Source organism: Megascapheus bottae, chromosome X (assembly GCF_031878675.1).
Source record: "Megascapheus bottae isolate mThoBot1 chromosome X, mThoBot2.hap1, whole genome shotgun sequence".
NCBI classification, from domain to species: domain Eukaryota; kingdom Metazoa; phylum Chordata; class Mammalia; order Rodentia; family Geomyidae; genus Megascapheus; species Megascapheus bottae.
Window position 1 is genome coordinate 93875256 of NC_143547.1, and position 72089 is coordinate 93947344.

The window sequence follows — 72089 nt, forward strand, 5'->3', positions numbered from 1 at the left end:
AGAATTGTGGGAAGATAACTGTAGCTGCAATCATAATGGCTTCTTTTTGTAGGGTACATGGCTCCCATACATGGGGGCATGACTAAATCACTCAATGGAAATGTTAAGTTACATTCCTTCCCACTTAGCAAGTCCATAATAAGTCAATGGAGAAAAGATATGGTTTTGTTCTGGACTTCCTGCCTGTGTGAGTCTTAAAAAATTTTCAGTGTTATGAATTACTCTAGTAGTAGTCACTTTAGAGCAACCTCTAGGATGTGTATTAAAACTCAACAAAATTAGCTATTGTCTGGTGGTAAGCTGACATTGCCCATTCTGTAGGCTTGGGTGGCACACAAAGTTCAGTTGTTAAAACTATGTCTATCAAAATACATTGACTTAACAAAGAAAAGGGGTAGAAAATAATTATATGAATTAAAATAAGCTGAAACCTTGATTTTTATCTTAATTCTATGGCCCAGTCTCTGTGTGACTTTGGGATCATCCCCATTTCTGATCTCTATTTTGTAGTCCACCAAGTGAACTTGAGGGGAGAAAAGTAGGAATGAACATCCTAGGTAATCTCTAAGGAATCTGAGAAGCAGTGACCTTGAATTCTTTCTTGTATCTGGTAGTGTTAAAAATCCAAAAATCAATCCGAGAGAGATAGACTGTTTCTGGTCATGAAAAAGTGACAGAAAGTCGATTTCTCTTCTACCTCAAACTGCTTAAAAACTGGATGAAATAAGTGCAATGCTAATTTTCAGACATTTAGAGAGCATTCAGTACAGGATAATGATATTTAAGAAAAAGGAACTACATGAGATTGTCCCAGTTTACCACCTAGTGAGTTTCTCTGACTTTGTGTGGAGGAGAAAACCAGGAAGAACTGGAAGTGTTCCTAAATTGAAGTCACAAACTTCAGAATTTAAGGAAAAGCTACTGCAGGGGAGCTTTCACATAAAGGAAGCACTGGAAATCTGTATAATATTCCCCTCAAATCTTTGGATGAATACTGATCAGAACACGCATGTGAGAAAGCCATGCAATGCTGGGGAAAGAACCAGTCTAAGTAGGTAGAGGGATATTTAGAGCTCCTTCAGGGCTGGGAATAGCTCAGTTTTCTGAAGGTCAGAGAGAAAAATATCCTTATAATATCCAGGACATCAGACTGAATACTCAGTGGTAGAGACATTATTAGCCTTAGTGTAAAATTGGCTCTTGTCCAGCTAGCAAAGCTTAAGTCAAACTTTGAAAGGGTCAATCTGTTTCCTATTTAGAACAAGACTCAGCAATACTGAAAATACTATCTAACTCTCAACAAGATAAAACTCACAAGGTCCAAAATGCCTTATAGCATACAAAATAGAAAGCTGAGACCTACTATGAAAAGAAACATCCTTAAGTACAAAGAAACATAGCTACTAAAATTGGTTGACAAAGATATTAAAGTATCATTAAAGTACAAATAATGTATGGACATATTTAGGGGACACATGTACCAAAATATTACTTTCATAAATAAAAAATGATATAAAATATACCAGATGACATTATTAATTTGCTAGATAGTATAGAAGAAAAGAGTAGTGAACTTGGAGGATAGCAGTAGAAACTGTCCAAAGCAAAACAGAAAAAAGAAATACATGAGATGTGAGGATAACTTCAAGTGGCCTGAGATATGTAAAATTGGAGGTCCTAAAAGGAGAAATGGATACTAAAATATTATTGGAAATAAAGAATGGCTGAAGTTTTTCCAAGTATAAAAATTATAAACTGCTAGATCCAGAAATCGAAACAAAATTCAAATACAAAGCTATGGATGAGATAAGGGAGGGCACTAGAAAGGGTAACATAGATCAAGATGCCTTAGATAAACTGATTTGTTGAAACCCCCCCCCCTTTTTTTTTACAACTAAGGATAATACAAATAAAGTAAAAGGAACCATGGAGGAAACCACAAGGCATTTCATGTTTTTATAGTTTCTCCTTAAGTCCTTGCCATAGCTTTGCTGAGTATTTGTACAAACGAGAACTTTCAGGTACCACTTTTGAAGTAGAAAACTGCATAATCATATTGAAAACTGTTTGATTAAACAATGGTAAATATTTGCCAATCACATGGCCCAGCCTTTCCACTTCTAAGAGAAACAAATCATTGCATTTCTCCAAGCAGAAGAAGATGAACATTTATAAGATCTTTTTTTTTTTAACAGTTTGAAAATCAGAAGCCAGGCACAGTGATGCATGCTTGTAATCCCAGCACTCATGAAACAGAGGCAGGTCAGTGTGAGCTGCATAGCAGAATCGTGTCTTAACACAACATCACAGCCAAACACTGAAAACAATGCCAGTCTACAGCCACAAGTGAATAATATAACTACATATTTCAATATTATTCAGCCAAAAATGACAACACAATTTTAACATAGACAACAGTGTTTTAATGTCAAAATAATGTGTCTGGTGAAAGAAACTAAGCCAACCAACAGAAGTAAAGCATGGGTATGCTAAGGGGATACAGAGAAAGACTGAAATCTTCAAGGTGATTCCACGTATAAAAAATTCTGGAAATGGAAGCTAATGGAAAGTGACATGAAGCACGTTTGTGATTGCATTGGGCTAACTCATAAGAGAGGGAAGAAGGATAATTATAAAAGCTCCTAAAGAATCATTTGGCAGGCAGGGAGTTTGGCCTAGTGGTAGAGTGCTTGCCTAGCACCACGAAGAACAGGGTTCGATTCCTGGGTACCACATGCATAGAAAAAAGCTGGAATTGGTGCTGAGGCTCAAGTGATAGAGTGCTAGTTTTGAGAAAACCCAAGGACAGTCAGTGCTCAGCCCTGAGCTTAAGCCCAGGACTAGCAAAAGAAAAAGGAAAAAAGAAAAAAAAAGGATCATTTGGCGATAATGCAAGTATTTGTTACCTTGGTTATTAAGATAGGGATGCACCATGTTTAAAACTCATCATGCTATCTCTTTAGATACTACAGTTTAATCTACATATCTTATGCTGAAATAAAGTTGTTATAAAACAAAGTACTTGGGGAGAAATCTCGAATCTAATGTTTTTCATGTCCAGGGTATTGTATCCAATATTAGAACTGGATGACTTTTTTTTTTATCTCATGAGGCCGAGTGGTACTCATAACACACTATCTTGACTTTCATCATTACACTGATAAAGTAGTTTACTATCTCCCAGTGACGGGAGAATTATACCTGACCTAATACTGGATCCTGAATATTATGCCCATTTCTTTCTTTCTTTTTTTTTTCTTTTTTTCAGCTATGGAGTTGAACTCTGGCCCTGAGCCCTGTCCCTAGGCTTTTTAGCTCAAGAATACTGCCTTACCCCTTGAACCAAGTGCCACTTCCAGTTTCTAGTGGTTGATTGGAGATAAGCCTCTCAAGGACGTTAGTGCCTAGGCTGGTTTTGAACTGCCATCCTCATATCTCAGCCTCCTGAGTAGGTAGGATTACAGGCATGAGCCACCGTGCCCGGCTTATGCCATTTTGGTTCAATGGATTTTTTTTTTCCAGTCCTGGGAATTGAAGTCAGGGCCTGGGCATTGTCCTTGGACAATTTTTGTTCAAGGCTAGCACTTTATTACTTGAGCCATGGTGCCACTTCAGGCCTTTTCTGTGTGTGTGGTTCTGAGGAATTGAACCCAGGGCTTCATGTATGCTAGATGAGCACTTTACCATTAGGCTATGTTCCTGGCCTCTCTTAAGGATTTTTATTAAAAAAATTATGTATCACCAAGGTGCAAGGGATTATATATACTTTGTTTCATCTAATTGTCAACATTTTGTGTGGTGGGTATTATTAATATTTCTTATTGAATAGATGAGAAAAGGCATAAAGAATGGGCACAATTTTTTCTCTGTAACTATGCTCTGTAGCTACTTGGCTCATTGTCACCTCTTCGGTGCCAGGAGAGCCTGAAACATCTTCATCCCAGGACCATGGTTAATTTTTTGGGTCTATGTCTCCAGAGACTGAAGTGTCTGCCCTGACCTAGATTCAGTATTGGGTATCAGGAGCATTAAAATGCCCTTTTTTCTTTGCCAGTCTTAGGGCTTGAACTCAGGGCCTGAGCACTGTCCTTGAGCTTTCTCAAGTCTAGAGCTCTGCCACTTGAGCCACAGCACCATTTCTGCCCTTCTCTGTGTATATGGTACGAAGGATTTGAACCCAGGTCTTTGTGCATGCTAGGCAAGCACTCTCACCACTAGGCCACACTGCAGGCCTTAGCACAGCTTGTTCTACATAGAAGCAGCCTATTCTTTGGTCTTTCTTGAGTGTAAGATCTGGGTGGGCAGAACTGCCATAGCATTAATTAATAATGAATATCTAAGGTATCAAACTCTTCAAACCTCTCATATTTCTGTGTAAAAATATAAGTTTTCACACAAACATTTTATTTTGTTTGTCACTTCATTAAAACATTTTGAAATTGGACTTCATGCAACAGTACAAACTCTGAGATTGATGATGGTTCAGAAGTAGAAGAGAAGCTTTGGAGCCTGTGGCTTTACCAGACAAAGGCCATTCCTCAAATGTACCCAGGTGTATTGTTTGAGCTTGTAGTGTTGTTTGTTGGCTGGAGAGATGGTACTCAAATGCCTCCAAAGGGAACCTACAGGAAATAAAATTTTGTTTCTACAGTTAGGAAAATATTTCTACCAGGCTCAGATATCAGCACTTGAGGGTGAAGTATCCTGTTTATGCTGAACTGTAATAGCCATATAAGATTTTGATTTTCTGCTCAGAGGAAATGTAAATGGTGGTACATTTGCAGAAGACATGTGTGCAAATTTCTTCAGGATTATTCGGTGACCATAGTATTGTGCCTGGAAAACAGTCTGTACTGATTTATGAGAGTTGATTGTTAAATTTTCAATTTTTTTTTACAATGATTAAAGATGAAATGGTATCAAACTATAATTACATGAAGTCTATTAAAAACAAAGGCACAAATAATCAAAACACATCATATCCTCATTTGTTTTGGTCTTTGGTACTATCTGTTATTTAGACTCCTTGCATTTGGGCACTGATAATACTCTATAGTAGTGAGCTCTTGTACATCTCTTCCAAATTTTGCTTTCACTGATAACACACTGCTTTCTTGAAAACAACTGTCAGAATATTTTCACCATGGAAATCAGCAAAAGCACTATGAATCAGGACTTTTTTTTTCTATAAGAACCAGATACGAAGCATTTAACTGCACCATTTTCTGCACACTATAATTTTTAAAAATCAATTTTATATAACCCTATAACTCATGTATCATACTTCATTCATTTAAAATACATAACTCAATTGATACCTGCATTATAACAAACATATGCAACCATCACCAACAGTCAACTTTATAATATTTCTATTGCTTAAAAAGAAATCCTATATCATTTTTTGCCAGTCCTGGGCTTAAGCTCAGGGCCTGAGCACTATCCTTGGACTTTCTCAAGGCTAGAACTCTACCACTTGAGTCTCAGCACCACTTCTGGCCTTTTCTAAGTATATGGTACCAAAGAATAGAACCCGGGTCTTTGTGCATGCTAGGCAAGCACTCTACTACTAGGCCAAACTCCCAGCCCGAAATCCTATATCTTTTACCTGGTAGTTTTTTATCTGCTCATACCTCCCAGCTCCTGGAAACTAATCATTTACATTCTCTATGAAATGGCTCGTTTTGAAGATTTCACATTAATGAACTCACTCCAACATCTGGCCTTTTGTGACTGACTAATTTTGTTAAGTGTAATGTTTTCAACACTCACCCATGTTGTCACATCTATCAGTCCTTCATCTGCTTATGACACTAAATAATGTTTCATTGCATAGATATATCTCCTTTGGCTGATCTGTTCATCAGCTGATGGACATATGGGATGTTTCTAACTTTTGACTGCTCTCAATAGTACTTTTTAGAACATGCCTAGAGAAGCTTTTGTTTTACTATCTCCAATTCTTTTGAGCATATGTCTAAGAGTGGAAGTATAGGTCATATAATTATTTTGTGAAACTTACTGAGGATATGTCAAATTGTTTTCCATTAATAGCTGAACCATTTTACATATCTACCTACAATACACAAGAGTGTTGCTCCTCTCTGGGGCAGCAACACGGGAACGGGGAGGGACACACAGGGCCAGCCTGTAGTCACCAGGGAGCCGAACGAGATGGTAAGTGTCGAAGACCCAGCCCTCCCCCAATCACCGAGGAAGAAAAAACCACGCTGAGTTAGAAGCAGTGTTAACCATGAAAGCGCATCAGATCTCTCTGCTGATCTCTCCTGATCTCTGATGCTCTCTGATGCTCTCATCCCTTTATTGCGTCAGACAATTAGTTATATACTGTTAGGGTAGGAGAAGGTGGGCACTGGGAAGCTAGCCAATAGGAAGAGGGTCTCTGTGCTACCACTAAGGGTCTGGGTGGGGCTTTCAGGTACTGGGCAGGACACGTGCAGGAAAGCGGGCGAGAATTGAGCTGCTGCGAGACCCGCGAAACTGCGGGGGGTTCAATCGAGTCACGTACACAGAGATGCCTTAAGAGAGGTATGCAAAAGACCGAATGCCTGGACAAAGCCCTTTAATTGCAGCTGAGCCAGAATCAGACCTCAGAGGTGGAGGTTAGGCCCCAACACAAGAGGTCTTTTATGTCCACATTCTCACCATCACTTGTCAGTTTCCTTTTGGATTATAACCATCTCAGAGATGTGAAGGGATATTTCATTGTGGTTTTGAATTGCATTTACACCTAAGATGTCAAACATGTGCCTGTTACCAGTGATATACCTTCCTTGTAGAAATGTCTATTAGGATCCTTTAGTTGAATATTTAAAAAAGATTCCTGTTCTCAAAACAGCCTTGCATAGTGAGCCATGATTCCCATCTTACAGTTGAGATAACTAATATCCTCCAAATTTAAGATACTTGTTCAACTTGTGCCTAGCTAGAAATGGAGCTGATTTTTGGATCTATATCCCATGCTTCTTCTACGACACTCCACGGTTTCCAAGGCCCTTGATCTCTCAACTGGTGCTGAAATGTTAACATTTGACACATGGCTATTGTCTTGGACAAAAAATCGAGTCTGGGTTCTAGTACTGGCTCTGTCCCTGTGCCTCCATATCCTCACCTCTCAAAGGGGACTTCTGTGTTATAGTCAGTTGATCTAATAGCAGAGGTGACCCTTTCATATAGGGTGCAAGAGTCTCAATGATTTGTACAGAAGAGGCTTGATTGCTCAGTGTGTTATTTTGGGTGGTTAATGGGCTTCTTTTTCTTAGAGCATTATGTTACACTTGCCTACACTGATGCTCACCTGCTACTTTTCAGCCCACTCACACAGCCTCTTAGCATCTTCCTGCAGTTTAAGCTAAAGAGCTTAACATGTTACTACCAAGAAGGGTTGGGTGTTGCTTGGAAACCTGAAGGTTTTACTAGGCTGATTCTCTTTCTCCATCAATTCTGAGTAAGTAAAAATGACAGGTCCCTCTACTATTTTTTTAAGGAGGAACCCATAGTGTCTAAATTGCTTTCCCTAAAGAAGGTCAGATTTATCCTTCTTTTTCCTGTCCCTATGCTTAGTATTTCTTCTATGTATATGAAATATTCAGAATAAGCAAATTCATAGAGATAGAAAGTAGATGAGTAGCTACCAGGGGAGAGAAGGTATAGATAGAGAACTTTCAACTACAGTTAAATAGTTTCTTTTGAAAGTCATGAAAATTTTCTAAAATTGATTGTGAAGATGGTTTCACATATCTGAGAATACAATCAGGGACACCTACTTCCATATTGACTTGGAACTATTTCAAAAATGCCTCTTCTCATATTCCTTTTTGTGTGATTTTTACTGATTTTTGTGTAAAGTGCTTACTGAAGTAATCTTTTTGTTGTTGTTGTTAGTTGTGGGACTTGAACTCTGGGCCTGGGTGATGTCCCAGAGCTCTTCAATGCTATTGTTCTACCACTTTGAGCCACAATGCCACTTCTGGTTTTCTGGTGGTTATTTGGAGATAAGGGTCTCACAGACTTTCATGCCAGGGCTGGTTTTGAACTATGATCCTCAGATCTCAGCCTAGTGAGTAGCTAGGATTACAGGCCTGAACTACCAAATCCTGGCTCTGAATTAAATATTAAATTCTCTTCTCTCTTTTTTTCCAGTCCTGGGGCTTGAAGTCGGGACTTTGGGCACTGTCCTTGGACACTTTTTGCTTAAGGTTAGAGCTTTGCCACTTGAGCCACAGCACCACTTCCTGCTTTTTCTGTGTATATGCTAGTGAGGAATCGAACCCAGGGCTTTGTGCACGCTAGGCAAGCACTCTACCACTAGGCTATGCTCCTGGGCCAAGATTCTCTTCACTTTAGCTTTGGATGCATTGCCTGGATCTTCTCCAGTTTCCTTGGTCTCCACTGAGTTTTCATTTCATTTTCCTTTCCACTTTGGGGGAATGTCTATTCTTTTTGCTTGGGTCATTGTTTCATTTGAAGTAAAAATATTTCCTACTGTACATGCCTTTCATTCAGCTATTTAGTTGATCAAATAATTTTTTTTGTCTCTGGTACTCTTAGAATATCATGGATTTTTCTTTTTTATTGCACTTTATTGTCAAGATAACGTATAGAGGGGTTACAGTTACATTTTTCAGATAGTGGGTTAGTACTTCTTGAGCCTTGATACTCCTTCTCATGTTTTTGCCCCCTTTTCCCTCCTCCCTCGCAGTCATCTTGTTTTCCCCCTTCTCTTTACTATTTCAAATAAACAAATAAGTGTATATATAAGTATACAAATTCAGAAACAGTAACCTCATGAGATTAACCATAAATGGAGAAAAAAGAGAAAAGCAATAACTTTACATAGTATATTAAGAACAGCAATCACAAAGATAAACCTCTTGTTTCAATAACCTAGAGTTCATTTTGTTTTGTCTCATTTTGTATGACCTTATGTACACAGCTTTTTTTTTGCCAGTCCTGGGTTTGAGCTCAGGGCCTGAGTGCTGTCCTTGGGTTTTCTCAAGGTGAGACCCCTACTACTTTTCCTATGTTTGTGGTACTGAGGACTTGAACTTGGGTCTTTGTGCATGCTAGGCAAGCACTCTACCACTGGGCCAAACTCCCGACCTTGTACACAGTTTTGAGCTATTGTGATCCTCTGTTAGGAGAATTCTAGATGTGTACTAATTATTACAAATGAGGAAACCATGGAGACTGTGTTCCTTTGGGTCTGGCTTACTTCACTTAATATGATTTTTCCAAGTCTTTCCATTTCCTTATGAATGGGGCAATGTCATTCTTTCTGCTGGCAGCATAGAATTCCATTGTGCCATGGATTTTTCAGTAAGATTTAAAAGACTGTCTAGAGGATTCTGTGATTATTGAGTTCCTCTCATGCTCTTTCCAAGTTAATGCTCTTATTTTTTAGAGGTCCATTTGCTAGAATGAATTGCACAGTGATTTCCTTTGGCTTTACTTCTCCCACTGGTTGGAAGGGAATATCACTTTTGAGGGATTCACTCATAACTGCCTTGTGAATATGTGTTACTGATGATAGCTCTCCATCTTCCATAAGCTTCCAGGATTGAGGAAGAGGATGGAATAGGTCAGGGGGTCATCTGTCATATTAAGAAATCCCACTTCTAGATTGTTACTGTTTTAATTACTTTGGCTGCAATAACGAAGTACTATAGACTTATAAACAACAGGCTTATAAACTATAGGCTTATAAACAACAAATATTTATTTGTTATGGTGTGCAAACTGAAATTCTGAAATCTAAGGGCCAGTGTGTTTGAATTCTGGTGAAGACTCCTCTGGATTACAACATGGACTACACAGTGTTCTCTGACCTGTCCTCATATAATGGAATGAGAGCTAAAGAGCTCTCCGAAGTCCATTTTTAAGGTCACTGATCGGTTTATGTGACCTGATTAGCAGCCCCTCCCCCCAAAAACTCTTACTTTCTAAGATGATCACACCGATGATTAGAATGTCTCTATATTAATTTTAAGGGCCCACAAATGCATTCAGTCCATCTGATGGTAAACAGATCATTTCTCTTCTCTGCAAAGAGTTTTTCCCTTGTTAGTAAAAGGGAGCAAACTTTGTACCAGTGATTCCACTTTCATCACTACCTTTTCAACATGGGTTTTTATCTATAGGTAAGGTGTTCACCAACTGACATAGCATGATGCAAGATTTTTGAACTCTTTTTGTTTTTGTTGTTGTTTGTGGGACTTGAACTCTGGGCCTGGGCATTGTCCCTAAGCTCTTCAGCTCAAGGTTATCACTCTACCCCTTGAGCCACAGCTCCATTTCTGGTTTTTTGATGCTTAATTGGAGATAAGAGTCACATTCTTTAGTGCCCAGGCTGGCTTTGAACCACGATCCTCAGATCTCAGCCTCATGAGTATCTAGGATTATAGCTGTGAGCCACTGTGTCCAGCGATTTTTGAACTCCTTAGTATGTGAATCCTGAGTCCTGTCTTCAGATTTGGAGTGACCCAGCACTGTGGATTTGTAACCTTTTCCACAAGGACTGTGGAACATTTCTAATCAAGGTTAGCTTCTTGAAAACAGTAGTTCTCCTTTTGAGGGAGCTGAGAAAAGCTAACTACCCTGTGTGTGGAAAATTGTGTATATGGTTGTCTGTGTACACACAAATACACACCATGAATCAAAACCCATTTTCACGCAATGGCTTCATAGATTCTTTTTTTTTGCCAGTCCTGAACTTGAGCTCAGGGCCTGAGCACTGTCCTTGGACTTTCTCAAGGCTAGATCTCTACAACTTTAGCCTCAGCACCACTTCCGGTGTTTTTCTATATATGTGGTACTGAGGAATCGAATCCAGTTCTTTGTGCATGCTAGGCAAGAACTCTACCACTAGGCCAAACTCTCAGCCCATGGCTTCATAGATTCTTAAAGGTAATCCACTGAGTCTGGAGTCTAGGAACCGTAGTTACCAACTCTGCTTAGGAAGATGGTTTCTAGTCTGTACTGAGTTCCCTCTCTTCCTTTATAGCTTGGTTATGCTCTGAGTTTATGAAGAAGTATGGGTACTGTGGGTAAGCAATAAATCACCAGAATTGATATAGAGTCTTACTTGTTTCTGGACAGTAATTCTATAGCTGAGAAGCTGTAGTAAGCCTTATCATCACAAACGAGAGGGAATGAGGGTTGAGTGGGCAGGTGCTCACACTACTTCATGTCAAAGTATTTTACTCAGGGGAAGGGTTGCTGGTGGGTATGGCTTGACTATGGTTGGCCAGTGGGAAAGGAACTCAATAACTTTCTATTATACCAGCCAGAATCTATGAAAAGCTCCTAAGTCAAGAATAAGACAAGTATTCAGTCTTGGGGGGGGGAGTATGTTCAGAGATAAAGTAGCTATTTTAAAAGAGAGAAAGGTTTGTGAATAAATCAGACTTAGAAAGTTAATGAGCTAAAACCAGAATGTAGTTAACAAAAGGGGAACAAAATGGTACAGGGAATTTTTTTTTGTGGGTCATGGGTTTGAACTTTGATCCTGGATGCTGTCCCTGAGCTCTTCAGCTCAAGGATACTGCCCTACCCCTTGAGCCACAGCTCCATTTTCCCTTTTCTAGTGATTAATTGCTGATAAGTGTTTCTCCTTCTTTAGTGCCTGGCTGGCTTTGAACTGCAAGCCTCAGATTTCAGCCTCCTGAGTAGCTAGGATTACAGGTGTGAGACACTGCACCTGCGTAGATGGAATGTTTTTAGGACTGTCTCAACTACTATTTAATTTCTAAATGAAGATGTTATGCCTTCCTGTAGAAGAACTTGTTTGCTCATCTGAACCACATGGGAATGTAAGAAAATTTTGAATTTCAGCTTATATTTCAAGTGGTGAACCAGTGTCACAGCGATGTTCACAGAACAAGAGATTAGAAATGAACTTTTTTTAAGCAACACAATTTGTTTGTTTTTTATTTTTTTATTATCTGTGTAATGTATAGAGGGGTTACAGTTACATTTGCCAGATAGTATGTGCATTACTTCTCATACAATGATACCCCTTCCATGTTTTTGTCCCCATTTCCCTTTCCCCACCCCCTCCCAATCATCTTGTTTTTTCCCCCTTCCTTTTCCTATTTCAAATAATCAAATGTATATACAATAACGAAGTCAAATACACTAACAATATGAGATTAACCTCAGGGCAAAAAAAGAGGAAGAGAAATAACATAGAACATTAAGAACAACAAGATAAAGCTCTTGTTTCCATATCCTAGAGATGCTTTCATGTAGTCTCATCCTATATGACCATATGTATCTAGGTTTTGCACTATGGTAATCTTCTGCTAGAAGAGTCCTACATGTGTACTAATTATTACAAATGAGGGAAACCATTGAGCCTATGTTCCTTTGGGTCTGGCTTACTTAATATGATTTTTGGTTGGAAATGAACCTTACAATTTGGGAGAGGTGGAAGGAAATTATGGAAAGGGGTAACTGTTCAAGAAATGTATTCACTACCTTATGAATGGAACTGGAACCCCACTTAAAAGAATAATTAAAAATTCACACACACACACACACACACACACACACACACACACACACGCACACACGGAAAGAGGTGGGCAATGGTTCCGAAGATACTCTGTGGGGAAGTCAGATCCATCCTTAACTGTGACTGGATTTGAAGCAGAAACTGTGGCAGTTTTCTTTTTTCTTTTGCCAGTCCTGGGCTTGAGGTCAGATCCTGAGCACTGCCTTTGGACTAAAGCTCTCCCACTTGAGCCTCAGCATCACTTCTGGCTTTTTTCTATATCTGTGGTACTGAGGAATTGAACCTGGGTCTTCGTGCATGCTAGACAAGCACTCTACCATTAGGACAAACTCCTGGCCCCAGAAACTGTGACAGTTTTGAAGCAGAAATTTCTTTGTAAATGCTGGATAGACTATTGGTCACACTATGATGAATAATCATGGAACTTTAGAACAACTTTGGCTTGTGTGATAGTAGCAGAAAAAATATCTTTGAACTCAATAGATAGGAGAAAATTTGATCAATTAATTAAAGATAGATATGTCAACTTTGAGCCAGGCATGGTAGCTCACGCCTGTAATCCTAGCTACTCTGGAGTCTGAGGATCATGGTTCAAAGCCAGCCTGGGCACTAATTACCTTGAAACTCTTATGTCCAATTAATTATTAGAAAACAGGAAGTGGAGTTGTGATTCAAGAGATTGGGCAGTACTTGAGTTGTAAAGCTCTGAAACTGTAACCCTCTATACATTACCCTGACAAGTAAAAAAAAAAAAAAAAAAAAAAAAGCTCAGGGACGACACCCAGGCCTAGAATTCAAGTCCGACGACTGACAAAAAAAAATGTCAACTTTGTGCATCTGCATGGAATCATGGACTCACCTTTGGTTTTGACCCCTTAGTGTTGACCCTGCCAAAGGGCCAGAGCGGCAGCTGCAGTGTGACTATTACAGGGGGAGACTCCCACTTCCCCAGGGTGCATTCAAGTGGAACAAGCCAATGGAGCTTGGAGATCAAATAGCTTTCTTTGGAAAGACAGCATGTCATTTCTATGGGTGGTGGTGGATGTGCTCATGGCATGACCTGGGAAGTGATTATATTCAAGCACTCTAGAAGCAGCAGAGTCATTTGCTGCTGGTGAGCCATTCACCAGTATTCACTTGCCCCTTTCCAAGTACCCTCATCCCTCCCTATTTATCTGCATGTCCTTCCTTCTTTGTCACTTACCCCCTTCCCTATCCTCTTTTTTTGAGTATCTTTATGAGCAAGAATCCTAAGGAGACATGTTGCGCTCAGATCATTAGAATGAAAGAGGGTTGACAGGCCTGGTGAAACTACGTTGGTGGTAACTCCTTGAGGTCCTTTAGTTCACAGGTACATTAGACTGGCTTTTCAGCACTTGAACCTTTGCTATTCAATGCTACATTAGGTCACTTCCCTGCACTCAACTTCAGTGAATCCAGCCTCATCTGCTGGAGCTTTGTTCAGGAAGAGGCAAGTCTAAAAATGAAATAGTGCAGTTTATTTTCTTTCTTTCCTTTTTTTTGTGGGTCATGGGGCTTGAACTCTGGGCCTGGGCATTGTCCCTGAGCTTTTCAGCTCAAGGCTATGACCCTACCCTTACAGCCACAGCCCCATTTCTGGTTTTCTAGTGGTTAACTGGAGATAAGAGTCTCATGTTCTTTAGGGCCCAGGCTGGGTCTGAATTGCAACCCTCAGATCTCAGCCTCCTGAGTGGCTAGGATGACAGGTGTGAGCCACCGTGCCCAGCTTGCACTTTCTTTTCTACAGATGATAAAATGCGGGCTATATGGCACATGTGCTTGTCTGCTGGGATTGACTTTCATTTGTGGCTCAAATGGCTTATTCCATGCTCCTCTAACCAGGCACTAAGAATCTTATCACTGTGTACTTGTAATACTTCTTTTTTTCATTAAAAATGCTATTATAAAGGTGATGTGCAGAGAGATTACTGGGTCATATATCAGGTCATGAGTACATTTCTTTTTGGACTGAGTCATCTCTTCCTTAGCTCTCTCCTAGTTTTCTTCTCCCTTCTCCACATTGTCTTTGACGTGGGCCATTTTGATAAGAAATGGACACCTAGCCCAAGATTGGTCCCTACCTAAGCTGGTACTAATGATTTTGTCTAAGAGTAGCCTAGGTCATACTATGTACACTTTGCTTACCAGCATTTGGAGTGCAGATTTTCAAAAGGCTTGGTCAGTTAGTAGTGAAAGAAGAATGGACAAGAGATGGAAGCCACCATCGGGCACCAGTGGCTCATGTTTGTATTCCTAGCTACTGAGGACGCGGAGACATTAGGACTGGGCTGCAAAGTCTGCTTGAGGAGACAAATATGAGAGCCTCTTGCTCCAATTAATCACCAAATAGCCAAGGATGGATGTGTGTCTGAAGTGCTAGTGTGCCAGACTTCACTGTAAAAGCCTAGCAAACATGTGAGAGCCTGAGTTCAAGCCCCAGTACTGGCAATCCTCCCATAGCACCAAAAGAGATGTGAGACAATGGGATACACGAGAGAGAGAAATTATGATAGGAGCAAGTTCCCAGGTATACAATGCCTTCTCTTCACCTTTTCATTTGTATTTTTATTGTGGCAAATTTCAAACATATGCCAAATAAAAGGCAACAGCTGAGGCTGGGAGTGTGGTCTAGTGGTAGCATACTTACCTAGCATGCATGAAGCTAGGTACCACATACACAGAAAATCCTGGAAGTGGTGCTATGGCTCAAAGGTAGAGTGCTGGCCTTGAGAAAGCTCAAGAACATTGACCAGGCCTTGAGTTCTAGCTCCCGGACTGGCAAAAAAGACAATGTCTGAATAAACCCTGTGTACCCATCACTCAGATGAAGCTATCATGGCAGCCTCTAAGTCTATTCCCTGTCTATGGCTTTACCTTTCCTGGACATTTTATACATAGTAAAATAATTCAATATTCAGTCTTTTATATCTATCTTGTTATCCATAGTATGATGTTTCAAAGTTTATGCATAGATAACTGTACTATGGATCAATAGTTCATCTATTTTTGGAGAGAATAATATTGTGTTGGATACATATACAGCATCCTTTTGCACCAATAGATATGCATCATGGTTGAGGCCACTTTTTTGGCTTGTGTGAAGAATATTGACGCATTTATTCCTACAGAATTTTTGCAGCACACTCTTGGTGTATAATATCCTCTGGAAGTATTTCAGTTTGTATATATAAATTAAACACAGGAGTGTTTTTTTTGTGTGTGCTAGTACCGAGGCTTGAATTGAAGACCTCATGCTCTTAATTAGCTTTTTGACTCAAGGCTAGCTTTCTACTGCCTGGAGATAAGAGCCTCATGAACTTTTCAGCGTGGACTGGCATCAAAGTATGATCTTTGGATCTTAGACTCTTGAGTCCCTAGGATTACAGGCGTATAATTAAAACCTACATCATCTGGCTAGATCACTTTTTCCCCTGATAGTACCTCTCCTCTGATCTTTCCTGATGTCGTTTAACATGTTACTCTTTTCTGTGTATGTCTTATAATTTGTGGCTTGATGACATTCACATTTGCTTTCTAGCAAGACTATCTCATAGATGGCACTATATTTCTTTTTATTCCATTTTATTTACTTTTTATATTTTTTATTGTATTTTATTATCTGGGTAATGTATAGAGGAGTTTCAGTTACATTTGTCACGTAGTGAGCACATTACTTCTAGAAACTTGATACCCTGTCTCATTTTTTTGTGGGTTATGGGGCTTGATCTTGGCCTAGGCGCTGTCTGTGAACTCTTCAGCTCAAGGCTACAGCCCTACCCTTGAGCCAAGTCCCACTTCTCGTTTTCTAGAAGTTAATTGGAGATAAGAGCCTTAGGTTCTTTTGTGACTAGGCTGGCTTTGAACCTTGATCCTCAGATGTCAGCCTCCTGAGTAGCTAGGATTACAGACATGAGACCCTACTTCAACTGTTTTTGTCTCCTGCTTCCTCCCCTCTCCCCCTCTCAGTCATCTTGTTTCCCCCTTTCCTTCCCTATTTCAAATACACAAATAAGTGTATAGACAGTATACTAGGTAACAAAATCAGATACAATAAACACATGAAATTAATCATAAGTGGAAAAAAGAGAAAAGAAATAACTTCACATAGTACATTAAGAACATCAATCACAAAGATAAACCTTTTGTTTCCATAACCTAGAGTTCCTTTTGTTAATCTTATTCTGTATGACCATATGTACATAGCTTTTGAGCTATTGTGATTCTGTGCTAGGAGATTCCTAGATGTGTAATAATTATTACAAATGAGGGAAACCATGGAACCTATGTTCCTTTGGGTCTGGCTTACTTCACTTAATATGATTTTTTCCAAGTGTTTCCATTTCCTTATGAATGGGGTGATGTCATTCTTTCTGATGGCTAAATACCATATCTTCTTGATCCAATCATCAAGTGAGGGGCATTTGGGTTGGTTCCATGTCTTAGCTATGGTAAATAGTGCTGCAGTAAACATCGTTGTGCTAGTAAGTTGAGTATGTCCTTGTTTTTGGACATTTGGGTAAATGCAAAGGAGTGGGATTGCTGGGTCATAGGGGAGCTCCATGTTTAGTCTTTTTAGGAATCATCATATTGCTTTCCAGAGTTGTTGAACAAGTTTACATAGCCATCAATAGTGCAGTAGAGATCTTCTTGGGTATATACCGACAGTATCTGTTGTTATTTGATTTCTTTCTTTTTTTTTTTTGCCAGTCCTGGGCTTGGGCTCAGGGCATGAACACTGTCCTTGGACTTTCTCAAGGCTAGCACTCTACCACTTGAGCCTCAGCATCACTTCCACCTTTTTGCTATGTATGTGGGGTACCGAGGAATCGAACCCGGGTCTTCGTGCATGCTAGGCAAGCACTCTATCACTAGGCCAAACTCCCGGCCCTGTTATTTGATTTCTTGATCATGGCTATTCTAACTGGAGTGAGGTGGAATCTCAAAGTAGTTTTTATTTGCATTTCTTTTATGGCCAGAAATGTTGGCCATTTATATTTCCTCTTCAGAGAAGTCTCTAAGTCTTTAGTTCATCTTTTAATGGGATGGTTGTTTCTTTGAGAATTTGTTTTTGAGAGATTCAATTTTTGGAGCTGTAGGTATATTTTAGATATGAATCCTGGCATTATGATATTTCTATCTGGAAGCTGGTGATATCTAATTTTCTCTCTTCTTGTGATGTTAGCATCCACTGTGGATCAGTGAGCACATTTAGTCATTTGTGAGGTACATATTTTTCTGAATAAAGCTGGAATGAGATTCTTTGAACTCTTTCAACCCAAAGTAGTTAACTAGCTAAGAATGACATGATTAAACTTTCACAATAGTTCAACAATGGCTAAAAGACTTAGAAACTGGAGCCTCTGCAAATATGTGTACTTCAGATGAAGGCATTTGGTTGGTACACATTGCCTAAAGCCCCATCCATCCAGATCTTCTGAAGGTCCAGCTATTGGATAATTGTCATGTACTGTCTTGTTGCTTTTCCACCTACCTCCCCCGCCATCCCATTTTCTCTACACCAGTTCTTACTCCTTCTGACTACCCACATTCTCATTTCTTCTCAGGAGTAGCCACATGGGTAATGCATGATAGGAAAGTGGTACCCAACCCACTGAATCTTTTTTTTTTGTTGGCCATGGGGCTTGAACTCTGGGTCTGGTCTGTGTCATTGAGCTTTTCAGCTCAAGGGTACCACCCTACCCCTGGAGCCACAGGGCCATTTCTGTTTTTCTAGTGGCTAACTGGAGATAAGAGTCTCATAGACTTTAATGCCCGGACTGGGTTTGAACGAAGAAGCTCATATCTCAGACTCCTAGGTAACTAGGATTTTAGATGTGCGCTACGATGCGTGGCTCCAACCCACTGAATGTTATTGCTATATAATATTCTAAGTACATTCTTGTAACTGATGGAGAAGACAGAAACTTGCTGAATATGTTTTCTGTGTTTTTTTTTGTTTCTTTGTTTTTGTTGTCGGTGGTTTATTTATTTATTTTTTGTCCTTCCGGTATGAATGCTATTCTTGAACTTTTGTGTTCAAGGATAGTGCTTTGCCACTTGAGCTTCAGCTCTACTTCTGGCTTTTTCTTAATTAATTAGAGATAAGAGTATCAAAGATTTTCCTTCCTAGACTGCCTCAAAACTCTGATCCCTGTGATCTGAGCCTCCTGAAAAGCTAGATTATAGGCAAGCAACATTGTCACCTGGCTGGAAAGTGTTTCCTTTTACTATTACTTTTTATTAAACTTCCAATAACATAGATGAGTATGTACTCATTATCAAAAGAACAGCTACGCAGAAGAGATGAAAGAGGATCTACATGAGTGAACTATAGGAGGAACGCAATTCACATTGTTACAATTGTGTAATATTTTTAACCATACATGGTAGTTTGATATAAACCTGTAAACCAGAAGAAACCAAATAAGATCATCATGGTAGGTGTTGTAAGAAGGGCTTCAGCCATAGTTCAATTTCACAACTTGGAATGCATGGTCTCTGCTCTCCCATGATTCTCATCAGACCGTGACAGGAGAGAGTAAGAATATGGGAAATTGAAACAAGCAAGTTGTTATATCAGGACTCATATATTAAGTGCTGGCCCAGGGCAGAGGCTTTAGAAGCCAGTTGCAGCTGGAGGCTCTGAGAGGAGATGAGATCCTTGCATTCTCAGCTCTCACCAGTGTGCTTGGTGATACCTCTGGGATCACTGGACCTTCTCCCATTCTACTGCTCTCAGAAAGCACATCTTGAAAAGTCTGGCAAAGATCTACTGTCTAAGAGTCTGAAAGGAAAGTTTAGATCTCTGAGGGCACTGCTGACCTGGGTAAGTGGCACCACTTCCAAACTCCCTCAGGTTTGCTCCAAGCAGCCTGAGATACAGTGCTGACAGGGAAGAAGAGAATGGCTTTGGGGATGTTTCCAAAATGGAAAAAGACTAGAGCCACAGGTATTTTAATGAACTCATATGCATACTTTTAACTGCAATATTTCCTGCTGGCTTGAAGAAGTGTGTAAGGAGCCATTTGACAGCTGCCTTCCCCATCAGGGTCCAGATGTAAAAAGTACATGGTTGTCTGTGAGCCTGGGCAGATTCCATAACCTTTCCTAGCTTCAGTTTCCCTGCCTGTGAAGTGGAACTAAGAAGGTCTCCTGAGGTTGTTTTGAGCATTAAATAAGGCATTTTGTGTGAACATGCTCAAAGCAGTGGATGGTAGACTCTAGGTGCTGTCTTGATGGATATGTTTCTGTCACTCCAAAGAGAAAAAGCCTTGGGATAGGTGATCTCTGTGTTGGAGATGAGGCATTTTTCAGTGCAGAGCCAACTCTGTGAGACTTCCATGTGCCTCAGGATAGGGTCTGATAGCAATTGCTCATACCTAGCAGTTTAAAAATGGCATTTGGTTGAGCTTCTGTAGGTGTGTATGGATGCTTCGCCCTCTTTCATTTGCGTTTTGCTGGGATGGCATTAGATGTGATCTGTTCAGATGTTCCTGAGACGTGCACACCCCTCCCTGTGAGCCGCGGGGGGCAATCTGGGTGGAGTGTGGGCAGTGATCTGTGGTTCCGGCGGACTAGTCCCTCCTTTTTCCCAGCCCCTATGAGGACCCTTGCCAGGATTGGGATGATAGCAAACTGTGCGCATGGCGCCCTCTGGTGTTTAGGAACTGTCAGTGTGCGGGTGGCAGAGGCCTCAGCGGATCGTGACCCACCAATAGCGTTTTTACCTAAGATCCTTAGTACCGAACTTCACTTCATTATGGAGGTGTCCTAGCTCCTACCTCTCCATCTTAGATCCACAGAACGTAGAACCAGGGCAGTTATGAGGTATTTATTTACCAAGCTGCGCCTAAATCCCAGTACTGTGTCGGTGCTGCATATTGTTGGACAAGTGCCCCAGGGCGCCGTCTCCCCCATAGCAGCACAAGCAGTGAAGTTCAGCCGAGGTTACAGCCACTTCCGGGCGGATCTTAAGCCGGTGCGGGGAGGGGGAGGGCGGACCGGTTATCACACCGTGCCACTGCCAGCCCTTCAATTCACAGAGCCCTCACGCCTTTGCCACCATTTTTGCTTGGGGGAAACAGACTAAGGGACAAAGAGGCAAGGCTAGTTATAACTAAAGAACCCTGCAGCTCCTGGCACAGTCTGATCTTTCCGGAAGCCAGGAAGATGCACTCCTGTGGCTTCTGCTTCAGAGGTGCAGATTTAGCAAACCCCGTATTTGATCAGACGTGGAAAAATCGATTTCCACCCTTGCACAGCTTCTGTCTATTGCTTGGCAAACCATAAAGTAAACTGAATTTAACAAAGCAAAAATAAGTGCTGCAAGAGCCTGCTGTGCTGAAATGTGGGATGTTATCAGCACGGACGCTTAATGAGGACTGAATTATCATTAATACGTGGATGAAATTTATAGTGCATCATTAATACTTCGGAAACACATCATTCCAGGCGTTGTCTACCTCTTCTTCATGCGAATATGCATGGGATTCAAAACGAGTGTCTGGTTTGTCTGTGTGTTTTGAATGGCAATCTAATTATCATTCTTTTCTGAATTTGGCCACGGGCCTTGTAACACCCGCCCTCATTTTCCCCTTGCTCTGTGTTTTTAATGACTCCCAGATATCTCTCGGCTCCCTCCTAATGAATTGAATTCTTGCATAGCAGACACTGTGACGATGCATATTCTTCCCTTCAAATATTAAAATGTTTTCAACTGCAAAAGGTGACAAGAATTATTATGGCCTCAATTATGGAATGATCTTCTCTTAGTTGAGTTTTTTTTCTCCCTTTCATTTCTCTGTTTCTGTACTGAACAGGACAATTTATCCCAAGTAGAACATTTCCAATTCAATACTCATCACCAAATATGTTTTGCTTTGAGACGCAAATTTGCTAGAGGTGGGAGAAAGAGAAGAGAAACAATGACAACACATTTGAATCTCACCTTAAAAAAAATTCAAACCTAGCTGTACGCTGGTGGCTCCTGTGTGTAACCCTAGCCACTCAGGAGTCTGAGCTCTGAAAGTCACAGTTCAAAGTTAGCCCAGACAGGAAAGGCCAAGAGATTCTTTGTTTTTTAAATTTTTTATTTTATTTTATTTTAGATTTTTTCAAATATTTGGTATTGTAATTAATACAAGGGTTACATTATATTCACCAGATAGAAGGTGCATTACTTCACATACATTGATACCCTTTCACATGTCTTGGTCCCCATTTCCCTCCCCCCACCCCCACCCCTCATCTTGTTTTGCTCCCTTCCCTATCCATCTTCAAATAACCAAATATGCATATATACAATATATCAGATAACCAGGTGAAATATTGTAACAATATGAGATAACCAAGCACAGCAAGAGAGATGAAAGATAACATAGTACATTAAGGACAACAATCACTCATATGGCTTTTGTTTCTATATCCTGGAGGTCCTTTCATTTAGCATCATTCTATATGACCTCAATGGTTTCCCTCATTTGTCATAATCAGTAGAAACCTTGGGATCTCCTAGCAGAGATTTAAAATAGGCCAAGTGATTCCTATCTCCAAGTACCCATCAGAAAACCAGAAGTGGCCCTGTGGATCAAAGAGGTAGAGCACTGACCATGAGCTGAAGACCTCTGGAACATTGCCTAGTCCCTGAGTTCGAACCCCATGACTGACAAAAAAAAAATTCCTAACCTTATAAAACCACTCATATTATTTATGAGGGGATGCCTTAGGTGTGTTTTTCTTGTCTTTCTGTTTTTCACTTATATATCTTCGATATTGTTTGCATTTATTGTTGCATGTGCACAATTCATGTCTCTCTTAGAGTACAAATAGTTGTTTCCCTGTGCCACTATCCAACTGCCTTGGAAAAAGAAAAACTGAGAAGGAATTCCAGATCGAATTGCAAATAAGATGCCCTACTCCAAAATTTGGTGTAGACCAATTCCTTTGACCTAGACAGAAATCTTGGCTTAGAGGAACGTAGACAGGACACTGAGAAAAGAAGCACAGGCCCCACTTCTTTATTTTGTGTACTAGGCTTTCTTAAAGACCAGGCTGATTTGTGGACTTCAAGCTGGCCTCCCAGTGGGGATGACAGCAGTGCGTGCTACCATCATGTTTTAGGTGAAAGGCCTCCCTTACATGAAGATCTTTGAACTCCAGGAGCAATATTGAAGAGGTGGACAATGCAAGCCTGAGGTTTCTGGGTGCAATGGATTCAATTTAACTCCCCTCTGACTCAAAGTTTCATTTTCTTCATATGGACAAAGACAGCAGAAACCTGTAAGGCTGACAAATGATTGGACAGTTTTACATGTGGGAAGCTCATAAGAGGAGTTGGTGCTACTTTTCTTTGGCTTTGTTGACACTGAACATCCTGAGAATACCTGAGGTATTCCTTGCACATAAGAATAGTGATGTACAGAGACTTCTGGGAATGAGAAAGGAACATTCATATTCAAATGGACTAATCTTAGGGGGAGCATTGTGATTGAATAGAAATCTTTTTGAAGTTTGTAAACCATATGGGCAAGGCTGCATTAAAGAAGAGAAGATTTCTCCCAAAGCTAATGAGATGTTGAAGCCTCATCAAATCTACCAATAATACTGTGTAAGGAAAATAATCTCCAAAAGGATAAGAAGCATTGAAACGAGACACAAGAAGAGTGTAAGTTGCACTCAGAAAGAAGTCGATGAGTGATGGCTTTGGTCCATGATTGTCAAGGGAGAAAATGAAATCTCATTCTGCAGAAATATAGTAGCTCTGACAAACTCAGCCTGAGCACAGTGCAATTCTGTTGATGGGAAGGCAGTGGACGGTGGATGCTTCTGGAAGCACCTTTCTGCTTCATGTTTTCTGATTATTGCATATTGCTCCTTTCTGTTCATAGGGGAAACTGCTGTAGATAGTTTCTGTGCAAAATTATACTGAGAAGAGATTTCTAGAATCCATGTTTCTCTTACCCGATATCCAGTATTAGCAACCCTGAAACGTATTTTTCTTGGGAGAGAAGGTTCATAGTCACATACTCATTTACAGAGACCTACTCAGGCCTGACCATCAAGCAGATTTTGATTTTCAAACGCTGACAAACCATTTGAGTTGCTCTGGTATTTGTCAATACTGTTCTCACTATGCAACGTTTTATAGAGCCGTCTTTTCTATGAATGTATTGTAGATTTCAGTCCACTACTGCTACTTTTTCTTGGTTAGATATGTGATGGTTACAGAGTTAATAAAGCTTTATTGGGCTATGCAAACTCCTGTTTTCAAAGCTTAACAGTACCAAGGGAGCTGTGACACTATATTTCTTTAGCATTTTTCATTAGGATTTTGGTACCGATGATAACTTTGTGAATGTTGCATCTTTTTTTCCTGCCTGGCTGAAAAAGTCAGCTTTTGCAAATACATCTGAAGGGAAATTAATCTGTAGCTAAGTGGGAGTGAGAGAGACATGTGATGGGTTATATAAGCTTCTAAAATGTCTTCCTCTTTTACAGATACAATTGAGAAAATCCTCTTTGTGACTACATGTCAACTTCTTTTGAAGGTGTGGTTAGCCTGTACTACAGATAGGATGATAGATTTTTAAAATATTCGTTATTAATTGATGAACTATCTGTCTTGTAGTTTGTCTGGAGGAGAATAGGATTAACCCTTGGTGCAAAATGGTTTGTGATCTGAGACTGGTGATTTCATATGGGCTCAAAGGCAAAATGAAAAGGCACACTTGCATCATGATACTTTCTGGAAGAGAGAAGTGGGGACACATAAGCAAGATCCATGTAGCTGGAACTAAGGAAGGTCAAATGGCTTGTGTATGTGCAAATATATATGTATATATATACATACATATATATGCATACAAGTATATATGCATATACATGTGTGTGTGCTCCAGTACTGGAGCTTGAACTCAGGCCCTCATGTTCTCACTTAGTATGTTTTGTTAAAGACTGGCACTACCACTTAAGCCACACTTCTACTTCTGGCTTTTGGCTAGTTGATTAGGGCCATGAGTCACATTGACATTTCTACCTGGGCTGCCTTCCAACTCTGATATTCAGATCTCAGCCTCCGGAGTAGCTAGGATTATAGAGGTGAGATATTGGTGCCTATCTGGCTTTGGTTTATTGTGGTTAGGATATGAAATTGGGATGGGGTTTGCATGGTTCCAACTTCCCTGCTATCTCCAAAGGAGGTAGCTTAGCACCTTGCTTAAATGTGGGGCATAATGGAAAAGAGAAATGAGGATTGAAAGCTGTCATTGGGGAAACATTAAAAATGGAGTCAGCTCTGTAGATTCACCTCTATTGTTTCAGCAATGACTGCATTGTGCTGTGTGTTTTTTTTTTTGTTTTTTTCTGGTCGGTTGTGGGACTAGAACTCTGGGCCTGGGTGTTGTCTCAGCTCAAGGCTACCGCCCTACCCTTTGAGCCACAGTGCCACTTTCAGTTTTCTGGTGGTTAACTGGAGATAAGAGTCTCACAGATTTTGTGCCTGGGCTGGCTTTGAACCGCATTCCTCAGATCTCAGCCTCCTGAGTAGTTAGGATTACAGGTGTGCGCCACCACGCCAGGCTCTGTGCTATATTAAAAAATAAATTGAAATTGAGATAGTTTAAAAAAGCCTTTAAGGTGTTGTGCAAAATCTGGAGCTTAAGACCAATGGGAGTGGTGAATCTCATTGAATCCCATCTTCAAGAGTCCAGGATTGTGGATTCTGAGAAGTGAACATATACCAGGGTCACTAAGGATGATGTCAGGTATTCCCAAGAGGAAAAGGTGAACTTCTATGAGATGGTAGGTATAACATGTCATTAAATGTGTGCAGAGACATGTGTGGCTTTGATTTGGACTTGGGGTATTTGTGAGGAAATAACTCCTCAGGGCTGTATACTTCAAAAAGGAATTGTGATTCTGATGGCTAAGGGAAGGACCACCAATTTGTTCTCTAGTTCATACTTGTGAAACACAGAGAGGACAGTCCCTAAATTTAGTGAGACCTCCAGGTATAATTTGAACCCTAGTACCAATTCAAGCTTTGTAAGCTTGCCAATTGGTGCATTTCAGCAGATGTTAAAGTTCATCTAGAATATCTATTTTAGATATGCAAGTGCAAACCAGCATCTTTGTCTTTTTGTTACACAAACTCCTTTTGTGAAATTTGGATATATAATTAGGTCAAACTGTAGAGCTCTGTTTCAAGTTGCTTCACCTTTTCTTTCCTCTGCATTACCTAATTATTTCTTTGTTTCGGTGGTTACTGGATATGTTCATGGTGAACAAAGAATCATTTCTGGTAATTTATAAGTTTCTTTCTATTGAGAGTCCCAAATGAAGCATTTTATAATGTTAACTATTGTTTATTGTGTATATAGGCCTCAATTAATCTGGAATTACCACTCTGACATACTGGTAAGCTGTGGCACTTAATAGAACAGTGTAGAGGGCAAGTAGTTTCCTAAGGACCTATGCCACGGAGTGATGCAGATCTTTCCTCTGTGATCCTGTGAATCTGGATCTCTATGACATGAGAGGTGTTTAGGACCCTAGTGAGCCACCTGCTTTCAGGAATGTAACCTTAGCATTCCATGTAGTGGCTCTTTCTCCTCACTTTAACAATCTCTTGAGCGGATCCAATGGAGTTCTATATTTTACCTGGTATAAGTCTTGTACCTGAATACACTGCAGAATGGAACTAATGCCACGTTGAAACATGCAACCAATAGTCATAGGGTAACAGTCTCGTAGTTTTTATTAGAATTGAGACATGTGATTCAAGCCAATTCATTAAAGTGACTCAAAGCTCAGATAGATACTCAACCCAAGGCTACTTTAAGGAGGGCTGTGACCCCATATTTTTCTGTGTAGATACAAAACTTCCAATTTAGGTCAGTTTAATTTGTAATTAACTCTTGCTAGGACTCTTAAAGAAACTCAATAGTAGACACAGCAAAACTCCATGAGCACATAGCACAGCAGGTAGAAACCCCAAGTTCATTCTTGTCAGCAGGCCACAAAAATAGTTAAGAAGCTGAAAGCAAGGGCTACCTAGATGTGGTGGTGCAGATCTGTATCCCCAGCTGCTCAGGAGACAGTGGTAGGAGGATCTCCTTCTAAGTTTATTCTGGATAGAAGTAGTGAGAGAGCCTATCTGAGATTTGAATGAAAATCAGAAGGGCTGAGGATATAGCTCAAATGATAAAGTGCTTTCTTAAGACAAATGTGAGGCTCTGAGTCAATCCCTTGTGCCATCAAAAAGGGGGAGGGCTGGAATTTGGCCTAGTGGTAGAGTGCTTGCCTAGCATGCACAAAGACCCGGGTTTGATTCCTCAGTACCACATACATAGAAAAACCTGGAAGTAGTGCTATGGCTCAAGTGGAAGAGCTCTAGCCTTGAGAAACCCAAGAACAGTGCTCAAGGCCCTGAGTTCAAGCCCTGGGACTGGCAAAAAAAAGTGTGTGTGTGGGAGGGAGAAAAACAGAAGAAAAATAATAGCTGAAAGCAAGAGAAAGAAGATGTCTAGGAGATGGTGGTCATCTTAGTATTTGCCCAGGTCCCAGCATTGGTTATCACAAAGTTTCTTCACAAGGGGAAGGCTCCTGGCCTGTAATGAGTGTGTTTGATGCCAGATGAGAGAGAGCTTTGGTTTACCATTTGTATCATGAAGCTTTCATTCAAATCACTTTCATTAGGCTCAAGTGAAAGGGGATAGGATTGGAGATAATGTTCTTAAAACATGAATCAGAATTTTTGTTGGTTTAAAACTCCTCATTCATGCTGCGAGAGGGAGTGCCTGTGTTTCTTGTTGACTTGTATCCATAAGGTGTCAGGCAAAATGGGAGAAGGGGATGATGGGGCTAGAAAGTTGTCAGCAATCAAATGTCAAAAATGGAGGTTGACTGTTAATGACAATCAGCGTGGAACTTTGGATGATATATTGCAAGTACTAATACACTTGATGGATAATACATGACCAGTAAAATGATGAAACTATCAAATTACTTCAAGGACAAAATATCATGTATTGGGATCATAAGAAATCAATTGGGAGACAAAAATTATCACATAGCCCAGAAGTGAAAACCAAATTCTGACATGACATGACTTTGTATCTTGGTCAGTTCCTAAAGTTTATAAAGAGCAGAAAGAATGTGACCTCCAAGCACCTACCTATCTGATACATTTTCAAGGAAGGTGAGACCTTACATCCCATGCTCATGGGTAGGGAGAACCAATATAGTGAAAATGGCCACAGTGCCAAAATTGATATACAAATTCAATGCAATCCCCATAAAAATCCCGGAGACATTCTTTACGGAAACAGAAGATATAATCCAAAGGTTCATATGGAACAAGAAAAGACCTAGAATAGCCAAAACAATTCTAGGCAAAAAGAGCAGTGCAGGTGGTTTTACAATACCAGACTTTCAAACTCTACTATACAGCCATAATAACAAAAACAGCATGGTATTGGCACAAAATAGACCAGAAGATCAATGAAAAAGAATAGAATATCCAAAAATAAAAACACATACCTATAGTCAACTTGTATTTGACAAAGGAGCCAAAGATACAAAGTGGAACAAACATAGCCTATTCAGTTACTGGTGCTGGCAAAACTGGGCAGCCACATGCAGAAAACTAAAAATTGACCCTAGCCTTTCGCCATGCACAAGCATTAACTCAAAATGGATCAAAGACCTCAATCAGACCAGAAACCTTGAAACTGCTACATGATAGATTTGGAGAGACACTGGAACTCATAGGCACAGGCAAAAGATTCCTGAACAGAATCCCAGGGTCACAACAGATTGGAGAAAGACTCCAATGGAGTCTACTTAAATGGGACTGCTTAAAAATAAAAAGTTTCTGCACAGATAAAAGCATATCTACTAAAGAAGAGACAGCCAACCAACTGGGAAAAGATATTCACCAATATAATACATCTGACAAATGCTTAATATCCAGTATCTACAGGGAACTAATTCCCCCAAACCCAACAAACCAATCACTAAATGGGCAAGGGAACTAAAGAGATACTTATCAAAAGAAGAGGTTAAAATGGCAGAGAAGAATATGAGAAAATGCTCATGACCCATGGTCATAAAGGAAATATAATTAAAAACAACCCTAAGATACCACCTTACCCCAACTCTGTTGGAATAAACCAGTTGCCCTCTCTCAAGATGCATTGTTCAGTATGGTAACCATTAGTCATGGGTGACATTACAGCACTGGGAATGTGCCAAGTATGATTTAGTTTTAAGCATTGAACACAAACATACAGGCTTCTAGTAGTTTGATAGTATTGCCATAACAAAGTACTGAAAACTTTGGGACAAAAGAAGAAATGTCTTGGGTTACAATTATGGAAGACACGGGTTCAAGGTAGATTAGTTGGTAGTGCTGGTCTTGTTGAGGATTGTGAGGGAGAAATTTCTTCCAATGCTTTCTTTTAGTTTCTTGTGGTTACTGGTGACTTTTGGTGCTCCTTGATTTGTACAATAACCAGCTCAATGTCTTCATTGATATTTATATGTGTGTATGTCTGCCTCTATATCCAAATTCACTTTCTGGTAAGAATACCAGTTATAATGGATTCAGGCCCACCATAATATGATTTTAAGTTGCCCACTTGCAAAGGTCCTCTTTCCAAACAGGTCACATTCATAGACTGTAATACTTTTGGGAGGGGCACATATCAATGCATAATATATTTTAAAGACCTAGTATGTTAAAAGAATACAAAATATGTCATTAAAATTTTAATTTCACATTGTAATCAGAACACTTCAAAGACAATAGATTATACAAACTATATAAAACATATTTACAATTGGTAAATTACAGTTTTTCTTTTGATTTATTTTGCATATCCTGGGGCTTGAACTAAGTGCTTGGCACTGTCCCTGAGCTTCTTTTGCTCAAGGCGAGGACTCTACCACTTGAACCACAGCCCCACTTCCGTCTTTCTCTGTTCATGTGGTACTGAGGAATCAAACCCAGGCCTCCTTACATTCTAATCAAGCATTCTACCACTAATCCCCATTCCAAGGTCCTTTTGGACTTTTTATAATTTGGCTATTAGAAATCCTTAAAACCCATATGGGTTGCATTTGTAGTACACATTTTATCTTCATTTGATAGGACATCTCTAAAACAAATGCTGAAAAATCCTGCCTACTGGTTCTGTTGTTAATAAAGTTTTATTAGAACACAGCCATGTTCATATAGTGCATATAATAGTGTATATATTGCCTAGGGCTGCTTCTGGGCTATAGTGGAACACTGCTTAAACCCTGAACATTTGCTTTCTGGCAAAAAAGTTAGCTGATAACTGTTTTGGAGCATGACCCCGATCCTGTCATTGCTCTCCTGTGCAGTCCATAGTGTGTCTCTGTTACTTGTTGGAGACTTTGCAGCTAGCTTAATCTAACCGTACTATAGAGGTATGGCCTTCTTAGTGACCAGTAGGCTCTCTCAGGGAGGGTTTCTTGATTCTTCGTGTAAAGTGTGCATGCCCAAGGCACTGCCCATCATTTGGAGACTGTATGATACGGAATGAATTACAAGTGTCACGGGCACTTTATTAGGAAAAAAGGTAGGGTGCAGGGAAATGGGACAGTGTAGCACAGTTGAGCGTGATTGGGCTTCTTCCACTGCCTCACTCTCAATGTGTGAAGGGAAACTCTCATCCAGATTGTTCTAGGTTCCACCTTCAGTCTCTGTAGGGTTACAGAGGTTTGCACTATTGCTGTTGCTTTCGATAAGTGCAGATATCATTTGTTGAAAGCTTACAACGTGCCAGGCCTTTTACTAAAGGCATTATCCAAGGCACTATTTCATGTCATCTTCCCAAGCTGGGAAGGTTAGTACAGTCAGTTCCGTCATAACTCTTGTTTTGAAAAATGTGAATTTGCTCTAATGTGATTGATGTATTAGGGAACAATTTGAGCATAACATGAACTTCATGTTTACTTATGCATTAGTTTTTTTTCTACCAGAGTGTTAGATTAATAGAAGCGAACTTAGATGAACCAAACCACATAAGAATACACAAAGCAGACACTATGCTTCCAGAACCAGCAGCCATGTCCCTTCACCTTCACCACGTACAGGCAATGTGTCCACATGGTACTACTCTCATTTTAGTTCTTCCTCCTTCACCACATCACACAAAAACTCACACACTGACACTCTTCCAGGAGGCATTTCCACAACCAAACTTCAGATCTTATTAAAGGAGCGTATTTTATGTACAATTTATGTGTAAAATGGCTCAACTGATTTTTTTCTTTCTTTTTTAAATAACTTTTAAACTGTTTTTATTAAAGAATTTATTAACGTTGATTTTTACATCATATTTAAATGACAAGTTTAACAAACAAGTGTTCAAGGAGGGAATCTCTATTTACAATCACTGGGACTTAGTTTTTAGAACTTAATCCAAATTAGGCTAAGAGTTTATATGTCATAGAAATGTATTAATTTATGAAATAAAGCATTATGTCTATAGAGTCATAGGTTTTTATGTCTATATAGTTACGTTTATATTTCCAATAACATGTCCATAGCATTGGGTATACAAATATTGAGTCCTCGCTCTTGTACTGTTTGGATTTAATAGCCACATATTAAGGATACCATGCACCTTTTGTTTCTTAGGTCTTGACTTGTCTCACTCAACATGATTTGCTCTAGATTCATCCATTGACCATACTGATTTTTGAAAGTTTTATGTGTATCTGTTCTTCTCTTATATTAGTTGTATGAAGGGGTTTCCAATCAACACTTCAGTGCATGTGTATAATGCATCTTGCTCAGTGTGACCATTTTTGCTTTCCCCCTTGTCATATTGTTCTTTATTAAGTCCCTGCCTTTTAAGATAACATTTTTGAGTTTGTTGTTTCTCTTTTTTTGCAAGTCCTGGGCCTTGAGTACTCTTCTTGGGCTTTTTCAAGGCTAGAGCTCTACCACTTGAGCCATGCACCATTTCCGACTTTTTTTCTATGTATGAGGTACTGAGGAATCGAACTGGGTCTTTCTGCATGTTAGGCAAGGACTCTACCACTAGGCCAAACTCCTGGCTCAAGTAAGTGTGTTGTATCTCTAAAGTCATAAACCCATGGCTTTTAATGCATACTTTCCTTAGTATGGTGATGTTTTACAAACATGCATGTCATATCATACAAAAACTTGACTGTACTGTAATTGTTTCCATTTTGTAGGAAGTAAGACTGAGGACTTGAGAGACAAAATGCTGGAGGGGATGTGACCAGGAAGGATCACTACTACACTGTTGGTGGGAGGAAAGCAGAATGGCAGGTCCTCAAAAGACTAAACGTAGAGTTCCCCCATGACCCAGAAATTCCTCTACTTGGCATTTACCCAACCATCCAGAAACAAGGACATAATAAAGGCACTAGTACAACGATGTTTATTGCAGCACTATTTATCACAGCAAAGATATGGAACCAACCCAGATGTCCCTCAGTTGATAAATGGATCAACAAGATGTGGTATTTATACAGAATGGAATTCTATCCTGCTGTCAGAAAGAATGACATCACTTCATTTGTTAGGAAATGGAAAGACTCAGAAAAAATCATATTAAGTGAAGTAAACCAGACTCAAAGAAACATAGGCTCAATGGTTTCCCTCATTTGTCATAATCAGTAGAAACCTTGGGCTCTCCTAGCAGAGATTTACAATAGAACAAAACCTAGATACCTAAGGCCATACAGTAGGATGCTAAATGAAAGGATCTCTAGGATATAGAAACAAAAGCCATATAATGAGTGATTGTTGTCCTTAATGTACTATGTTATCTCTCATCTCTTTTACTGTCCCTTGGTTATCTCATATTGTTACAGTATTTCACCTTGTTATCTGATATATTGTATACATGCTTATTTGGTTAGTTGAAATAGGATAGGGAAGGGAGAAAACAAGATGAGGGGTGGGAGTGGAGGGAGGGAAATGGGGACCAAGACATGAGAAAGGGTATCCATGTTTGTGAAGGAATGCACCTTCCATCTGGTGAATATAATGTAACCCTTCTATTAATTACAATAAAAATATATGGAAAAATAACACAGCTAATAAGATTTTGAAGCTGGAATTTGTATTCATATTGCTGTATCTGTCTAGCTTAAGATTCTAACTATCTTACTCTGTTTACTTAACAGCTTGTAAAATGAATGATGATTTTGGTAACCTGTTCTTTTAAAAGACGCATTCAGAAATTTAGTGGAAAGTAGCCAAAAGCCTTTGCTTTACTTGAATGCTTTTGTTCTGATTTCTTATTGTTCAGGGGTTTAAGAACAAGAGCTCAGAGTTTTGCTGCTCTCTTCACTTCTCTTCACAATACAGAAGGTGAGGGAAGGTTTGGGAACCACAAGTGAGCAGAAACCTCTTATGGAGGGCTGGAGAGGAAATCCATTCTTTTCTTGCCTGGAGTTGCAAACCTAATGGAAGGCTCTGGGCATCATAGGAGACCATAGAGTGAGTCAGCAAATCAAAGCTGTTTTGCTTTTTGAAAGCTAATGTGATACTGTGATGTGTAATAATAATAAGAATACAACCTGCAGGAATCATAAAATAAGTCCTTGGCATTGATCAGAGCCTTATTAGAGTGGTGTGAGGAGCTTGGAGTCTGTAATTGAAAAGGGAAATGAAGAAGTCACAAAGGAAAAGGAGAGCTGTAGTGGCTTGTCCCTGAATCCTGTGTGCTGCAAGGACTCTTCAGACTTCCCCCACCAACTGTCGCATTGCATGTTGCAATGACATCATCTTGAGCCTATAGGCTTTGAGAGAGTCAAAGAGGGGGACCGGAAAGGGCACGAAGGAGAGGGGTTATCTGGAGGCAGACAGCCCAGGTGACAAAAGCAGACCAGACGTGAGAACAGGGCTTAAATCAAACTACACCAGAGAGTCAGAGACTAGTCCGGAAGCTGCAGAGTTAAACTAAGTTCAGCCAGGAGGAGTTCTTTCTACTGCAGCGTGGAGTCCATTGGGGTTGCTAAGAGAGAATCAAAGCATATTGTTAGGGAAGGGCTGAATCATCCCCAAGGTACAAGGGTGACATCACAGCTAAGAATTCTATAGTGCTTGCTTAAAAATAAAATTATTCATTAAAATATCAGAATATGAAAGCAATATGCAGTTAATGAAAGGGATTGGGAACATGAAGAAAAGCAAAAGAAGGTTTCAATTTCCTCTTGTCTTGCCATGATTTTCTTTCTCCAAACTGGCTGCAAACAGCAGTGATCTGATCTTAACCTCCTGAGGAGCATGAGCATTGAGGGCCCTGGCCCCTGTTTAAGAACATTTTTGGAAATGACGCTGTGGCTCAAGTGGTAGAGCACTAGTCTTGAGCTGAAATGCTTAGGGACAGCGTCCAGGCCCAGAGTTACAGTCCCACAACCCCCCCCAAAGAAACAAACAAAAAGACCATTTTTGTATATGCTAAAATGAAATTACTTGAAGATCTTAAAGGACTCAGAAGAAAACGTCCATGAATAGAATATAAGGGGGGAGAAGGGAAGGGGCAGTGTGACTACTTGATACTTGAAGGATGAAATATTTTCTAATATAACCAGTCAAGGCCTGTTCTTCTAGATTGGGATCAGCCAAAGTCAAAATGAAATAATATCATGAACCTTTCCTGCCATCATCCTTTTCTTTCAGGGTTGATTTTGTTCCATGTGCGCCTAACACATTCACAGGAAGGAATGAGATTTGTGATGCCACTAACACATTCGTCTGAATGAATTGAATGGGTGAGAACGTCTAACCTTTAAGATAGGCTCAGGAACTCAGAGAAAGGACTGTCTAGAGTTGATATTGGGATACCATGATGAGAAAGAGTCACTCTTTGCTGAATCACATTACAATATATAAGTGATTGGTGCATCTTTGCATAGAAGTGAATGACATACAATCTCTGTAAGAGACTAGTCTACCAAGGGAAACTATAAAAGGCTCTTAACTATCCCAAACCCACAGCTACATGTATAAAGAGAAAGCTGAACCAATGTTTTGGCCTGAACAACCAAGTTGCTATTTCCTGACATGTGGAGATTCTTTGATAAGGTACTAAGTAATATTTTCAGTCAAACCTGGAAAGAGTTATTTTACCAGTGGCACAAGATATAGCTGGGCAGATTTTTATTATCCTCAAAGGTACCTGGCTCAAAGAACATTGTCATTCACTCTTTTCAGTGATGTTAACTATGCATCTCGGAACAGGCATGTGCATATACAGGTGAGGTGACCCATATATTTTAAATAGGCCCAAAAAAGCATATGAACTGCTAGGGGTCCTGTGTGAGATTGGTGGGATAAGCTCATGACTTCTGGAGGGCTTCTCAGCAGACCCTGAGAAGGTAGAATGGCCCCATTGGAGAGCCACTGTTAAGGCAACTGAAATTCTTTGTCAGCGAATGCCACAATATTCTTAGTAGTTCAGAATCAACACTTTGCTGCTTTCAAACTGTGCTTACAAATTCTCTGACTTGCTTCCTCGTCCTGCTATGTCTGGATGTAATGACTTCTTTGATCACTAAATTATAAGATTTTCCAAGGGCAGGCAGAAAAGAGTATTTGAGGTTCAATATGTTCATTTAAATATTCTTTGCTGGAAACAGAATCATTATCTCAGCTATCAGATCACTTTGAGGCCAGTAAGCCATCAGGAAACCCATATTAAATGAAGGGGCGGTATATAAGCTGTCAGCTAGCCAATCCCAATGGAACCTAATTTTTACATTATTCTAGGCCAGGCATTAGACAGAAGTGAATGGGTCTTCAGGTGACTCCATTCCTTAGCTACTCAAGTCTTTTCTCGGTGTTCTAGATATTAAGGGATAGAGAAAATCCATGTCCCCGCCCTTCTAATCTAGGAACACAGCATAATGATAGTTGTTTCCATTGTTTTCTGTTAAATATTCTGGGGCATTTTGTTTGCAGCAGTGATCGGAAAAGTCTGTCTGCTTTCTTCATGGAGAGTGGATTGGAGGTAACAAGAGTGGGACTGAAGAGCTGCTGTTGTATTCAGGGTGAAAGTCATGTCAGGTTGTGAAGTCAGGCTGTGGAAGTTATGTCAAAGGATTTAGTAATGAGTAAAAGCTAAGAAAAGAGAGGAGAGAGTGAGAGCAAGAGCCAGAGGCAGAGAGAGAGAGAGAGAGAGAGAGAGAGAGAGAGAGAGAGAGAGAGAGAGAGAGAGAGAGAGAGAGAGAGAGAGAGAGAGACAGAGAGAGAGAGAGACAGAGAGAGAGAGAGAGACAGAGAGAGAGACAGAGAGAGAGACACAGAGACAGAGACAGAGACAGAGACAGAGAGAGACAGAGACAGAGAGAGAGACAGAGAGAGAGACAGAGAGAGAGAGAGAGACAGAGAGAGGGAGAGTGTGTCCTGGTGATTTCTAGGTTTTAGCTTGAGTAGTGTCTTTAAAGAAATAGTAAAATATAGGAAGGCACAAGTTGGGGCAAGGGTGGAGGTTTGGTAATTGGGATCGATTTCTACTTGAACTTCTTATGTGTTCCTGCAGTGGTCTTGACAAAAGATGAATGCTACCTTGGAGTTGGTCACTAACAAAATGGGACGAGTGGAAAACAGGGGTCAGATTCAAAAACAAGTATGTTATACGAGGCAACAGGACTTTAAAACTTGCATTTTTAGGATCTAGAAAAACATCATGAAATAATAAGTATGATAAAATAGACATGCTGATTAATCCTGTCAAATTGATTAAGTTCAGAAGTATCTACATACTTTTGGGTATATTTGTGAGGGAGTTTTGCAAGAGGCTTAATTAAGGATGGAGGAAGACCTGCCATGAATGATGCAGGCATTCTTTCTCTGTCTCTCTTTCTCTTTCCTTATCTGCTTCTTGACTGCCATGATGTGAGTTTCTCTGCTCTACCACACCCTACTTACTATAATTCATCAAACCCTCTGAGACAAAAAGTATCTAGATTATATAAAGAACAGCTTAATCTCAATAATGATAATATGTGACAAATAATTTTATTCAGGCAGTACTTCCCAAAGGAGATTGGAAAAATGGACAATAAACATGAAAAAATTGTTTAACATCATTAGTCATTAAGTAAATGCAAATAAAAATTTCATGATACTATTGTGTACCAACTAAAATAGCTAAGAAGAAACATACAAATACCATATATTGGCAAATCTGTACAGCAATTGGGAGAGCCATACATTGTTGTTGATATAAAATGGTACAACCACTTTGGAGAAATGAAGTTCTGACAGTTTCACTATTTGAGTAAGTAAGTATACACTTACCCTATGACCCAGAAATATCACTTCTAGGCATTTGCCCAACAGGAATGAAATTGAAGGACACATCCACAAAATGTTCATAAAGATTATAAAATGCTCAGAAAATCTTTTTCCCAGTAGCCTCCAAATGGGAACATCCCACTTATACATCAGCTGGTGAAGGGACAAATTGTGTTCTAGTCTAATAGAGAAGTTCTGCTCTTTGATGAGAAAGAAGAAGAAATTGTATCGCGGAATCTCTATGGTAGCGCAGAAATATTTAGCCAAAAGAGTGCATTGTTGTCTGGCACTGGTGGCTCTCGCCTGTCATCCTAGCTACTCAAAAGACTGAGTTCTGAGGGTTGTGGTTCAAAGCCAGCCCAGGCACAAAAGTCCATGAGAACTCATCTCCAATTAACCACCAGAAAATGGAAAGTTGGCACTGTGGCTCAAAGTGGTAGAGAGCTAGCCTTGAGCTTAACAGGTCAGGGACAGCTCTAAGGGCCAGAGTTCAAGCCCCACGACTGACCAAAAAAATCAAGAGTGTCTTGTTCTATATCTGAGCTATGGTAAACAATGCTGAAATGAACTTGATTGTGCTGGTAGCTTGATTGTGTGGCCTTGTTTGTGACTATTTGGGTAAATGCCCAGGAGTGGTATTGCTGGATCATAAGGCATCTTTGGTGTTTACCATAGCTAAGATATGGAACCAACCCAGATGTCCCTCAGTAGATGAACGGATCAAGAAAATGTGGTATTTATACACAATGGAATTCTATGCTGCCATCAGAAAGAATGACTTCACTGCATTCGTAAGGAAACGGAATGACTTGGGGGAAAAAGAAAAAAACCTATTAAGTGAAGTAATCCAGGCACAAAGAAACAGAGATTCCCTGGTTTTCCTCATTTGTAATAATTAGTATATGGCTAGGATAGTTCAAGCAGAGGATCTCGAAAGGCCACTAGCACACCCACATAAAATGATGCTAATCGAAATGAACTCCAAGATATGGAAACAAGAGTATTTTATTTTCAGTTGGCCAATCTATATTTATTATGGATTCATCTTACGGAAAAAAATGTGATAAACATGACCTCTAAGTTCTCAAATCTATACAATGGTGTGGAAACTTGGGATCCACAGGTGGTATACATACAAAGTTTCTATTCTTTCCTTTCTCAAGCAACATAAAGGAGAGGAGAGGTAAGTGTTACCCCCCGCCCCCGCCAGTCCTGGGTTTGAGCTCAGGGCCTGAGCACTGTCCTTGGACTTTCTCAAGGCTAGAGCTCTACCACTTGAGCTTTAGCACCACTTCCGGCTTTTTTCTATGTATATGGTACCGAGGAATCAAACCCGGGCCTCTGTGCATGCTAGGCAAGCACTCTACCACTAGGCCAAACTCTCGGCAAGTGTTTTATATTATACATCATATACCAAGTAAGAATACAGACAAATATGAAACTGTTTCTATTCTGTACAGTTACTTCCTTTCTGCTTCTCAATCTGTATTTTCTCTTAGACTAAAACAGTTTTTTGGTTGGTGGAAGGACTTGAACTCTGGGCCTGAACACTGTCCTTCAGCTCTTCAGCTCAAGGCTAGTGCTCTTCCATTTGAGTCACAGTGCCACTTCTGGTTTTCTGATGGTTAATTGGAGATAAGAGCCTCACAGACTTTCGTTCCTGGGCTGGTTTTGAACCTTGATCCTCAGATTACAGCCTCCTGAGTATCTAGCATTTACAGGTGTGAGCCGCCAGTGCCTGGCTTAGACTGAAGTTTTGTTTTTTTTCTTTGGTGGGTCATGGGGCTTGAACTCGGCCTGGGCACTGTCCCTGAGCTCTTCAGCTCAAACTTACAGCCATACTCTTGAGTCAAGCCCCACTTCCCTTTTTCTAGAGGTTAATTAGCGATAAGAGTCTCAAGTACTTTTGTACCCGGACTGCTTTGAACCTTGATCCTCAGATCTCAGCCTGGTGTGTGTGTGTGTGTGTGTGTGTGTGTGTGTGTGTTGTGTATTTACTCTAACAGAGCCCAAAGGAACTTTCTATGGTTATTGAAATGTTCTGTATCTTAATAGGGGTTTGGCTATAACAATGTGTTGTTTGGTTGAGACTTCCAAAATGTAATAATAAGAATCAAGCATTTCCTGGGCTGGGATGTAATTCAATAATAGAGTGCTTGCCTACAATGTGTAAGGCCATTAGTGCTATCCCAAGTATTTCCAGAAAAATATTTATACATTTCCCTATATAAAGTTTACGTATCAAAACCATACCTAAGCAAATAATGGTGACACGATAGGTGTTGTGGATGAGACTTACCATGAGAAAGAGAAATGACAAGGAGTACAGCATGGAGGAGTTGAAGTCCATTCTTCTCTGAGAGAAACAGCTTGGATTCACTGCTTCCATCTGACCACCGAGATTCCTTGGTAGAAAGTACCATGAAATTAAGTCATTTTTCTGTGGCAAAAGGATCACTTTTACTGACTTAGTCAAAGAGCTACCTATTGCAGATAAGGGAGACCTTAAGATTCCATTGGGACACCAAGCAAAGATTTTGCTTTGGTCTTAAAATACAGGAAGAACTGTTAGAAAATTGATTGTATTTCTGAGGTGGGAAATTTCCCGAGTGGACCTGAATTGTCCTGTTTCTCCTTGGCTCTGTTCTTGTTCTCTCTTTTCTTCCATTCAGACTAAAGCAGTTTTTAGGCTTCAAACTTGCCTAAGGACTTTTCATTATGATCAGTCCAAACACTGAAAACTCTCACTGTTGCATAATTATTTTTCAGTAATTAGTAGGGCTAGGGCATATAAAAATCAGATGTAATATCTGTTGTTTGATCATATGACTGCTTTATTTGAAATGCCTCTCCATTCAAAAGGCTCATATTCCTGCAGATGGATAATAGAAAAACAACAAAAACAGCTTTCTGACAAATAAATGGGCTTACAAGGCATGCAATCTAGGAGAAATTAGGGAAAATATAGCCTGTGTAAGGGCAACTCTGTTTATACTTGAGTCGATTATTTTTTTTCTTTTCTTTTCTTTTTTTTTGCTATAGTCTAAGATATTCTTTCTTTTGTTTTCTTTTCTTTTTTTTTGCCAATCCTGGGGCTGGAACTCGGCCTGAACACTGTCCTTGGGCTTTCTCAAGGCTAGAGCTCTGTCACTTGAGCCACAGCACCATTTCTGGCTTTTTTCTATGTATGTGGTACCGAGGAATTGAACCCGGGCCTTCATGCATGCTAGGCAAGCATTCTACCACTAGGCCAAACTCCCGGCCAAGATATTCTTTTTTGCAGTATGATTTTTTTTTCTCTTGTTGGTTTCTGCAGAGACTCCAAGAAGCCTAAGAATTGAGTGATGTCACAGGAAAGTTGCTGGGTTATGCAAGTATGATTCTAGAGGGCAAACTGGTAGATTTCAGAGAGGAGTCAGGAGAAGCTGTGAGTCTAAGAAGGAGGTGTTGGGTAAATGCCTGTGTTGACTGTGAATGCCAAGGAGTGTGTCTGGTACTAGTGGGCATTTCTCTTTTCCTCTAGCACAGGGAAGTCTACATTTTTACTGAAGAGATCAAAGGACTTGCCTCAAAAGTTGTGCATACTAATGAGGCAATGAATATGTTCCTTCTGATGTGGCTGCTCTGATAGCTTCTCTGTGTGCCATCACAGACTCTTTCTTCTTTAGAAATATAATGGTAAATGTTTGCATACCAGGATCTAGAGAGAGAGCACTGGGCTTTAGGCCTGGGCCTCTGACTGGCTATAACAGTGAAGCAAGTTATCAATGACATTTGCTAGTCCCATTATTGATGAAGTAGAGAGGGTGGCAGCTCTCTTGTCTACCTTCCTTGCGGGATTATGGTGAGGAGAACCATGGACTCATATATAGCAAAGTGATTCCTAAGCATATAGTATACATACAAGCTAGGATTATCTCTGTGAAATGCAGATCTCATACAGGCATTGTCCAATGACACTAGGCTGTTTAGCTGATTATTCATGCTGGAATTAAGCATAAATCTTTGTGCAGAGAATAGATGAAATGCAATCAGCTAACTATGGCTTAAGCTAATTGCCATCTCATATACATCTGTGAGCTTTTACCCCAAGAGGAATAAAAGCAATCCCATTATCAGATGGGCTCTACGATTAAATGGCCAACAGCCAAGTAGCTGCCAGTTGCTTGTTTGCAAGTGGTAAAGGATTCATGCTACATACATCTTCCACACTATCTCTCTTGTGTATGTTGGTAGAAATGCAATTTAGTGTTGGGAAATAGTGGTGACATTCAGAAGAGTGCATGTTGAGTGGCAAGTGTCTGATACCTGGGAAAAGAAAGATAGGCAATGAGAAGAATGGGTGAATTTAGGTATATGTCAGTAGATTTGGGTTACTCTAACCCAGGTCAACTGGGAGATTAATAGGGACTACATGTATGAATGACATATGTAAATGGATAAGAATGCAACAAACTCTTACTTCCTGCTACATTATACCCCATAACATCAAATGTACTGTGGTTAAGCCTATTAGTACTTTAAAATTGCTCTGCTTCTCTAAGCAGCCATATGAGCTTATGTTATTTCTATGTTTTCTATAATGCCACCATGTATTTCTGAATTGCTTTATAGTCCATGTCACTGTAGGGAACTCCATAATGTTCCATCGTGATCTTGAGTGTCATAACAGACCTTGTGATTTTCTCTATACCATTTGTGGGAAATAGTGCTGAGAGGTAATGTGAGCTGACACAAGGTCAAAACAGCAAGCAAGGTGAATTGCTGGAATTCAAAGCCAGGCAAGGTGGCAGAGACAAGGATTCTAAGGAACAGTGTAAAGAACAAACCAAATTCAGTGTACCATTGCAGGCTGTGGAAAAGATGTGTTGCTGCTTAAGAAGAACACGTGTTTTCCTAAAGAAAGAATATTTTTGGTTTGTCATTTAGGTCAGTTCTGCTCTTCTTCCACGGGATGTGTCTAAGAGTTCATTGCGATACTTTCCCTGCCATGTAGGGATAACCTAAGCCACTCCATTCCTTCTCCCTTTCTCCCTGTCTGCTTCCTTGCTTGGCCTCATCTTGTTTAAGAAGTGGGTATGAGTCTAGAATCACTAGAAAATCAGACAACCTTATTAGAGCTACTGCTTTGTGCTTATACTGCTTCATAAGGCATTTGGGACTGTCTCCCAAGTGGGAGAAAGGAGCCAAACTGAGTGCTTCTTTCAGCCAGTAAGTTTCATCCCCTGTAAGAAGCAGAATACCCAGTCTGCAAGTAAGAGCAGAAATGCTTGCAGAATACATTTCTGAATTGACACCGAACAATAGTATTAATAACGCCATCAGGCACACAGAGAAATCTTCTAGTAGTGATAAAACAGCGAGCCTTTACTCATCTCCTATTGACTTCGCAGTACACAGACATACACCTGCTCAATGGTTCTAACTCAGTTACAGGCTAGGAATGGATTTCTGAACTGTCTCATAGTCATAAAAATTTCATCAAGTCACAGCATGTATTCAGCACCCCTCCCAGGAGGTTCTCTGGAGTCATTACTCACCACGCCCAATCCTAAGATTTTTTTTTTACTCCCTGAAGAAATGGTGCATGGGGAATTAGCAGCAATATGAGTGTAGTATCTGGAACTGGAGAAGCATTTGATCTTTGCTATCCTACAAAGGAAAGGAAAGAAATTGTCTAACCAAGTCTGCCAGTGCTACAGGAGACTCTATGAGCAGCTTTTATGACTTGACTTGGAGAATAACTGAAAAGTATGGGAATATCATTAGAAGCTGTCTCGAGGCTTGGATTTCTAAACGAATGCCCCATTTTGAAGAAAGGTACAGGGAAGAAAGGCTTTCAGTCAAAGGTAGTACCAGATAAACTCAAGTGAAATGACTTTGGTCAAACCTCCTATTTCCACAAACTTCAGCAGCAGCAAAAGCAGCCTTGGAGAGGGGCTGTGATCATGTGCTGTGATTCACCTATGACAGGTAATATGCCATACTGGCAGCAAGAATTGGTAATCTCAGAATATTCTCTGTGTGGTTGGAAGTCTTGCAAGAGCTGGGACAATGCAAACTTCTCGTCATTAAGTTGACTTTTCTTGCAGCCTACCAAGAAACCCATTTACTAAGGATCAAGGGTTTGTAGGAGAAGAAAATAATAGAGAAGAGGAGGAAACATTAGCTTCTACAGACTGTCATTCAATGGCATCAAATTCCTAGTTAGAGGCAAGAAAGCCAAATACATTTAGCATTATAGTTCCATATTGTTAAATCATTTGCAGATGCAGATGGATACTATTGATGGGCAAATAGGCAATAAGTACAGTTAACATTTACAGACACCATTTTCTAGCAGTGCTTATGCTATTTCAGTGGCTTAAGAATGATTGGGACATTTCTTGTGTGTGTGCAGGTTATGCATGAAGCAATATTTTGTGTGTGTCCCTTGAGGAATATTAAAAGTAAGACAGATGAAAAGAATGACTAAAGACCTGTTAGAGGATTGCATACTCATAAGCACAAATCAAGGTTATTTTCATATGCCTTGCTCTGATGAAGGCAGTCTAGGAAGACGGAAAGCCCTGAGGAAGAAATCGAGCAATTCTAGTTTGTATAGGAATGTGGATTTTATTCACAAATAAGAATATTACAACCATATTAAGTGGATTGTGTTATTTCCACACTAGAACCTCAGTTGGTTATCTCAGATGGATTTTACTTGAATTTAGTATTTTACAAACATAAGGTTTAAGCCAATCACAGAGACTCCATATTACCCCAAAGCAACACAGACCAGAGTCCTGAGGTCTATGAGAATCATATGACATGGTTACCAGAGAATGGGGTGAGGTGTGGGAGGCTGGAAATGAAAGAAGGAGGCAAAGTCTCAAGATCCTTGAAAGCCCTCAATAAATTGCCAAGATAAGTGCTCCCTGGATTATTCAGGGTGAGCTTTTCAATGGAATCTAAGGGCAAATGCTCGACTTCCATGGTGCTTCTGACAAATGACTCAATTCATTATTTGCTTTCCTTGAAAACAAGATCATGAAACCTTTTTCTCCCTTGCTTAATGGCTATGATGCTTCCAGGCATTTCAAAGGCAATATGTATAATCCAAGGGATATAACATGACATTTAATTACAGCATCAGTCCCATTCCAAAGGGCTTTTGTTCTCTTTCATACATGTTCAAGGGCTAGCCATAGGTTGCCTATTTCTTACTGGGGCTATTTTGAAGAACCCCAACTCCAGCTTCTTTCTGCAATGTCAGTACGGAAGAAGTGTTATTGTTTAGCCCAGGGATGCTAGTTTGGTATAAAATCCTTTGCACCAAAAATAACATGCCCTTCGTGGAACTCAAATGCAAAAAGCTAGACACTTAATGAGAGTGTTAAATTAAAGTGAAGGGCTATTTGCAAGAAGGTAATTGATCCATGAAACATAATTTTTAGTTAGCAATGCGGTTTGGTACATCCAGGTTATATTGAGATGATTTCTATTTTTTTTGTGTGAGTCATGGGGCTTGAACTCGACCTGGGCTCTGTCCCTGAGCTCTTCAGCTCAAGGCTACTGCCCTACCCTTGAGCCAAGCCCCACTTCCCATTTTCTAGAGGTTAATTGGAGATAAAGAGTCTCAGGTCCTTTTGTGCCCCGCTGGCTTTGAACCTTGATCCTCAGATCTCAGCCTCCTGAGTAGCTAGGTCTACAGGTGTGAGACCCCCGTGCCCGGCTGAGATGATTTCTTTCTTGGGAAGGAAATACGCTGGAATATTTTATCAGTAGGAGCAGAAAGACAGCTTGAAATATGCATTTAAAGGTACAGTACAGGCAAAGACGATCAAGCGGCACTTGATCTGCCAGTGCCCATTTAAGTCCAAGAAGACACCTGGTGAAGGGGTGTGCTCTTTCCTCTCATGGACATACATCAGCTGGAGTAGGAATAGGGTTTTATACTAGCAATTAACTTACCCTTGGAGAAAACAATTCCAACAGACAGTGTAACAGGGAGCAGTTTGCTTTCTGACTCATTGAGGATAACCTCCTGGGAGTCAGGTGAATTCTGGCCATTACAAATGAAAGATCAAACAACAAATTGTTTCTACTAATATCACTTCCAGAATTCATAAATGTCTTCGGGAAAGAGTCCATTGAGAGGGTGGATTTTGAGGGAAAAGTGTGTTTTCTGGTTCAGGGAGGAACCTGTTGATTCCTTGCTGCCTGTTTGCCATGAACGTTTGAAAAGGCCAACCTGATGCTAGAGATGGGGGAGGGGGAATGAACCTCAATTGTTCCATTGCATTCATAGCCTATCATCACATGCTCTTTTGATTCTCCTCAGTGGTGACAAATCCCTGTCCTCTGAGAACAGGCTCTCTTTGAACAAACAGCTAGAAGTCATTAAAGCCCACACTGGTGAATAGAGTGGGTGATCATGCTTGGCAATGAATGTTTTGGATTTAGAAATGAGCTGCATCTCTCTGGTAAGGACACAAATTTGCCTGTGAGATTAAAAATGATTTTTAGAGGCAGTTCTGTAGAAAAGAGAAGCAGAGCTGGCCACTGATATCGCATGCCTGTATTCCTAGCTACTAAGGATGTAGAGATCTGAGGCTGGCAATTCAGAGCCAGTTCAGGGAGGAAAGTCCATGAGACTCTTGTCTACAGTTAACCACCACAAATCATAAGTGGACTTGTGGCTCAAGTGGTGGAGTACTATCCTTAAGTGGAAAAAGCTTGAAGACAACATCCAGGCCATGAGTTAAAGACCAAAGGCTAACAGACACACAGACACACACACACACACAGACACACACACACACACACACACACACACACACACACACTTGGGAATCAGAAAGGTTGGGACAAATGTTATGTCCTTGGAATCAGTGATTGTCCTCCTTTGAGTGTACCTTGAAGTGTCATCATTTACTTGGATACAAATTTCTGGTGGTTGGCTAAAAAAATAGCCATTGTAGTTTAGCTTTAAGTCATTGATTACATGAATATGGGTTATAACATTTAGCCTTCTTTATACCATCCACCATTTCTTTGTAGTGATATGGAGAATCAGGCAGACCTACTTCCACTTACTATTATGTCTTCACTCATTTGTCCTGTGTACTAGATTTTGACTTAACTTTCCCCCTCTGTCAAGTGGGATAATAATAGTACCTCCTTGAGAGAACTTTGTATGAACCGTAAAGAAGACCATATACATAAAAATGTTTAGAATCATGGCTGGCACACATCAGAGGCTAAATAAATTGCAGTTGGCATCACCATCAGCCTCATCACTGCCATTAATATCACCATCATCATTACCACCATCATGAATATCATCATCATCATCATCATCATCATCATCATCATCATCACTATCATCATCATCATCATAGTCATCATCACCACTACCATCATCATCACAACTGCTACAACTACTATGCAGATAGCCAATGGAACAGCACTGACTAAGGGACTATTTTGTCACACTCACTTAACAGATGAATTGGGTATGGGGGAGATAAAGAAGAAAAGAGGGCAAGGTCAGGGGCAGACAGTAAGTCTAGGGGCATTGTGAGGACAGAATCAAGGTGATCTTGGCTTTCCCATCTCCATCTGTTTCTGGGCTTTCTTCCATTTTTTATCAGATTGTGTTTAGTTTTCAGGGAACTTAGTAATGAGAGATTTATTTAGAGTTTATTATGCAAATGATTAGGGGTCAAAAAACCATATTGATGTTCTCCTCAATTAGGCTAGAAATATTTAAAACAATTATACAGTTAACTGCCCTGTGTATATAAACATTATAATGCACTAAAACATCTCAGAGAGGCTGGAAAGAATTACACAGAAACAAGCAAAAATCCCAACAAAAGCCAGGGTCAATAAAGTGAAATTTTATTACAGCTCAGTTTTCGCTGTCTTTCCAAAGTAGTCTATTTCCATCTAGTCTGCGCCCTTAGGTCAATTTTGCCTTGGACCCTCCTGTTTATCCTGATTTGTTTTACAGTCATGAAGATATTTGAAGGTAGGCACTGTTTTAAATCTGTATTATAGCCATGTTTCAGCTGCATCCAGTGACTCAGTTGATCCACAAAAGATCTGTGGAATGACCTTCGGGTAATGAGATGCTCTTAGGCCAGGCGCGGTGGCTCACGCCTGTAATCCTAGCTACTTAGGAGGCTGAGATCTGAGGATCACTGTTCAATGTCAGGCCAGGCAATACAAAGCCATGAGATTCTTATCTCCAATTAAGCTCTAGAAAACCAGAAGTGGGGCTTGGCTCAAACATAGGGTGGTAGCCTTGAGCTGAAGAGCTCAGGGACAGTGCCCAGGCCAGAGTTTAAGCCCCATGACCGCCCTCCCCCCAAATAAAATAAGGAGATGCTCTTGAGATGAGCACCTCCAAATTCTCGTGCGCCATTCCTTAGAGGGAGTGGAAAATGTCTCAACATCAATTGGAAAGTGATTGGTAGAAAAATACTTGTTTCATGCTATCTTGCCTCCTTAGTCTCCTACCCATTAACAAAAGTCATGAGGATCATAAATAAGGAAATACAGAAGCCGTACTAATGGAAAAGAATCACGTGCATTGAGGAAAGTTTTCCTTTGAGATGAAACATGTCCCGGACAATAGTTAAACCTATTGTACTACTACCCTACAATGGCTCACTAGTTGATGTACAATTTGCATCTGTTCACTAGGTTTTTCTTTTTCTTTTTGTCAGTCTTGGAGTTTGAACTCAGGGCCAGAGCATTGTCTTTGGGCTTTCCTGAAGGCTAGTGCTCTACCACTTGAGCCACAGCACCACTTCTGGCTTCTGTATTTATGTGGAACTGAGGAGTCAAACGTGGGACTTCCTGTATGCTAGGCAAGCACTCTACACTAGGCCAAAGTAGTTCTAGGTTTTCTTTTTCTTGAGACAAAGTCTTTCCCTATAGACCAGGCTAGCTCAATGTCATGAATTCTTCCACTTCAGTCTCCTTAGCGCTGGGATTCAAGGTATGTGCGTCTACAGCTGAGTTTGTAACTTTAATAGTAATAAACACATAACATCAAACTTTCTATTTTAAGCATTTGAACTGCGCAGTTCAGTGGTGCTAGATGTATTTATACAGTCTCAGAACAGATCTCCAGAAAATTTACATCTTGAGAAACTTTCAACTCCTACCCTTGCACTACCGGGCAACTGCTCTTCTTTTTGTCTCTGTATGTTTGCTTATGAAGTATTTGTTTGTTGGTAACTGGCTTATTTAGATCAATGTCCTTATTTATCCACACGATAGGATTTTCTTCTTTTCCAACACTGAATAGTATTTCATTGCATACATTTTTCATGTTTAAAAATTGTTATAACATATTTTATTATCTTTAAGCAGCTTTACAAATGGGTTGACACTCAACAAAGAAGTTTATGAATATGATACATCTTGATCAACGTAACCCTGCAATATTTCTTTATCCCTTCATCCATGCATGGACATTAGAACATTTTTTCATCTTAGGGAGAATTTTCTTTCACTGTTCCTACCTTACATTCCTACACAACATTCCACATTAAAAGAAAAAAAAAGGATACTGAATGAAAATAAATAAATCACAGTATAAGGATTGGCAAAAGGAGGAAAGAGGAAATAATGTTTTTATTGAATTTTTTAGATTTCCTGCCTGCTGAAGAGAATCAAAAATGTCATAGGCTCTGAATTTCCCCCAAATTTCAATGTTCACCCATAACTCAGCCCTTGTTTACTAATAGCAGACCTTCTAGAAAATGCCAAACAGGTTTTTACCTGTGCAAGTTTGAGTTTATCCATAATATGATAAAGAATATGTGTCAAAAAACGTATTACAGCTGGGTAACAGTGGCTCACATCTGTAATCCTAGCTACCAAAGAGGCTGAACTCTGAGGCTCTCAGTTCAAAGCCAACACAGGTACAAAAGTACGTAAGACTCTTTTTCTCTAAACACCAGAAAATGGGGAATGGCACTGTGACTCAAGAGGTAGGGCACTAGCCTTGAGATGAAGAGCTTGGGGAAAGTGCCCAGGCCCAGATTTCAAGCCCCATGACTGACAAAATAATACATATTAATCTATGTAATAAAACATTATTAATATACATCTATGACATACAAACCCTCATCCTAATTTTAATTATGTTCCAAAATCTAAGTGCCAGTGATTGTATATAGTGATTCCCTTCTTGAATGCCTTCTTGTTCATTAAACACCTTATTTGAAATATAGGAAGCCTACAGAATGGGAGAAGATCTTCCCTAACCATACAACAGATGAAGGCCTCATATCTAAAATATATCAACAGCTCAAAAAATTGAATCACTCCAAAACTAATCTCCAAAGTAACAACCATCCCATTAAAAGATGGGCCAAAGACTTACAGAGAGTCTTCTCTGAAGAAGAAACAAAAATGGCCTATAGACACAGGAAGAAATGCTCAACATCTCTGGTCATAAAAGAAATGCAAATCAAAACAACTCTAAGATTGCACCTCACTCCAGTTAGAATGGCCAGGATCAGGAAAACCAATAACAACAGATGCTGGAGGGGATGTGGCCAAGAGGGATCACTACTACACTGTTGGTGGGAGTGCAAACTCATTCAACCGCTCTGGGAAGCAGTGTGGCAGTTCCTCAAAAGACTAAACATAGAGCTCCCCTATGACCCAGCAATTCCACTACTTGGCATTTACCCAATCATCGAGAAACAAGGATATACTAAATCTACCAGCACAACAATGTTCATTGCAGCACTATTTACCATAGCAAAGATATGGAACCAACCCAGATGTCCCTCAGTTGGGAGTGGATCAAGAAGATGTAGTATTTATACACAATGGAATTCTATGCTGCTGTCAGAAAGAAAGACATTGCCCCATTTTTAAGGAAATGAAAAGACTTAGAAAAAATCATATTAAGTGAAGTAAGCCACACTCAAAGGAACATAGGCTCAGTGGTTTCCCTCACTTGTCATATTCAGTAGAAACCTTGGGCTCTCCTAGCAGAGATTTACTATAGAGCAAAATCTAGATATATAAGGCCATATAGAATGACGCTAAATGTAAGGACCTCCAGGCTATAGAAACAAAAGCCATATAATGAGTGATTGTTGTCCTTAATATACTATGTTATGTCTCATGTCTTTTACTGTCCCTTGGTTATCTCATATTGTTACAGTATTTCACTTTGCTATCTGATATATTGGATAAATGCGTATTTGGTTATTTGAAATTGGATAGGGAAGGGGGGAAAACAAGATGAGGGGTGGGGGTGGAGGGAGGGAAATGGGGACCAAGACATGAGAAAGGGTATCAATGTATGTGAAATAATGCACCTTCTATCTGGTGAATATATTGTAACCTTTCTATTAATTACAATAAACATATATGAAAAAATACAGCATGGTGACTAATGGCACAAGAAGCTCAGAAAATCGTGAATAATATGATTACATGCAATAAACTATTTCATGCATGTGGATTGTGTGATTTCTATGAGCAAGGCCCTGTGAGCATTGAGTATAAAACAGTTGGACAGTATATAAAAATATGAATCAGCATAGCCATCATTTCTTGTCCATGTTAAAATGAATTATTTTGCTAACAAAATCAACAAAAGCTATGCATTCAGGAACTTTTGGTCTTTGCTTTTGCTTTGGCAGGGCTACAGAAGACTTAGGAAGGAAAATCAGGTGGGTGCCAATGAATCATGTGTGTCATCCTAGCTACTCAGAAGGCTGTCATCTAAGGATCGCAATTCGAAGCCAGCCCAGGCAGAAAAGTCCCTGTGCGACTCATCTCCAATTCACCACTCAAAAAATTGGGAGTGGGGGCCTGGAGTTTGGCCTGGAGTGGTACAATGCTTGCCTAGCATGCATGAAGACCAGAGTTTGATTCCTCGGTATCACATACATAGAAAAAAGCTAGAAGTGGCTCAAGTGGTAGAGCTCTAGCTTTTAGAATGTCCAAGGACAGTGCTCAGGCCCAGGACTGGCAAAAAATGGGAGTGAAGCTGTGGTTCAAAGCGGTAGAACACTAGCCTTTAGCCAAAGCGCTCATGGACAGTGCCCAGGTCTTGAGTTCACGCCCCATAACCTTCAAAAAACAAGATAGATTTATAGTGTATGAAAAAATATGGAGGCAGTCTTTGATTACCAAATGCTCTTCTGGCTGGAAACTTAGGAAGCAAAGGGTGTGTGTTTATAACTGGTGAGTATCTAGTAGTGGATTTACTAGTACTTGGTATTGGCTGGAAGAAGGATAAGCAAGGATTTGGGATCACCTTTTTGGAGTTCAGGGTGGATGAGTTTCCTGCTACTTATAAGTCAGGGTTGGAGGTTTGGTTTTGTGGTTAAACTGTTGTCATGGTAACATCAAGCACTCCAGCATCTCAAATGAGTCAGATTCTTTGTATATTCTGAGTCATCCAAATCAGCACAAACCAGAAAGAGAGGTAAAAACCATTATCTTCATTTTAAAGTGAGAGAAACTGAGCTGGGCACTGGAGGTTCATGCTTGTAATCCTAGCTACTCAGGAAGCTGGCATCTGTGTATTCTGGTTCAAACGCAGCCCAGGCAGAAAAGTATGAGAGACACTTATCTTCAATTAACTGCAAATGGAATTGTGGCTCAAAGTGATAGAGCAGTAGCCTTGAGCACAAAAGGACAGGGACAGCACCCGGGTCCTGATTCAAGCCCCAGTATCAGCATAAAAAAGTAAGTAAATATCAAAATAAAGAAATAAAGCGGGCACACTGAGGCATAAACAGCAGAAATTTGAGTCCCCTGTTCTGAAACTTTTTTCAATATTTCTTGGAGTAGGGGATCTACAGGAAGAGCTAAGGAAAGAAGGACACTGGCTCTGCTATAGAATAGCTAAGAGGCACTCCATGGAACAGAGGAATTGAGTTTTTAAATTAAAATTGTCTCTGTTGCAAGGTCCTGTTGGTTCATGCCTGTAATCCCAGCTACACAAGAGAATGAGATCTGAGGATCATGGTTCAAAGCCAGCCCAGGCAGGAAATCTATACACTTACCTACAACTAATCATCAAAATTCTGTTGCTCAATTGATCGAGCATTACCTTTGAGCAAAAAAAGCTAAAGAACAATGCCCAGGTCAGGCATGGTGGCTCACGCCTGTAATCCTAGTACTCAAAAAGTGTCCAAGGACAGTGGCCAGATCCTGAGTTCAAGCACCAGGACTGGCAAAAAAAATCTCCATCATGGTTTCATCTTGGGAGTGATAGGAATTGTATGAATAGCTTCTACGATTTCCATTTTGACCATTTTCTGTATTGAAAAGATTTACTTTCTTCTATATGTAGGTTGGTCCTCTCACCGATTGTTCCTGTGTATCCACCAGTAGTGCCAGTGTTTCTATACCAGGACTATGATAAGACATGCAGGTGTGAGAGAACCTTAGGTGGTTAGTGAGATATCTGTTCTTCCAGCTGTTTGCATGGAAGTGAAAAGCTGATAATCAGAGTTATCCAGTATTGACTGTTCACAGAGCCTTGGGAAGGTCACGTGTCTTGTCTCCTTTAATCTTCAGCAGAAGTCAATGTGATAGGCATGATTATTAACATCCAGGTTTTCCATATAGTAAACTGAGGTCTTAAGAGTTTATGTGATGTGCTCAAGGTCATAGAGGATGGAGGCGAACCATCCAGACCTGAAATTTTGGCATTTTTTTCTCTAACCCCAATTTAGATGTTCATGCTAAATACTTAATCTGCTCAATGAATTTGCTGGAAGTTTCTGTTTTACAAACATGATCAAAACAAAACAAAAAACTGGGGACATTGGGGTATTGGTTTAAAAACGCTGAAACAAATTTAAAGATGATTATCAGGGTCCTTCCTCCAGCATTGGGGACTTGAGTTCAACAGAAAGCAGGAATGTAAGCATATAGGCATTAGGAAACACAGAAAGAGCATGGATTCTGCAGGTAGGATCCTGTAGGTCTTCTTTCAACTGGCTCACATACCTCCCTCATTTTACTGCAAAGAAAACGGAGATCGAGATAGTGCCAAAGCTGCATTATACTGGCAGATGAAGGACTTAACTCTGAACTGCCAACCCGAGATCTACATTCTCAAGCATGCTGCTTACCTTTTTCGGGTGGTTGGAGGGGGAATCCCTTGTCCTAAAGTTAGTGACAAAAATTAGTTGCAGTAGACCTGAGACTTGAGAGTGAATGCCTCTGCACTGTTAAGATGGATGGCATTCAGAAGCGAACTCTGTTTCTTTGAGCCAACTTTAGGATCTGGAGTCCAAAGCATTTTGGTGCATTACTAACCTCCAGCTGAAAACCTTAAATGTATAGACTGCCGTCTGTCATCAAATAACCATTGCATCCTGGTGCCTGAGGGGTGATAATGTCTACATCAGGTAAGTCCCAAGTGACTTGTATCTGTCACAGATCCTAAGCACATTTGGACACATTTGTCAACCTTTCCTTTCTAATATGTCTGATTAATCTCTTCATCCAGTTGAGTGTCCTACTCATGACCAATCCCCGTGGGACTCCCTTCCGAGATCTACTTTCCTTCTCACCAAATCTCATAAGGTTTCCAGAGTGTGCTTAATAAAGGTGTGCAAACAAAACCTGAAAAGGTTTACCCTGACCTTGGTTGCTTCCTGTTATACAAAGGGGTCACTCTCCCAGCTCCCATAGCATCTTAGGAAACAGTGTCTCTATCTTGCTGTACTAGAAAGCTTGGGTCTGGGTAGGGTATTTTCCCCGATTTTCTTTATAAGGGAGCATTTTGTAAGGGCATCTTCATCATGCCTTTCGCTTTTACACCTCATTGCTTTGCAGACTCTGGCTGCTTGGACCAGTGCTAATTGGCACAGCTGTTTTGACATTTAAATGAGTTATGGAGCAGGTGGAGCAGCTGATGGGGGACGAGACCTCTGGGAAAGGCAGGGATGGAGCTGCTAGGGAGGGGAAAGAAGCTAGTGCTGCTTGAGTCTTCTTTCTAGAGGCTGGTAACTAGGAAGAATCAGACTCCCCTCCCCCAGGCCCCGCTGAGCCTTAGTGTTCACACAGCCACCTACATAAGTTCAGCGACCTTTGGCCACTGAAACCTATTGGCTTTGTGCATCCTCAGCTACAAAAGCATCTGGTGTGTGTGTGTGTGTGTGTGTGTGTGTGTGTGTGTGTGTGTGTGTGTGTGTGTGTGTATGGCAGTCTTTGGGCTTGAACTCAAGGCTTGGGGAACTGTTCCTGGGCTTTTCTTTTTGCTCAAGGCTCGTGTTCTACCCCTAAGCTCCACTTCTGACTTTTTGGTGTTAATTGGATAGAAAATCTCATAGACTTTTCTGCCTGGGCTGGCTTCAAATTGTGATCCTCAGATCACAGCCTCCTGAATAGTTAGGATTACGGGCATGAGCAACTGGCACCACCCAGGCAACCCTCTAACTTCCAATAAAAGTTGAAAAAGCATTACATTAAGTCTTAACCCTGGTCATATATCAGAAAAACCTAGGGAGTTTTTTTTTTCATAAACACTTGATACCTAGTTCCAGCCCATATCAATGAATCCACAATCATTCCTAACAGATTCTGTTATATTTTATTTATTTTAGCAAGCATTTAAATGACATTCACATATGGGCTAAACCCTATTTTTCTTTTGTTGTTTGTTTTATACTGGTGTAGGTGTTTGAACTCAGGACCTTGCACTCAGGACCTTGAACTCAGCTTGCTTGCTCAGCTGGTGCTCTACCATTTAAGCTGTACTTCCAGTCTCACTTTTTGCTGGTTAATTGGAGGTAGAGTCTCATGGACTTTATCTACATGGGCAGGTTGGCTTTGAACAGCAATCCTCTATGATTACTGTCGTGAGTCACCAGCATGTACCCCAAACACTGTTTTAAGTGCTTTACAAATATTAAAATGTCTAAACTACATATTGCCTATATTTTACAGATAAAAAGACTGATGTTCTCACCTAAAATCAAACAGGCATTCTGACTATAGTGTCTATGCACTTAACTTGGATACTAAAGAGTAGATGACTGGAAAAGTCTGATCCAGCTCTGGCCTTGAGATTCTATGAGTTTCCATACTACAGCTTTGACAGGCAGGGTTTAAAGTGAGAAGATCAAGTCCTGCAAGAGCAGCAGTGATAATTGGATATGATATCTCTCACATGAAGGTTGTCTGAATTAGTTTCCCTGGGCATCACTTACTCTACCTTCTCCCTCGTGGCCCCCTTTCCTCCACTCATTCATTAAATGATTATGCTCCCCAGGGCTTTAGCCTCAGCTGTTATAAAACTATACAGGCAATTGCCTACTTCAGATTTTCATCTGGATCTGTTAGGTCACCTCCAACTCCATGTATCTAACACAGATGGCATCATCTTTCTTTAAAACTGTCCCTTCTATTCTCTGCATCCCTGTGATTCAACTCAATCACTTAAACTGAAAATCTAAGATTTCACACTCCTCACTGCCATACTTACCTCCTTAATTTGAGTTTGAAATAACTGGGATGGGGAGTGTGGCCTCGTGGTAGAGTGTTTGCCCAGCATGCACAAAGGCCTGAGTTCAATTCCTTGGTACCACATGCACAGAAAAGGCAAGAAGTGGTGCTGTGGATGAAGTGGTGCAGCACCAGCCTCTAGAAAGCTCAAGGACAGTGCTCAGGGCCAGAGTTCAAGCCGCAGAACTGGCCAAAAGAATGAATTTGAAGGGCCGGGAGTTTGGCCTAGTGGTTAAAGTGCTTGCCTATGCATGCATGAAGACCCGGGTTCAATTCCTCGGTACCACATACATAGAAAAAAGCCGGAAGTGGTGCTGAGGCTCAAGTGGTAGAGCTCTAGCCTTGAGAAAGTCCAAGGACAGTGCTCAGGCCCTGAGCTCAAGCCCAGGACTGGCAAAAAAAAAAAGAATGAATTTGAAATAACTTTCCACTTCCTCTCCCAGACCTCATTCCTGAGTTACAAATCCCAAAACTCAAGTGCCTACTTAACTTTTTCACCAGACTCACAAGCAGTCCAGACTTTACAAGTATAAAACAGAATTTGCCATTATGCCCTCATAAAATTGGCTGGATCTATGGAGTGTGGGAAAGTGGGGATTGGGGTGCAAATATAAAATCCAGGCTTCTGGCTTATACCTTCTGGCTTGGAGTTGTCACATTCATTGAAATGCACCATTAAAAGAACTCTCTTTGGGCCGGGAGTTTGGCCTAGTTGTAGAGTGCTTTGCATAGCATGTACGAAGACCCAGGTTCGATTCCTCGGTACCACATACATAGAAAAAAGCCAGAAGTAGTGCTGAGGCTCAAGTGGTAGAGCTCTAGCCTTGAGAAAGTCCAAGGACAGCGCTCAGGCCCTGAGCTCAAGCCCAGGACTGGCAAAAAAAAAAAACAACAACAACAAAACTCTCTTCTAGGACTTAGGGACATAGCTGAATGGTAGAACTTTTTTCCAGCATGCATGAGGCCCTACTTTCAATCTCCACTAACACCCTCCCCATAGACATGAGCGCGCGCACACACACACACACACACACACACACACACACACACACACACACAATCGCTTTTTTGGGTAAGACTCACACTGAAAAATCTCTTCAAATATTTGACAACATGGGTTCTTTTTTGTTTGCTTAACTTTTGGGAAATGTATCCTTTTATTAGAAAAAGCTCACTAATAGGCAGGATTTTAGCATTTCATTGTTCTGCAGTGTTTTGACAAAGCCTTGGTCTAAGGTGAGTAATGGCCAACATCTTGATGTAAATTGTTTCAGGTAGAGGTTTAAAGGAAAGAAAGTGCTCTCCTTTTCTTGGCCTAAGGCTAAAGGAAAGCACCAGCTTTATCCAAGACCCTGGGGAAAGTTATGTACTTTAGCACCAAAGTCCTTATTTTAACTTTCCTTAATTTTTCTGCATTATGATCATATATTACAGTTCTTTAAGCTCAGGATAGTTATTGCAGCCAATTACAATAGCAATTTTCCCCAAGATACTGACTTTGTTCTGCAAATGGCACATTCATAATTACATTATTTTTATGCATCACCATAAAATACCAAAAGTCATCTAATATATCACTGCCAAGAGGTAAATTTTAGAAAATTAAAATAAATTGATGAAAAAGTTAGATGATTCTTTTTATTCTTCTTTTAGAGCCTAAACAGCTGCTGCCCATAGCTGAAATCACATCTGATTGGCTGGTATCAGTATTTGAGTTTGAGATGAGGGAATTGGAAAAGAGTCCCAATTCATATTTTGTAATCATTTTTCCAATGGCTTTCCTGCATTATTTTTTGCTCATAGAATATGGCTGTGGTCTTCTATGCTGGAAACTCTTTTGATTGCTTCCTTTCCCTATAGAGACCTTTCTTTTGTTTCTGATTCATATGTTTAACATTCCTGAATGTTATCTCTGAACATTAAACTTAAGGCCTTTTGGGGGACTTTGTCTAAAACCTAGGCCTTTGTCATTTCTTCAAAATCCTTAATTTTAATTTTTAATTTTTTTTGCCAGTCCTGGGTCTTGAACTCAGGGTCTGGGCACTGTCCATGGGTTTCTCAAGGCTAGAACTGTACCACTTGAGCCACAGCACTACTTCCAGCTTTTTTCTATGTATGTACCGAGGAATTGAACCCTGGTGTTTGTGCATGCTAGGCAAGCACTCTACCACTAGACCAGACTCCTGGCTCCAAAATGATTTATTTTTTTATCTTGCAATCTTTGCCTAAGATTTTCCTAGTACATGCTTTTTTGCATGAGAAGCTCTTCCTTACTCTTAGGTCTCCCTGTAGACATTCCCACTATTCCATAGTTGCTTACATGATGAAAGATTGCATATTGCAGAATTTTTCAATCTGAAGTTTGTTTCCTTATAATAAACATATGAAAAGTACTAAAAATGGATACAATGGGGCCGGGAATTTGGCCTAGTGGTTAAAGTGCTTGCCTAGCTTGCACGAAGACCCGGGTTCGATTCCTTGGTACCACATATATAGAAAAAGCTGGAAGTGGTGCTGAGGCTCAAGTGGTAGAGTTCTAGCCTTGAGAAAGTCCAAGGACAGTGCTCAGGCCCTGAGCTCAAGCCCAGGACTGGCAAAAAAAAAATGGATACAATGTTGTAAGACACAAATGCATAGAGTAATGTTATACTTTGTGTAATTAATACTGTGTTACACTAACTAGATCAACCACTGTATGTTAGCCAGGTCCTATTTCTTGAGAGAGCTTGTTTGGAGCTTCTAGCAGGGGAGTGCAGCGACTTGTATACCCTTGGTGGTCGTCCTCTTTGCGCCCAGCTTAGGGAGGGACGCATGTGGAGCTGTGAGGGAGGGAGGGGACACCCGCCTAGCCAGCCAGATCAGCCAAATCAACCCTGGCGATCAATGGGGTGACAGATGTCGCAACCAGATCGCCCTCACATCCATCCAGGCCCTATTTCTTATTTTTATTTTCCCCTCTGGCCAAGGCTAATCAGTACCTGCTTTTGCCTGCCTTTACCTAGAAGGAGTTGTTAAGTTGAGGACAAAGGAAAAATATTATATTATTGGACTCCAACTACTTTAATTATCTTTAAGGTCCTACCTTCCTAGCACATTCTTTTGAACTTCTACCTTGAGACCTCATGGGTCTTTCTGTTCTACCTTCTTCGTTTCTGGGGTACTCACGTCCCTTTCCTGAGACAGTCCCAGGCCTATATTCTTTTCTGTAGTCTGATATCCAAGTTCTGTGCTTTGAGTACTGGCACTTGGCTCTCCTTTCAGAAGAACACACAGAAATCTCGGGATGGTAATGGGCTTCCAAAATGTATGGCATGGTAGTGACATGTTCCATATCATCATAAACTCAACAGTTACAAACTGAATGAACTTCTAATATGCGCACTGGCACGGGCAAATCTTAAAAAGTTATCAAATAAAAGTAGAAGGACAAAAAGTGACAGATTCTATCATTATTCCATTTATAAGGTATTCTAGAATAAGCAAAATAATCTGTGGTGAAAAATTCAAAGCAGTCAGTGTCTCTGGTAGATGGTATGAGGAAATTTTCTGAGATAATACAATGGTTGTATATTTGAGTACAGTTCTGGGTTCTTCAGACTTCTGCATTTGTCAAGAGTCATTTATGGGGCTGGGAATGTGGCTTAGTGGTAGAAGGTTTACCTAGCATCCATGAAGCCTTGGGTTCCATTCCTCAGTAATACATACACAGAAAAAGCCATAAGTTGTGCTGTGGCTCAAGTGGTAGACTGATAGTCTTGAAGAAGCTCAAGGAGAGTGCCCAGGCCCTGAGTTCAAGCCCCAGAACTAGCAAAAAGAGTCATTGATGGTACCTTAAGATTCATGAATTTTCTTTGATGCAAATTTTATATAAAGAAAAGTAACATAACCAAAATTCAAATGCTAATTACAAATTCATGCTGTTGTCTTTCAGTAGAATGTGAAATGAAGTCTAAAGTTTGCTTCAAATGCATTTACCAGTAAGAAAGATTGATGGCTTATAGATTTGAGATATAGTTAGTGTAACACAGCATTCATGATAGGAAGTATAGCAGTAAATGTATGTGTCCACTGCAATGTTGTTTCCATTTTTTTGGTAGTTTTAATATGTTTGTTATGAGGAAACATCACTCAGATTGAAAATCTCTGCACTATGAAGCCTTTTATAATATAAGCAAGTATGGAATACTGGAAATGTTTTCTGTCTAATTTATGTGCTTTGAGTATTGAAGATATTTTGAAAGTTAGGTCCATCTCTAAATGAGTACAGAAATCAAAACTGAAGTTTTTAGCTGACTGATTAGGTCAGCTTTAGAATGCTGGGAGGCATGGGGGTATTTTGCAAATAATTAAGGAACAGAAAACAAGACGTGTACATATATATATATATATATATATATATGGATTGATGACTTCTGACAAAGAGATGTAAAATTATTTTTAAAGAGAGGGTAAAACACCAAGCTTAAAGGAGATGAGTGAATTTAGCAAAGGAAAATGTGAAATGCAAACATCAATACACTTTACCCTTCTGTACAGTTCAGAGTTTTGTTTAGATCCTTTGCTTAAGGTAAGATTTAACTCAGATATACCAGACACAGTTTACACGGAGGCCTGACAGCCTTACAATGGGATGATTCTGGAAGCTAGGACAGTCACCACTTTTAATCATCTGGTAATCTACTCCTACTTCCTTTTTGATATTGGGGTTTGATCGTAGGACCCATGCTTGTTTGGCTGCTTGTTCCATTCGAGCTATGCCTCTAGCTTGGCTTTCTGTTGGTGATATCGGAGATGAAGTCTCATGGCTTTTTCTGCCTGGCTGACCCTGAAGTACAGTCCTCCAGGTATCATTCTCTTGAGTAGGTAGGATTTCAGGGAAGAGCTGGCTTCTTTTCTGTGTTGTATAATGACAATTTTGGTTAGGTACTGGTGGCTCATGCCTGTAATCCTAGCCAATCAGAGGGCTGAAATCTGAGGATCACAGTTCAAAGCCATCCCAGGCACTAAAGTCCTTGAGACTCTTATTTCTAATAACCACCAGAAAACCGGAAGTGGCTCAATCTAATAGAGTGCTATCCTTGAGCTGAAGAGCACAGGGACCGCGCCCTGAGAGATTTTTTTTTTGCCAGTTCTGGGCTTGGGCTCAGGGCCTGAGCACTGGCCTTTGGCTTTCTCAAGGCTAGAGCTCTACCACTTGAGCCACAGCACCACATCTAGCTTTTTTTTCCTATGTATGTGATACGGAGGAATTGAACTGGGGTCTTTGTGCATGCTTGGCAAGCACTCTACAACTAGGCCAAGCTCACAGCCCTATGACAGATTTTATCTTTCCTGTTTAGCTGTAATTCATATGAAGGTAAGAGTGGAATTTGTGTTGGTTATGATTATGCTTCTGATACCCACTATAGGTGATCCACAGACTGAGATAATGATACAGTCCATCCCTGATCTCAGTACATTATTTCATTGTGTGATTATGTTTTGCTTTTCTCAATGGGCATTTGAGATGCAGAGAACAAAAGCCTGGCTTCTAGCTCTTTGTCTCCTTTTTTTCCTGGGCAGTATAGACATACATCAAGTGCAATTTATGATGGCTGAGTGGCTATGCACGATGACAATGGTGCACCTTCTCATTGGGAAGAGCTGACACTGAGGCTATGTGTATAATGCACAATAGCATAAACACACTTGATAGGGCTAAACCAACAATTCTAAATTTCTGTGGCCTACTGCAATGGAATGTTTTCAAATGGAGATATCCAATTATTGCCAAAGCCAGGCTAAGTCATCTTTAGGAACAGGTCAAGTAGAGATCTGAATATCAGCTGATAATGGTTTGTGGAGATGTTTGCCCCTGAAAATCCCTAGTAGGCTAAGAGACTTGAGGATGAGCTGACAGGTGGTATGGGGGTGTGTGTGGGGGAGTTGGGAAAGTGAGCAATGGCTATAATGGTACCTCTTTAAAATTGCAGTCTAGGAGACAGGCCTGGGGATTAGGACCACCTGTACAAGTTCTGAGCCCAAAGGAGTACGGGTGGTAGAGCTTAGGAAGAATGGCCTTTAGGTCCAGGAAGACATGTTGCCTACACAGTTACAGAAACAGATGCTGACGCACGCTGGCTCCCAATGGAAATGAACCCAGAATCTGTGAGGCGAGGCTGCTTGTATCACTCTTAATTTCCCCAGTGGTCTGCTTCCATGTGCTATGTGGAGCCACAAAAAATGAATGCTTGTGTTCCCCGCCCCTCAGCAGCCAATCCATTCATGTTGAAGCAGCATCAAAGCAACTCTCACTAGAGATCGTTTTTTTTTTCCCCTCCACATTGAAAACAAGTCATTGCGTGAACTGTGACCCTTTTGGAAGTGAAACAGGATATGGTTGATAATTATACATCATTCCACACTCAATTAAAGATGATCTTAAATAATTTGGGATGTATGGTCCGTCCAGCTTCAAGAAGCGTTAGTGTTTCTTGAATCCTGGAGTGGTTAAGACGGATGATCAATTGCAGTAGGAAGCAGAAGCTGTGCAAGACCAACAGCAGAGTTTGCAGGCAGCAGAGTCACACAGTATGGAACCATCAGATTAAGAGCATCTGCTGTTTGGGCAGGACTGCAGGATTATCACACACAGAGGAGAATGCACAAATGAAATGATTGTCACCAACTTCATTTGGAAATGGTGGCTCATTGTCCTGAAACATTTGCTATATGCTAGGCATTGTGCTAGGTATTTCTCATATCATACATTGATGTTTATTGATGTGAATAGCAAAGCAGGGCTATATACAGAAATTTTTAGAACCTCTCTACTTTTGAGTATATCTAAAATTTTCTCGAAGAAAATTATTCTTTATTTTTTTTGTTTGCCAGTCCTGGGCTTGAGCTCAGGGCCTGAGCACTGTCCTTGGACTTTCTCCAGGCTAGAGCTCTACCACTTGAGCCTCAGCACCACTTCCAGATTTTTTCTATATATGTGGTACTGAGGAATCAAACCCGGGTCTTCGTGCATGCTAGGCAAGCACTCTACCACTAGGCCAAACTCCGGGCCCCTGTAGAAAAGATTCTTATATAAGTGTAATCCCTCTGTACATCACCTTTATAATAGCAATAAATTTTCAAAAAAAGTTAGAAAAAAGATGAAAAGAATATTTTGGTGAGATTGAGAGAAAGAGAATATAGAGAAGAAAATTAAAATGCGAGGCCATTATTGGCTATAGTTAAGATATGGAACCATCCCAGATGCCCTTCAGTAGATGAATGGATCAAGAAAGTATAGTATGTATAAACAAAGGAATTCTATGCTTCCATCAGACAGAATGATATCTCCCCATTTGTAAGGAAATGGAAAGACCTGAAAAAATATATTAAGTAAGCTAGATCCAAAGAAACATAGGCTGCATGATTTCTCTCATTTTTAATAACCAGAATACATCTAGGATATTCTTAGCAGAGGGTCACAATAGGCCAATAGCTATGTGCATATGACTATATAAAATGATGCTTATCGAAATGAACTCCAAGAAATGGAAACAAGAGCTTTTTTATTTCCTATACTGTTTGCCATTATTTCTTTTTTCTTCCTCTGTCCCTTGTTGGTTTATTTCCTGTGGTCACTTTTTAAATTTTTCTGCACACTTTGTATAACTTTAACTGACTAGGCAAAGGGAAGGGGCACCACAGAAACGGTGGGACAAAAGGTTAACCAATACATGAGTGCTACTACACACTATGTGGGGAAATCAGCTCTATATCTGGGGAGGGGGAGTGGATGGAAGGTTGGAGGAGGAGAAGTGGGAGAAAGTGAAGGAGGGGGTAACAGTTCAAAAAGAAATATATCCCATATTGTGATAGTATCTCACTTTGTTATCTGATATATTGAATTTATTTGTATTTGGTTATTTGAAATTTGATAGGGAAGGGGGGAAAACCAAGACGGGTGGGGGTGTGGGGGGAGAGGGAAATGGGTACCAAGACATGTGAAAGGGTATCAATGTATGTGAATTAATGCACCTTCTATCTGGCAAATATCATGTAACCCTTTTACTAATTACAATAAAAAATGTTTTGTAGAAGGGAAAAAAACAAAAAGAAACAAAAAGAAAGATACTTTTTACCTTACGTATGTAACTGTCACTCCTCTGTACATCACTTTTACAATCATTTATTTTTTTTTAAATGAGCCCAATGAATTAGTTGATAGGGCAGGGAGGGCATGGCTTAGTAGATCATAAAAGACCTTTACTAAAACAAGGAGTTGGGACTTAATGGAGTTGGCAAATTCATTGCATATTGTCCTAAGTAGAAAAAAACAAATGAGACAGGCAGTGGGGTAGAGGTAAAGCAGACTCAAGTGAGAGATGACAGGTTCCTGGACAACTGAGAAGACAGCGGCCTAAGTTGCACACTCTGGATTTTTTCCAAGTGAGATGGGAAACCTTCAGAAGAGTTTAAACAGATATGTAATACTGTCTAATTTGCATTTTAAATTTTTATTGAAAAAGTGATGAGCGGTAAGCAGTATTGAGGTTCCCCAAAAGACTAAACATAGAGCTCCCCTATGACCCAGCAATCCCACTCCTTGGCATTTACCCAAATATCCAGAAAAAGGACATATGAAACCTACCAGAACAACCATGTTCATTGTAGCATTATTCACTATAGCTAAGATATGGGACCAACTCACATGCCCTAAGTAGATGAATGGATCAAAAAGATGTGGTATACTACCTGACGAATGTAACTGTAACCTCTCTATACATTACCCAGACAATAAAATACAAATTATAAAAGATGTGGCATATATACACAATGGGGTTCTATGTTTTCATCAGAAAGAAAGACATCACTGAATTCATAAGGAAACAGAGAGACTTGGAAAAATCATATTAAGTGAAGTAAGCCGGACCCAAAGGAAAGTTGGTAAGTTGCACGAGTTCTCTCATTTGTAAGAACTAGAATATGTCCACAATATTCTTAACAAGGGATCTTCATTTGCATTTGTTTTTTGCCAGGCCAGGGGCTTGAACTCTGGGCCTGGGCACTGACCCTGACCGTCAAGGCTAGTACCCTCCCACTGGAGCCATTGGACCATTTCTGGCTTTTTTTGAGCAGCTTATTGGAGATAAGTATCTCATGGAGTTTCCTGCTTGGGCTGGCTTGGAACTGTGATCTTCAGATCTCATTCCTCCTGAGTAGTTAGGATTATAGGCATGAGCCATTGGTGTCTAGCTGTGATTTGCATTTTGAAAAGATCCCTTTCACAGTTACACAGAAGACAGAGGAAGGGTGAGCATTGTAAAAATGGGGAGAAGAATGGAAATATTGCCAGTATCCTTGATGGTGCGGCTTGGAATAGGGTTGTAGGACTGGATTCATTTATGAAATATGTATGAATATGTGAATTGGCAATTGACTGGATGTGGAAATTGTAAGAGAGGGAGGAATGAAACATCCCTTGGATTCCTGCCATTAGGAATGATGTAAGGGGGTGCTTTGATTAAGGCACAGCACATAGGAAGGGGAATGCTGCCATGTAAAATGAAATGGCACTTGACAAAGTGTTTTTTTTAACCAAGAGAGTATCTTGTGGATTTTTTTTTCAGTTCTGGGAATCAAAAGCAAGACCTCACATGTGCTAGGCAAGTGTTTAACCAACTGAGCTATATTTACCCAACTGGTCTCCCTAGAACTTCACGTAAATTTCAGTGGATTTGATTATATGCAGAAGTTACAGAAAAATGTAATTATATTGTAAGTCCTGAAGTTCCCACAACAGCCATATATAACAGTGTTATAATGGCATTAATTACCAAACAAAATTTGGAGCTACAGCCATCATTCAGGGCAAGTTCTTATTTTATTAGGGCCCTGAGGGAGGAAGTGATTTACAGAAGGTAACAGTCTGGGAAGGCCAAGGTCAAGAAGCCAAGTCTCTTTCCTTTTGCATAGCTCCTTTCTTTCTCAATAAGAGATTCATTGTTGGGGGGGGGTGGAGGGGAGGGTAATGTGGATCAAGACATGTGAAAGGGTATCAATATATGTGAATTAATGCACCATCTATCTGGCAAATATCATGTAACCCTTTTATTAATTACAATAAAAATATTAAAAAAAGAGATTCATTGTCAATTAAGTTCTTAGTCTTCTCCTATCTCGTTGGACCATTTTTCTCTACAGTGTTATGTATGTTTATATAAGTATATGAGAGACTCCATTTGATAGCCTTGTAATCGAGCTACATGTCATTTATTTATGAATATACCTTATTAAAATACTTATGGCCTCTTGAGTATTTAACTAGAAAGATATTAAAAGAGAGGAATTATGTTGGTAAAATATGCTATCTCTGAAAACAAGTCCATGGTACAGACACTTCCTCCACTGGAAAACTGTTGTGCTATTTTCTCTGAATTCTATGCGTGTTTGTGTTCTGTGATTTCTGATTTCTGATGGCACATTCAGGGCATGTCTATAACTGTAAGCATAACCCGATAGACTTGTTCCTTTGGCTTAGGAGAGTGTTTCATGGTGCACATAAACTCCAGTCTTCCCAAAAACAGTTTATAGTACTAAGTGCTTTAGCACTTATTCTGGGGCTTGACGCACTTGGATGTTTTATGATCTATAATTGCCTTCAGAGTGTTTCTCTGTGTCCTAAGGTTGCTTGATGAGTTGATTGTTGATTCCTGCAGCCTCACTGGCAGATGAGGAATGGCTAGACATTTCCTAACATCTAAATGCAATTCTCTTTCATGGTATCTCAGTGCCGTTATTTGGCCCCTATGCTGCTCATTTGCAATGATTTAGCTCTTCTTCTTTTGTCTATCTGTACTTTTGAGGGAACTGGACTCTAGGAATCTAGAATGAACAGTCTAGGCACCCAAAATAAATGAAGCTCATAAAATGATTAAGTGTGGATTTCCAAAGCATCTGATGTTATGTATATTTTATTGAGTGTTCACAGGAGCCAAACACTAGGCTAAGGGATTTACATATATTGTCTCCTTCCATGCAACTCATAACTCATTATATGTTGAATATACTCTCCATTCATATCTTGTAGTCTTCACATCTACTCTTCAGCATGTCACATGTTCGGGAACCACTATTTTCTAGAGGTACTCAAGATAAAAATATGACTGGCATTGTTACAAAACTACAAGTTTACAAATATGACTATAAGGAGGGAGAAGGCCATGTGAATATGACGACATCAGCTATGTGACAAGGTAAGCTCATTCTATATCAACTTCAGAAGAAACCAGTCTGCTCTGCTCAGTATTTTTTTTTTTGCCAGTCGTGGGCTTGAGCTCAGGGCCTGAGCACTGTCCTTGGACTTTCTCAAGGTTAGAGCTCTACCACTTGAGCCTCAGCACCATTTCTGGGTTTTTTTTTCTATGTGTGTGGTACTGAGGAATTGAACCCGGGTCTTTGTGCATGCTAGGCAAGCACTCTACCCCTAGGCCAAACTCCCGGCCCTCTGCTCAGTATTTTTAAGAGTTAAGAATTTAGAACGAGTCTGAGGAAATGACTCAACTCATGGCAACAACTTGGTTTCATACTTCTGGAGACAGTACCTTTGTCTTATTTAAACATCCTCATTTTGTGCTATTTTTTGTTTGTTTTGCCAGTCCTGGGGTTTTTAACTGAGGGCCTGAGCACTGTGTTTGGGCTTAAAGATAGTGTTCTACTACTTGAGCCACAGAGTCACTTCCAGCTTTTTTCTATGTATGTGGTACTCAGGAATTGAACCAAGGGCTTCGTGCATGATAGGCAGGCACTCTTCCACTAGATCGTGCTTCTGGCCCTGTGCTATTTTTTATGGCAGTCTTGACAAAGTAATGTAGAGGATCCTATAATTATCTGTATTCTACAGTTGAGTAAACTGAGGTACAGAAATGGAAGTGACATGGAAAATTACAAAGTAAGTGCCAAGCTGGGATTAATGAATTGAATTTGAGTTTATAAATACCTTGAGGGTTTGAACAAATTATTCTGAACACAATTGTGACCATGGATTCACTCACTACTGTCTGTCGTTGTACCTACCTGCCTAGGGTCTTAATCTAGCTCACCAAATATGGATTTATTATTGTGTTCTCCTAAAGAGTTGGATTACTATCAAACATGCCCCCTTGCATTTTGGGATTGCATAACAATGCAAAATTCGCTGGATTCTATATTATTATGCGTTTTGCTTTGAAGACCTCTGTTTTGGGGGTTGAGGGAGGAAGGTTATAGGTGGGAGATGAATGTACTTGTTACTGAGAAATTGTTCCTGGGGTACCCAGAACAATATATCCTAGCTTAAAGCTGTCAAGTTAATATTGCTCCACAAACTGGATTCTTCAGTCACTGTCACTTCTTGTAACCCAGAGCTCTGGGACTCAGTTTAGTTATTTGCTGGGATACTTTCTGAGACTGGTTAGGCCTTGCAATCTGATTTCTTGCCTTGTGTTCACGGTGGTAAGTGATGGAAAGGCAGCAAAACATTAAATCACATCTACCCCAACAAATGCAAAAGCAGGTTTGAAGTAGGTTTCTGGACAACATGTGAGCCCCAATTAACTTGATGTTGATATAAAAGTGTCCCTGTGGAAACATATTGAAGTTGTTAGAGACTACACCAGGGTATGACAACATTTTGGATTATGTAGCAGAATATTTCAAGCCAAATACTATGTGTTAATGGTTTATATACATGTGATGATTAGAGAAAAGGGGGCTTTGGAGTTATATTTGAAGACACTGATTATTCATATCAACAAATCAACATGTTAGTCTCATATGGACCTGAGCACTTTGGATGTGGTTCTTTTGTTTCAATCCTATTAAACTATTAAATTCACACATTTTGCTGATGTTGAACAGGCGGTCAAAGTGGAAGCTTTGAACTGCACTTCTGAACGCATTTCTGTAAAGCTGAGTAAATTAGAACAGTTTTTCCTTTCAAGGAGCTTATTACCCAGAATTTCCCAAATTTCATAGCAGAGGCTTTCTCAACAAATTCAGTCCAAGTGATACATGCTTTAGTTAGCTGCTACAGGATTAACTGCAGGTTAAATGTCTATAATACGTACTTTAAATAGCTCATTTTGGGATCAGTAAATTCCATATTTTAAGAAATCCTCATTTGAGTCTCAGCTTTTGAGTTTTGACAGCTATTATGTTTCTTCCTCTTCTTCTCATTCTTCCTCTCCTCCTCCGTCCTCCTCCTCCCTCCTCCTCCTTCTCCTCCTCCTCCTCCCTCCTCCTTTTCCTCCTCCTCCTCCTCTTTTTCCTCTTCCTTGTCCTCCTCCTGCTCCTCCTTCTTCCTCGCCCAGCTTCCCATCCAAAAACAAAGCACTTTAAAGCAACATGAATATATGCTCTCAGTTTTATCTATTAGAAGTTTACAGGTCTAGCTAGTTCTTGGCTTCAGGAATCATAAGGCTGAAATAAAGTTATCAAACAAGCTGGCCTTATACATGCAAGAGTCCATTAGAGAAGAATCTCCCTTTAAGCTCATGTAGGTTGTTGACATAATTCAAATGTTCTTTCTGAGTTTCCAAAGTAGGAATAGAGTTCATTCTATTTTTTTGTGGGTCATGGAACTTGAAATCGGCCTGGGCATTGTCCCTGAGGCCTTCAGCTCAAGGCTACCACCTTACCCTTGACCCGTGCCCCACTTCCAATTTTCCAGGGCTTAATTGGAGATAAGAGTCTCAGGTCCTTTTGTGCCTGGGCTGGCTTTGAACCTTGATCCTCAGATCTCAGCCTCCTGAGTAGCTAGGATTGCAGGCATAAGCTACCACACACCACTTAGAGTTCATTCTATTTCAGATTATTTTTATTATTATGTTACCTACTCTTTATTATTGCTATTCATTTGAAGACTTAACTTAAAGGATCATAAGTTACAGCAATTCCACCCTTATTACTTTTTAAAATTTTGATCCTTTTAGCACTGTCAAATTGCTGATCCAACTCTAAACCATTTTCACTGCATTAGCCAAAATTCTATTAGCCATAGTAGATGAAATATATCTCAGGGTTTTTTGACTCAAGCTTGTATCTAGGTGTAACAATTCCACACTATTTTTACTTGTGATAGTTACAGCAATGTGTTCCCTAATACATATTACACTTAGGTTCTTTTGGAGGGAGAATATTTCTAATTTTCCCTTTACCTACAGTGATGAGAAACAAACCTCCAACTTTTCAATACATAGTCTGGTCAAAATGGAAATTGTAGAAGTGATTCACACAATTCCTGTCTCTCCCAAGATGAAACCATGATGGAGATTTTTTTTTGCCAGTCCTGGGGCTTGAACTCAGGGCCTGGGCACTGTCCTTGGACACTTTTTGCTCAAGGAAAGTGCTCTACCACTTGAGCCACAGAGCCACTTCCACAGATTTTTTTATTAGTTCATATATTTTACATTTGATATGAAAGGATATATCCTCAAAAATATACAGTACCTTTTTTTTGCCAGTCCTGGGCTTTAAGCTCAGGGTCTGAGGAATGTCCTTGGAATTTTCTCAAGGATAGAACTCTACCACTTGAGCCTCAGCACCACTTCTGGCTTTTTCTAAGTATGTGGTACCAAGGAATCGAACCCAGGTCTTCGTGCATGCTAGGCAAGCACTCTACCACTAGGCCAAACTCCCAACCCATATGGTACATTTTTATAAAATTATAATATATAGCATTACATGTATTCTACAAAGTTCTTAGGTCAAAATAAAGTTTTTGAGGTTTATCCATTTTGGTAGGCAAGTGACATAGTACATTAATTTTAATGTCCACATAGTGTTTCTTATATTGCTGCACTATAATTTCCTCACTCTTTTTGCTGGACTTTGGAGTTATTTGTGTCTTTAAATGTGCAATCTGATGCAACAAGATTGATGTCGGCTATGGTAATTGTCTCCAGGGTGTTTACTTAACTATAATATTTGTATCTGACTCAACAAAGATGAGAAAGCTGTTCCTCTTAGGCATAGGAAAAACTGAGATGAAAGTTTTATGCTCAAAAATGTCCTAAGGGAAATTTAAAATTCTCAGTTGAGAAATGAAGATGATATCTTAATCTCTGCAGAACTCTGAGTAAAAATTCAATCAAAATTGATTAAAGAAATCTGATATCTGTTTCTGCTGCTAAGATATGCACCTGTGCACGATTCTGGGCTGTACAGAGGATGGAGCTACTTACGTGGTGGTGGAGGTTGTAGTGATGGGTATATGGAGAATGTCTCAGAAGAAGGCTTTGTGTCTGCAGAGTAGAATGATTTCGTTTCTAGAATGTTTATGCTACTTCTAATATTGTGGGCAAGTCTTTTTTTGTCGATCCATTTTACTGTTTAAAGTCTTCTGAAAGACTTGTGTGCCTTCTTCACCAACTTTTGATTCCTATCTCTCTTTTCCTTTGTTATTTTCCCCTAACATTTTATTATGAAATATTTCAAACGTGAGGAATAGTTGAAAGAAATTTACAATGAACAACTACCTATCTACTATTGGATATTATAATGAACATTCGCTATTTTTGCTTTATTACACATTTACCCATCTATCAACTTATTCCCATCTGTCAGTCCACCTTATGCTTCTCAGTTTTGCACGAATATGAAATGTGCAATTGTTTCTATGTTTTATTTCTAAACCGTTTAGCATAGATACTGTTATGCTCAGTATTTGTTTTCTTTTACTACAGTAAAATTGATATACAGTGAAATGCACTAATTTTATTCCTACTACCCTATAGGGTTTAATTAGTGCATGCACCACATAATCCAAAATACCTATCACTGCCAGCATTACAGAATTTTCCCTTATGCTTCCTTCCACTGAATTTACCTACCAAAGGCAACTATTATTTTGATCATTTAACATAGATGGTTTTTCTTTTTAAAAATTCTTTTAAATTTTTTATTGTAATGTATAGATGGGTTACAGTTACATTCTCCAGATAGTAGGTGCATTACTTCTCACACATTGATACCCCTTCTCATGTTTTTGTCCCCATTTTCCCCTACCTCCTGTCAGAAGGTTTATTTTCAATAGCATCGATGAAGACATAATTTCAATTTTACCAAAAAGGTACAACAACAATAACAGTATAAAGACTTTCTGGATGCCCTTCACCTATATCCACCTTTCATTAACATTTAGTGCATTAATTTAGCATTTGCTTTCTTTCTGTGAATATAGAATTTTTCTGAATCATTTGAGACTAAGTAGCAAGCAACCATAAATTAGTTTTGCCAGTTCTAGAGCTTCATGGAAATAGAATCACACAGCATGACTTCACTTTTTAAAATGTTTATGAAAGTAATATATTTACATAGTTTAAAAACCCAGTGATACTAGAAGGTATTTTTAAATGAGAAACAATAGTCTGTTTGAACTATTACTACTCAGCTATTCTGTCCCTCAGGGAGTCATTATCTTTTCATTCTTTACCAATCCTTGTGGTAGGTTCTTTTTTTATCCAAATAGGTTTATATTGTTGGTTTTTATTTAGACATTTTGGTTTGAGACATTGTTATGGTTTAGATATTAAAGGTTCCTCAATGGCCATGTGGCTCCAGCCTGTAGCACTGTTAAGAAGTGATGCAAGCTTTCAGAGTTGGGACCTAGTTAAAGGAAGTTTTGTCACTAGAGGCATGGCCTTGAAAGGAATATTGGAACATTAGCCCTTTCTCTGTCTTGTTTCACCACTACCATCAGTTGAACAGTTT